This window comes from Phaseolus vulgaris, chromosome 8 (assembly GCF_000499845.2).
Source record: "Phaseolus vulgaris cultivar G19833 chromosome 8, P. vulgaris v2.0, whole genome shotgun sequence".
In the NCBI taxonomy this organism is placed as follows: Eukaryota; Viridiplantae; Streptophyta; class Magnoliopsida; order Fabales; family Fabaceae; genus Phaseolus; species Phaseolus vulgaris.
In genome coordinates, this window is record NC_023752.2 from 52,433,964 (window position 1) to 52,506,052 (window position 72,089).

Consider the following 72,089-nt stretch of genomic DNA (forward strand, 5'->3'; position numbering starts at 1 on the left):
GCAAAGGATGATTTATGTGGGGGTTGATGGTGGATTTGTTGCTAGACAATATGAGAGAGTTAGTTGTAAGATGGGTTGTTAGGGGGGGTAAAAACACGGTGGGTCTAGGTTTAGAGTCAGGATGTTTGTCCTCTATTAATTTGGCTAGACCAATGACTTGGGAAATCGAATATGGGCTGAGGACTGAGAGTTCTCTGCAAATTTTAGGTTGGAGCCCTGAAATAAAGCAATTAAGTATAATATCAGGGGTTAGTCCAACTATATAATTACATACTTTCTCAAAATGAGATTGATAATCTATTACCGTGGTGGTTTGCTGGAGTTTGGATAATTCTGCATAGTGGTTAGTGTTGGTGGACGATCCAAAATGTAGTTCCAAGGCGCAAGTAATGGATGTCCAATCTGTGATAAGGTTGTTTTGATGCAACCATTTAAACTAGTTGATAGCCTCTCCCTTCATGTGGAAAGCTACCATAGAAACCCTTTGTTCAAGTGGAATATGATAAAAAAGCAAAATATTGCTCTGCTTGGAAGAGCCAATTTAGAGGTTCAGAGCCTTCAAAGAAGGCCAGCTGCAACTTGGGTGGCCGAATAGAGGCAAGGGGGTTGTTAGGGATAGCTTGTTGGTTGCCATTGTAATGGCTGCCACCAGGGGGTGAACCATGTGTTCTTCGTGGTTATGGAGGGAATTTGATCCATGAGAAAAGTGAGGGTGGATTGAATAGAATCATTATGTGCTTGCATGGCTGCCTGGCGGGTGTGATTGTCCTTTATTTGTACCTGAATGGAAGACAGACGTTCTTAAATGGAATGTAGAATTTCTTCTAGATCTTTTGTTTGGGGGTTGGGAGACATTGTGATGTGACTTGATTTTAGATTTGTCCATTTTAATGGTGACACTTTGTTTATTATTTGAATTTTAGCAATTATAGAGTGAAACCTAGGGAAGATCCCCACTGGAAACGAACTTAACCAAGTGGTTAAGTAAGTGTGAAGGTTCACTTCCAAAGACAAAAGGAAAACACAAGATATGGTGAAGATGATGATGCTTTGCGAAAATGAAAGAACATAAAAGGAAGCAAATATAATGAAGGAGACCAAATTGAAAATGGAAGCAAGACAAGAACATAAACACAAGGATAAATGGCGTAAAGAAAAATGGAAGAGGAGATGAAGGATAGGAAAGCTTATGGTGAAGGGAATGAAGGGACACACCACTTGGAGGTGTGGGATCTCCAAGATAAGTGACAAGGGCCACCACTTGAAGAGCTCTCACTCTCACAAGATAAGACCAAAATAGAGAGAACACAAGTCTCACTCACAATTTGTGCAAAGTTTTCTTTCTATTTCAAATTTCAATGTCCAAATACATGGAATAAGGCACCCTATTTATAGGAATGGGTGCCTTGGAAAACAAGATGAGCAAGGGTAAGATGGTAAAAGTGTGAGGGGCGGCCTTTAGGGTTTGACTAAGTCAAGCCCGCACCTTAGGCTTGTTCTTCTAGAAGCTAAGTCAACTTTCCTTCCTTAAATGGCTAGGCACAAGCTAAAATGATAAGCACACCCCCTATAACCCCCTATAATGCTAAAATAAACTTATTCTACTGAAATTAAAAAAAAAAAGACACTGGCTGATGCTCAGCTCCCATGGCCTGGGCTCTACTCCTTGTGATCCTCTGGGAAAGACTAGGCGCTGAAGCATTGGCTAGAGGTTGATCCTGGCCTAGCCCTGTATCTTGAGTCATGCTCCGAGTCATCCTCCTGGAAGGTTGGGCTTGGTTAGTGGGTGCACTCTCTCTCATCTCCTCATCACATTGGTAAGGTCAATGAAAGCACCAATTGCTAGACTCTCACTACAGTTATGCTAAGACTAAATGAATACTAGGATAACGTCAAAATTCTCTGTCTTTCATTACTGCTGAATTCAGTCTTAATTAGGAGTTGTATGGGCCAACTGGGCCTTACATTGTTTCACAAAATTTCTAATAACACTTTGCTTATTACACAATGTAATCCTCCATTTATTTGGGTTGAGTAATCTGACATTTAAGCTTATTGATGTTGGGCCTGTGCACGAGGATTTCCAGAGGTGTTATTGGCTTTGTTTTTTTGGCTTGTTGGACTTAATTCGTGTTATACTCTTGTTTTCAATGAGATTATTTCAGTTTTTCCATGCTATTGCAATTTTGTTTGCTACTATCTTATTATAATTGAATATTATTGTTGGTGACTTGTTTATGTGGTTGTAGCTTTTTCGGAGGTTTGATTAGTTATTTAGTATTTTTATGTCTTTTATACAAGTTCAGAAATTCCAAATATCTCCTATAAAATTTATTTTACTTTTGCTGGTTAAAAGAATCTTGATTTAGAATAATGTTTTTCTTTTTTAATATTTTTCATGAACTTTGGTTAATTGGCCATTATATAGCTTAAGTATTATCATCTTGATTTTATTAGACTGAAAGAGAAAGAGAAAGGATGGTTAACCTATTTTAGAGTATAGAAATCTCATCAACATGTTCAAAATTTGAACTATTCAAAGCTTAATTGTTTTCAAGTTAATAATACTAATGATGATGTGAGTGATACAAATGTCCATTGACACACTTATTGTTCTAGTTGTGCAGACATCGATTCTTACTATCTTGTTATATATGGAAATTATACTTATGGATAGTCTAGGTTTCTCCTTCCTCGTTTCCTTACAAATAAATAGATAATAATAGAAACATTTACAAAGTAGAGTGATTACTAGTAACAGATAAAACCTGCAACTTAAATTGTTATTTAGTTAGGATCTTATTTCTCTATTTTTGTTTTCACATCACTTCATTAATCATTAGAGTTATAGAATAAAGAGTGTGCTTTGTCACCCTTGAATAATTTCTGTTTAACTAGTTCTCATGTACTATTCTTAGATGTCATAACTTCCTTTTATAATGCAACAGACCAGCTAACTAAAGATGCACCATCAATAACAACATTTGAATCATCAACACATGAATAGGTGAGAAAGCATTTGATCATATGTCTATGTCAAACATTAATTCTGGTCCAATTCGAATGTCTTATATAAGTAAATAAAAGTGACTGAGAAAGTGTCAGATGCATATTTTATTATTAAGATTCCTGCAAATTTAAGTGTTAAAGCTCATATCTGCAGCAGCCATGTGGCATAGCAACAATCACTACCAGCTCATCTGAAAACTCAAACTTTGCTAACTATTTCTAACCATCAGCCATTTGCAACTCTGAATATCTTACATAAAACAATAGGTGTTTGTATACTCAAAACTGCAATATCTTATAGATCAAATATAGTTTATTCTAAGACATCTATATATATCTTTGAACCATTGCTACAAAAGTTTTGAATGGTTGCTACATTACATATATCAATACCTTACATAATGTTACTACATTATGAGTAATAAATAGGTATCATTCCCATGTAAATCAACTTTATAAAAGAAATAAAAGGGAAAAGGGATAGGAATTATACTATAATTTTGTGGTCCATATGGATGGTTTGACTGTTCTCCACTATGGCAATGTGGAAGATCATATACTGCCAAGCTCTGCCTATCTTTTCCTTTCACTTTCAGCTCTTACAATCATTCTAACTTTTGACCACTACCAACCAAAAAGTACCAATTTTCATATTTTTGTACATTTAGCTGCTCCTAACTTTTCACCATCACCCTTTTTATGAAACTAGAATCCTCTCTCTTTCTCTCACTTGTTCATTTCTTCCACCTCCATCAATTTATAATGGTACATTATTAACACTGTGATAATGTCTGCTCTTTTATCATAATTTTTAACTGTTCATTCTTACATATTGTTATTGTTTGAACTTTCAAAAGATTTGAGAATCACAATTTGTTAACTATGGCTGAATAAGAAAAAGAAAAGAATTAACACTTTTGGAACACATTTGTTATTTTTTTAATCAAGGAAAGATATAAAACATTTATGTCTAGCAGGGAAGAAACATAATAAACTAAACCTGCATACTTGACATAGCAGAATAGTTAATTCTGTTTTGGTTAATACTCATCATTTTGAGAGTGTATGTTTATAACTCTGCAACTTGGAAACAAATTTCATGTAAGGACAAGATCCAATGCCTTGGTTAAAGTTGATTGTAGCTTGCTGTTGGTAGTAAGTGGAAAAGTTTCGTATGGAATTTCTCTCTAACAATATGACAAAAAATTTGTGTGTTTAGTGTGTTCATGAAAGATGAATTGGCCAATATGACACACATATTGACTCTTACAATAAGGTTGAAGATTGGAAATGAAATTTCAAATCTTGCAATAAAAATGTTAGCCATTTTGATTTTACAAACAGTACTTATCAGAGCTCTATATTCTACTTCTAAAGATGATCGAGACTAAATACCTTGTTTCTTCTATTTCCATAGAGAGTTATCAAGGAAATGCAATATCCAGTGATAGACTTGAAAGAATCAGAACAGGTTTCCCATCTGAATTACTAAAAGCTTTAAATTGAAGAGTGGAGTTGCAGAAAGAAAAATACCTTTTATAGGTGGGTTTTGATGTATTTTGGAAGCAAGTAACCACATCCAAAAGCATGTTTTCTCTTACAAACATATATTGTTTTAAATATAACTGAGAAAGTATTTTAAATAACTTAAATCCTTGATTTTGTATCAATTGTGTAGAACAAATTTAATTGCTAACATTAAATCATTAGTAACATTTACACAGAATTTTATTAAGCTTAAAACAATGCATGTTTTATAAACAATGAATAATCAGATGTAAATTGATAATATTCCTTAAAAATTCGTAGTTAGAATGAAATATTGAGCAGCCTACATGCTTGATTTGGGTTAGAGGAAGTGATTCCATGTATTTGCATATAAACTTCTTCAACCAAAATGTCATGGAAGAAGACATCATGATCATGTAGTTGATAAAAATACCAATTTTGTGAGGAGACAATAGCAAGAAGAAGCCCTATATATTCCTTTCATGTTATGCAGACAACTAGTGGTGCACCTTCTAATAATTGTCTCCATTAAGAGGAGAAACAAGAATATCTATTGAGTTTTCATCAAGACAAAGTTATAATAAGAATTATTTGAATTATAGGATGAATCAATAGATAGATAGTGTAGTAGTAGTGAAGGTGGTGAATTATTAACATTTGGTTCAAAGAATATTAAGTCTGCCATAATTCAAGCACCAATCTTATATTTTCATGATTTCAGCAGGAAAAGGATAGCCAAGTGGTGAGTGTGGTTGCTGTCACATCTCATCATAATAGTGTTTCAACCTCTCATCATTGTTGTACTGAATTTAGTTCTGGCTTCTTTCCTAGTTCTAACACAAACAAGTTTCACTTCACAAACTGTCCTGCTAGTCACCACCCACTTTCAACAATGGAAATACTCAGCAGCTCTCAGAAAACAACTTCCTGAACAACATCACATCCAAGTTAATAGAGACTGGAAAAATCAATGCTAAACTAAGACATGTGCTCTGTTGAAGATTCAATTTAGACAATTGAAACTAGGATTAAATTCATGAGAGCAAAAATGTAGTTAAATGTATAAAAAGTGACAGTCAATAAGATGTTGCAGAAGGATTTAAAATACTATATATTTGGACATTATTTGTAGTCACAGAAATTGAACACAATACTAAAATTTACAAATTTCCAACACAAAACTCAACTATGTGAACTGAGGTCAGGAATTTGAACACTGTAAACATTGATTCAAGACTAATTGTATATATCATAATAAAAACAAAGTGGTATTTAAAGTGGAAGGTTGTGCAAGCCTGTCTTGGAGCCCATATGCACATGGATCATGTGTGATACCCCTAAGGTACTCTGCAGAGCTGAATCAATGCAAATTCCAGCTAAGAAGACACCTAGTGGAGCAGTTCTGGAAAGATTCATGAAAAGTATGCATCTTGGTTCAGAAAAAGAGCATTCATATATGGATGTTATGACTATCAGAAGTTCTATGTTTTCTCAAAAGGTAAGATGCTGTCTTAATTGTTTCAAAACTTTCTTCAATTCTTAATTCCAACCACTTTTATCATTATTTTAATCACGACTTTGCTTTTCATAAAAGACTATTATATATATTGCTTTTCATAAAAGGTGCATAGTGATTGTCATTCAACAATAAATATTTAAAATTTTAATAATTTTATTCAAGAATTATTGTCTTTATTTATATGTATAGAAGTCAAATCCAACTAACCAGTATATATGTATAATAAAAAACTACATGATTAAAGTAAATTCATTGGTGTTATAAAGAAAGATATATAAGTTTTGAAAGGTTTTTAATACTAATTATATTAGTTGAAATTGTTCCACAAAAACTAGTTCCTATATTACTGTAAGCATTCTTCTTGTTCAGGTTAAACATGAGGAGGACTACATGTTTGTGCTGATTTTCCTAACTGAATTATATGTACCCTTAAAAATATCTCTCTAAGATAGATTGAAGGGTCTGGGAATTATTTCTAATAATACATGATAATTAGGTTTTTATTGTCTCTTATAGTTTAAATGAAAAAACACCTATAAACTTTAAAACAACAAAAATGTGTGTTTCTAATTAAAAGTATTACTGGAACTGTGAGTAGATATAATTTTAATTAATTGAAGATAAGATCATGATATTTTAGTAGTTTAGTCATAATTACCAGTGGAAAAGAGATAGTCTGTTTTTATTTTTATTTTTAAATTAAATTACTTATGGTGATTAAATTAAAAAAAGTAATGAGTGGTTTGTAATATATTGTGTTGTTAAAAAATGTGGGTGGTTTACGCTATTTAAGTACGTGTGGATAGTTACTTCTAACATTTGGATATTTATTTGTATTCCTTTTTTTATTTTTAAAATATTACTAAAAATAAAATAGGAATATGAGATGGGTACACCAAAAAAGGAATAATCTTTTTTATATATTGTTATAAATTACAATTTTTTCCTTATTTTGTCTATGTTAAGAAATAAGGAATATGATTTGACAAAACTAGTTAATAAGTTAGTTAAGTTAGATGATTGATAAGCTAGTTGATAGTTGATAAATTCTTAACTTATAAATTTTGAGAGTTGAGAGTTGATAAGATATTATTATTTGATTAGAAGTTTGCCATACTAGTTAATAAACTAATTAATATGTAAAAGGACATAAAATGATATAAATATTTTACTAGTTGAATATGACCGAACACTTAAATGTGTTATCTTGATTGATCAGGTTAATTTGGGAGAAATATTTAGTTCGGTCTAGGATAAATGGTAAGTCCAATGATATATCAAGAGGTCGGTCCAAATAGTTGGCAGCTAATATTAAAAAGATAATTAAAGTAAAAATAATAGAATGAATAATTGAATTAGCTAGGCACAAATATTATTATGAGATTTAATGAGAATAAATAGTTAGAGATAATGCTTTACCCGCACCCCTAAAATAAAATAAAGGGGATATATTAACATAATATCTTTATGTTGTTAAAGTGCTGAAAGGAGGTCTAAGAATATTATAAAAGGGGCTCAAGAACTTGAGAAAGGTAAGTTGAAATCCTGAGAGACTACACTCATACAATTATTTTGCATTCAGATTCTGATAGTTATATGCTCTCACCAACTTGATCGTTAGAGTGTAATCGATAGGTGGAGTTCCTCTCACTATGAATTATTAGCATCTCAAAGCAGCAACAACAAAAAAGAAAAGTCAACCCAAAGTCCACCAATAAGGTCCGATCCAGGTCAGCCGGCGAGAACATTTGACATCCACCGTGGGACCTAGTAAAAGCTGAAACTGATCCCACCTACATTTATAGTTGAGCAATCCGACGTGATGAGGAATACAAGGTAAGGAACACAAGGATTTGAAGGAGGCGAGACCCCAACCTTGCAACAAATCATGGAGGCAGGTAAAACTGATCCCGATAATTACCGTGACATAAATGATCATTATCATTTAAATTTGTTGAGATTCCTGAAAATAACAAATGTAATTGTTATTATTTAAATTTATTATCGTATTATTATGAAAATCACATAAATGATTTATCATTTAAGACTGTGGTGATAGCATTGTGAAGATAACAAATATAATTGCATTTGAATATGTTATCATGTTGTTATGAAAATCATAGATATATGTAAATATGTTATCATGTTATTTTGAATATAACATAAATGATTAATTATTATCTTTAAGTCTGTTGTGATATTATTCTGAAGATAAAAGATATAATTGTTATATTTAAATATGTTATCATATTATAATGAAATCGCAGATATATGTAAATTTGTTATCATGTTATTCTAAAGATAACATAAATGTTTAAGTATTATCTTCAAGTCTGTTGTGATATTATTTTCAAGATAAAACATATAATTGTTATTTAAATATGTTATCATATTATTATGAAAATCGCAGATATATGTAAATTTGTTATCATGTTATTTTGAAGATAACATAAATGATTAATTATTATGTTTAACTATGTTATGATATTATTTTGAAGATGAAAGATATAATTGTAATTATTTAAATTTGTTATCATATTATTATGAAAATAACACATATATGTAAATCTCTTATCATGTTATTCTGAAGATAACTAAATGATTAATTATTATCTTTAAGTGTTTGTGATATTATTATGAAGATAAAAGATATAATTGTTATTATTTAAATTTGTTATCATATTATTATGAAAATCGCATATATATGTTATTATGTTATTTTGAAGATAACATAAATAATTAATTATTATCTTTAAGTTTAAGTCGGTTCAGATATTATTCTGAAGATGAAAGATATAATTGTTATTATGTTATTCTGAAGATAACATAAATAATTAATTATTATCTTTAAGTTTAAGTAGGTTGTGATATTATTCTGAAGATGAAAGATATAATTGTTATTATTTAAATTTGTTATCACATTATTATGAAAATAATATATATGTGTAAATCTGTTATTAGTCTGAAAATGACAGCTATATTTAATCTATTATCATGTTATTGTGAAGACAACACAAATGTTTATTATTATTTAAATTTGTTGTGATATTATTGTCATCATCATTATCATAATATCTCACATAAGAGAAATTATTCTTGTTACTGGATATAAAGCGTAGTAGTGTAAAAGTACATGTCTAGGAAAGTTCTGGCAAGGAAAAACTTGGTATTTAAGCACGTCCATTGGTGACCCACCTCTCTTTTTCCTGAGAACTTACCTGGTGTACTAGTTCACAGTCTACAATCGTTGTTCCAATAGAAACTGAGATGCCGCTTCATCATCATCATCATTATCATGAACTCTCACATGAGACAAATTATTCTTGTATTGGATATAGAGCATAGTAGTGTAAAAGTACATGTCCAGAAAAGTCCTGGCAAGGAAAGACTTGGTATTTAAACGTGTCCATTGATGACCCACCTCTCTTTCCTAGGAGCTTACCTGGTGTACTAGTTCACATTCTACAATCATTGTTCCAGTAAACATTATTATTCATAGCAGATATTTCAATTTTAACTCTATTGCAAAAGAAAAAAAAAAGGAGATATATGCAACAAAGATCAAACACTTTGACAAATTTGTCATAACTCATGCGTCGAGAATGACGAATGATTATGTTGTTGTCCTATTGAAGCTCATAAGTAAAAGGTAGAACACACTTTTATACTTAAAGATCATAGAAGTGTTGAACTAAGCTTATCGGCTGGAAACTCTAGGCAGTGAAACCATCCCACGAACATGAAATGCGGCAAGAATCAAGTTTTATTTCAGTTAAGAAATTTATTTGTAATGTGTTTTCAGACATTTTAACGTTTTTTTGTTTCCTTTGGTGACACTCTTTTTCCCTTAAAAATGGTTTTTTAATGAGGTCACCAAGTAATAAATTTGTTTATGGGAAATTTACGAAGGTAAGGTTGTCCGATCTAGCATATGGTAAAACGACCTAATTCGGGATAAACGAAGTTACTCGAGTATAGGCGCCCTGTGAGATGAATTGATTTGAACAAGTTGTCTGATCTAGCACATGGTAAGACGACCTAACTCGGAGTGAACAAAATTATCCGAATATTGGCGTCCGGTGAGATGAATTGTATGATTTAGCACATGGTAAGATGACCTAACTCGGAGTGAACACAATTATCCGAGTATAGATTATCCGATTTAGCACATGGTAAGACGACCTAACTCGAAGTGAACAAAATTATCTGAGTATAGGCGCTCTGTGAGATGAATTATCTTATTTAGCACATGGTAAGACGACCTAACTCGGAGTGAACGAAATTATCCGAGTATAGGCACCATGTGAGATGAATTATCTGATTTAGCACATGCTAAGACGACCAAACTCAGAACAAACAGAGTTAACGCCTTATGAGATGAATTGACTTGGAACAGGTGTGGTCATTCGAACTAGCACATAGTAAGACGACCTAGCTCGGAAAAGATGCAACTATCCGAGTAGGCACCCAATGAGGTTAGTTAACCTGAAGCAAATGTAGTAATCACATTGTAAGATAACCTAACTCGGAGAAAAATGTAGTCAAAGTTCATCGTCCGACCAAGTCCGATCTTAGATCATCCCAGTAAAATTTATGACATCGTACCCTTTGCCAGACTCATGAAATAAATGGTGTTGGAAATGTCAAGACAAACGAGGGTACTAGTTAAGTTAAAATGGTAGACTAATCATCCAATGAGAAGGGTGTCGATCATCAAAAGGTTAGTCTTTGTGTTAAGAGTTAGGTTCATTGTTTTATGCATTTCGTCTCACCCAAGTTAGCAAGATCATGTTATGTTAATCCTGTTATGTTCAGGGTGTAAGGTCAGCTCGATTGGCAAAACATTTTTGCATGTTCAAACATTAAAATCTCATGTGGGCTAACCACATCATACTATGTTAGTCACGCTATGTCTAAAATGTAAAGTCAATTTGCATGGCAAAGCATTTGTGCATACATTCATACAATATAGGTACCCGAGATGGCACATGGTAAGACGACCTAACTCAGAACAAACGTAGTTACCTGATTATAGGCGCCTGTGAGATGAATTAACAAATGTAGTTACCCGAGCAGGCACGTGGTAAGATGACCTAACTCGGAACAAACATAGTTATCCATGTTGAAACAAGTGGTGTTCATGTTTTGAAGAATCCAAATCCTTTGAAGGATGTTGAAGCCTCTGCTATGCTTGATGTTTCTGTGCTGGTTTAAGCTTTTGTTCTGGGGTAGTTTATATGTTGTAATCCACCCTGTGATTAAATCTAAAGCATTAGCATTCTCAATCTTTGTGAAAGTAAAATGTTTTCAAACTAAGTTAAAACAACCGATTGTTTATACTTAGGTGTTTTGAGAAAAAGATTGAAAACTGTTTTGAATGGTTGAACTGTTAAGTACCAAAACAACCGATTGATTCGAGGAAACAACCGATTGTTTGTTTTGGGACCATAACAGAAAAACTGTTTTCTTGTTGACTGAGCTTTAAATGATTTAACTGCTTACGCTCCAGTCATTAAATGCTTTGACCAATCTTTTAGTGCAATTTAAGATTTTGTTAAGATTTGATAACAAACTACATCTTTGAATAAATTCAGAAAAACAGATTTGACAATTAAGAATCTTTGACAAAGTTTTTCAAAAGAGTTTTTCAAAGTACTGAGATTGCTAAGAGTTTGTGATTGATCTAAGTGTTGGAATATGATTCTGCTTGTATTGATTTCAGATTATCTTCTGTAACAAGTGTAATCCTTGTACTCTGTTGAACAATTCGTTTTCTGTGTTTGCTGAGATTGGCTATGTGTTCTTGAGGTGTTCAAGATCAGCAATCTTAGTGTTGGCCAAGGAGAGTGTGTTTCTTGAGGTGTTCAAGGTCATTCTCTTGGTTGTTGTGTAAGTGATCAAGTGGTGATTGCTTAGTGGATATCCTCAGGGTTTCTGAGAAGACTGGATGTAGCTCTGGTTTGGAGTGAACCAATATAAACAACTGTGTACAATCTCTCTATCTCTAACTCTTTAAATTCAGTTTTTGTTGTTTGCTGGTATAAACAACCGATTGTTTCTACGAAACAACTGATTGTTTTTCTGGTACTATAGCTTCTTTTGCTTGCTGTTTTGGCTAATTGAATTGCTAAATCAATTGGTTCCTGAGATAAATTCATTCTAGTTTTGAAAAGTTTGCGAAAACCCTCTTTAAACAATTCACCTCCCCTCTAGTTTAAAGCCATCTTTTCTAACAACCCAAGTATAGGTGCCCTGTGAGATGAATTAACTCAAAACAGATGTAGTTACTCGAGTAGGCACATAGTAAGACGAACTCACTCGGAGCAGACATGGTTACCCGAGTAGGCGCCCTGTGAGATTAACTCGGAACAGATGAGTACCCGAGAAGGCACATGGTAAGACGACCTAACTCGGAACAAACATAGTTACCCGAGTAGGAGCCCTATGAGATTAACTCGAAACAAATGAGTACCTGAGAAGGCACATGGTAAGATGACCTCACTCGAAGCAGATATGGTTACCCAAGTAGGTGCCCTGTGAGATTAACTTGGAACATATGAGTATTTGAGAAAGCACATGGTAAGATGACCTGACTCGAAACAGATATCGTTACCCGAATAGGCTCCTTGTGAGATGAACTCTGAATAGAGGTAGTTACCAGAGAAGGCACATGGTAAGACGACCTAACTCAGAACAGACATTGTTACCCGAGTATGCACCTTACGAGACGATTTGACTTAGAGAAGACGTAGTTTTCCGAGTAGGCATGGTAAGACGACCTAACTCGGAACAAATATTGTTACCTGAGTGGGCGCCCTACGTTTGGTAAGATTGCTTGGCGAGGTGTGTACCGTGATTTCAAGTTAACTAGTAATACAGGTAAAGTTCGAGCAGTAAATGGTTCGGATAACCTAGAAGGGTGCCATCCATCAAGATTTAACTTGTTTGTTATGAGTTATTGTCATCGCTTTCATATCATTCAGGTTAGCAAAGTCGTATTATGTTATGAAGCGTTTGGTATGCAAAGTAAATTTATTTAGTAAGGTACTTTTGGCCTGCATTTATATGTTATAGGCAAAGCTATCAACGCCATAAAATGGCACAATTAAAGGAAAGTCACGAGCTTAAGATACATAAAATGATCAGCATACTTAAATTTTGTCTGAGTTCAAACATTAAAATACACACTTAGAAGGATATACAAAACGGTTAATAAGTTCCAATATTAAAAACATGCATAAAAATAAAATATGGTTCATAATCTTAGAGTTTAAGAGTCCTCCACAAGCTTTCCATCAATTATACTTTTGCATGGGTCCAACTCGGAGAAGAACACCGTTGGATGGACAATAGTTGCCTGCTCCAAGGTAGTTTCAAACCCAACAATGAATGATTGGGCTGCATCATCCTTCAGGAAATCTACCATCTTGGAGAACTCGCCCTCTTTACGAGTTACCTCCTCTCCCATCTCTTTCTTCCAACATTTAATCTTGCTAGATAGGTCAATATTCTCTTTGGTCAGGATTAAAGAAGCTCATAGTTGACAACCAGATTGTTTGAATTCAAAAAAGTAAAAGATTACTTCCACAGTAGGCGAAATGCCGAGCTAGGAACATAAAATAATGGAGCCTCAAATTAATGCCCAGCTATTCGAATGTAGCTGGGCAGGAGCCACGTTGAGCTCGGTCAGCAGCTTTTTCTAAAAAATCGAGAGGGGAAGACGCAACAAATTTGTGGTAAAAAAGGTAGCATAGGAAAAAAAAATGGCCCATTTGGATTCGATGACTCATCACTACATATCAGCTCACCCTCTCTACATACCACAACTTTCACTAAACTCATATTTTTTGCTTAGACCACATCCTGATTCCCTCAACTCTCTAACTTTTACACGAGTAGTATAAACAGAGGTTTTCTTAAGCATTATTTTTGGCCCAAGGGTAAGCAGAGCTATAATCCATCTCTGAAAGCAATTAAGGCATGAACAAGCAATGAAAATACGAAGCACGGATAAGCCTCTTCGCCTCGCCATGCTCGGCTCGAGGCTGGGGGGGTTGTGTACTGGTCGAATGTGCTCGGGGCCCGACCCGAGCACTTAGATCATCTTGGTTGGTCAAGTTAATACAGGGGAAATACTTAGCTTGGTCTGAGATAAATGGTAAGCCCAATGATACATCAAGAGGTCGTCCCAAACAGTTGGCAGCCCATATTAAAAAGATAATTAAGTTTAAAAAAAGAAGGAATAATTGAATTAGCTAGGCACGAATATTATTATGAGATTTGATAAAATTAAAAAGTTAGAGATAATGTTCTACCCGCACCCCTAAAATAAATGGGATATATTAACAAAATATCTTTATGTTGTTAAACTCATGAAGGGAGGTCTATGACTATTATAAAAGGGGCTCGAGATCCTGAGAAAGGTAAGTTGAAATCTTGATAGACTACACTCATACAATTATTTTGTATTCAGATTCTGATAGTTATATGTTCTCACTGACTTGATCATCTGAGTGTAATCAATAGGTGGAGCTCCTTTCACTGTGAATTATTAGCATCTCAAAGCAGCAACAACAAAAAAGAAAAATCAGCCAAGAGTCCACCAACAAAGTCCAATCCAGGTCAGCCGGCGAGAATAAATACATAAGTTAATTAAGTTGTGTTTTAAGCAAAAATATATTATAACTTATTTATAATTACAAATTTTTAAATAATTAAATTCTTATTAAAAAATATTTATTTTTTAGAAGTAAATATATTTTTTTATTTGGACAAATCATTATGTTTAAAGTAGTTAGTATTAATTAAATTTAATTTTTATTTACTTTTTTAAGAATTTAAATATTTTTATTTCTTAATTTAAATTATTTTTACATCGATTTTTTTTACAATTTTTATTATATGTAATTTTTTTACAATTTTTATTGTATGTATTTTTTACATAATATCATATCATGTAATGAAATATTTGTTATTCAATTTGTAATGTTATTTTTTAAAAAATTAACTGCATAATAAATAAATAAAAACCCAAAATAAATATTTAAAAAGTGCAAGAATTAATTGTCTGTATAAAATTAAAATAGTTGAAAATAAATTAAGAATAATAAGGAAATATATTAAAAATTTGGAAGAAAACAAATAAGTTGGGAGCTATAAACTAGCTAAAGTAGCATGTATACTTATAGGTTAGAGACTATTAAAATAAATTACTTTAAATACTCTACTAAATACCTTTTGTTATTCAAATTAACTTATAAACTAATCAAATAAACTAATAGCTAGCTTATTAATCTTCTCAAACACAATCAAGTTCTCTTTTTTGAATAAAAAAAATGTGATATCTTTATTGAGTTATTATTGTAAATTTAACAACAAAAATAAATTTTATTTATTTTGAAAGTATAAAAAAATTATATACTAACACTTAATTATAAATAACCATGTTGTTAACCTTTTTAAGTTATATAAATATAATTATTGATAGTGTAAAAACTTTCTATAATACATGCATATACTAGGCTCATAATAATCAAATAAATACGAGATCTGATAAGTCTTGAATTAAAATTATCGATGCAAATGAGTCTTAAATGTTTAGGATTTTGGGTTGACATCTAGTTAGAGAGACTATTATATAACACTTGAATGTAAATTAAAACATGATTAAACATGATTATGAACGCATACAATAATGTTTACATACAGATCTTATCATATCATGATTCTCACACATCAATACAATCAAGAAGGAATAAACACTTACCTTGATTCATGAGTGATCCTCCTTGAGCAGTTACTTTATCACCTTTGTCCCAATCTATCTCTTAACAATCTCGTTCTTGTCACACACTTTCGTGATGGTTAACAGTGAGACAACTATTATTTGCAGAGACAGAACCCTATAGCCTTTAGTTCTCAATCTCCATCAGATGTCGGTTTTCATTAGGTATCTCATCAGATATATATTTCTCATGTTAACTAATGGAACCTTTAATTATATTATTATTATTAAATCATATTCGTGCCCAAAGTCCAAACTCTAAGTCATGTGAGTCACTTTATAGAAATTAATTTACATAATTTCTTACATTGAATAGATGAATTATGTAATAAGGATTTTTTCTTTAACTTTTCTTTCATTTTTGTCCTAAATTACTATAAACACTATTGATATTTATTTTAATAATTTCACAATCTATGAAATATTTCATGTTCTTTGTTGATGGAGTTTTCACATTTGTACAAACATGTGAGTTATATAATTCAATAAGATTAATACAATTATCAATTATCAATGTTAAGGGAGTTTCCACACTTATATACAATTCAATAAGATGAATAAATAAAGTACATTTGTACAATCATGTGGGTTGTATAATTCAATAAGAGGGATACAATTATCTATGTTATTGGAGTTTTCACAATTTTACAAACTTATGGGTTGTATAATTTAATAAGATGAATCAAATTATTTTATATGAAAGAGTCTTCCGATAACTTTGTCTTATTTATTACATATTTTAACGTTATTGGAGATCCATCGACTAGAAATATAGTTATAATATATATATATATATATATATATATGAATGTAAATTTCATTTTAATAAAATTGTTTAGTGAGACTAAGTTAAACTTAAAGTTCATTCTTATAATATCAAATCTTATTAAGAACCTAGCTTGGCGAGATTTATTAGATTTATCGTACCACTTGTTCTCAAGCTCTCTCTATTTCCATACTCGATTCAAAATAAAAATAACGTGATCAAAATCTCATATTGACTATATATAAAAAACAAAACTTAAAAAGGGGAAAGTTTAAATTATATAAATAGTTTAGGTAATGATTAATTCATTGTTTTCTAAGTTAATTATTTATATGATTAATTTTATATACTTGGGTTGGGAAAACAAGTAATTTTCTCACTAAAACATAACACTAACAGAGCTACCCGAAAAATAATATTAAATACTATAACAAAATAGAAAGCAACATAATACTAATAAATAGAGCGGAATAATAAAAGAGATAAAGAGGAAAAAACACACCAGAAAATTGTTAACGGAGTTCGACCAATTTAGCCTAATCTTCGAGCACAGCTGAAACAACCCGCTTTTATTATTATGGGAGAAGATATTACAAATTGGGATATAACCTTCAAACCTTCTTCCCAAACAATGAACCCACCGATGTGGGACTCGGGATTAAGCCAAAATCAACAAATCTCCACCTTGGTTTAATTTCAAGTCTCACCTAATACAAATCTTCTCAAAACATAACAAAAACAAACTTTGCAGTGCTTCAAATTTGCGCCTCCAGACGCTAACTTCAAATGTGCAAGATATTAACAAAGTCTAAACAATGTTCAAAATTGGCCCTTGTAACCACCTTGGTGAGCATATCTGCAGGATTCTCCGTAGTGTGAATCTTCTGGAGAACAATCTCCTCTTCTTCGAAAATCTCACGCACAAAGTGATAGCGAACATCAATGTGCTTCGTCGGTGCACGAAAGACTTGATTATTTGCTAAATGAATAACACTCTGACTGTCAAAATATAACTCAAGTTTTTTCTGACCAACTCCCAAGTCTTTGACAACTCATGAAGCCAAATTGCTTCTTTCACAACCTCTATAATCGCCATATACTCTGCCTCTGTTTTAGACAAAGCCACCGTAGACTGCAAGGTAGACTTCCAACTAACTAGCGCTTTTGCTAAAGTGAACAAATAGCCAGTTGTAGACCGTCGCTTATCCAAATCACCTGCATAATCAGAATCACAATATCCAACTATGCATTGACCAAATGATTCATCTTGCTCAAATTCCAATCCAACATCTAAGGTATTTTGGAGGTACCGTAAAATCCATCTCACAGTTTGCCAATGACCCTTGCCCGGATCATGCATGTACCTGCTAACAACACTCACAGCCTGTGAAATATTTGGTCTCGTACACACCATTGCATGCATCAAGCTTCCAATTGAATTTGCATATGGGACTTTCGCCATGTATTCTCGTTCTTCATCAGTCGTCGGAGATAAATGGCTACTCAATTTTAAATGAGGAGCAAGTGGGGTACTTACAGTTTTTGTATCTTCGTGTATACCAAAATGTTGTAGTACCTTCTGCAAATACTGCTTCTATGACAACCAAATTTTTCCCCTCTCACTGTCCCTGTTTATCTCCATGCCGAGAATCTTCTTGGCTTTCCCCAAATCCTTCATCTCGAACTCTTTACTCAACTGAGCCTTTAACCTGTCAATCTCAACTTGGCTCTTTGTTGCAATCAGCATATTATCAACATATAAGAGTAAGTAAATGTAGAAACCATCTTGAATTTTGTGCAAATACACACAGTGATCATATTTGCTTCTCTTGTACTTCTGATCCTTCATGAACTTATCAAATCGTTTGTACCACTGTCTTGGAGATTGTTTCAGTCCGTACAACGATTTGCTAAGTTTACAAACTCAATCTTCTTTACCAGCAACCTTGTATCCTTCTGGTTGAGTCATATATATTTCCTCCTTCAAATCACCGTGTAGGAACACGGTCTTTACATCAAGTTGAGCTAGCTCCAAATTCAACTGTGCTACCTGTTGGGTCTATTAGTGTCTAAGTTCAAGAGGGGAGGGGTGAATTGAGCTTATAAAATTTTCGCAAGAACACACAATTTTTCAGTATTCCAGAGGCAAAAAGAACAGATTGTTTTTACATGAAACAGATTGATTTTTCAGAGCAGTATTGGCACAATTTGAATATTGTTCACTGTAAAATTGTGATCAACAGAGAATCAGAACAGAACCAGATCAGCTTAATATTGTGAGGATAAAGGATATAGCTATGCTTAGAGATCAACCAAAATTACACAACACAAGATTTCAAGAAAAATGATCCTTTCACAGGTTTTAATGAATGGTCAGTTTTTTCACAATTCACTTAAGCCATTATATGCAGCAACCTTGTTTATGATCAGAAAACTTTAACAAGACAGGAAAAACAGTTTTCACTTAACCCAGAATTAACAGATTCAATTTAAAAAGAACAGATTTAGTTCTTGACAGAATTAAGCAAAAACAGAAAAGAGTGCAGGGATGAGAATGCAAGATACACACGTTTTTATACTGGTTCACTCATACAGAGCTACATCCAGTCTCACCTTACCCCAAGGTGGAATTCACTAAAAAACAGTGCCAATCACTTACAAAACCAGCAGTTCTTGAACACTACAAGAACACCACACACAATGCTGAAAAACCCTATTTCAGCACACCTTGCACTCCAAGAAACCCTATCAAGGAGTGACTAACACATACACCTTTACAAAACAGAATAAAGGAAAGATTACACCTGAAAAGAAGATGCAAGAACTCAAAACCAGTAGTTCAATTTGCTGCAGAAACTGCACCAGCACCTTCACCAAGATTCAAGGTTTCCTAGAACAAGCACACTTGAAAATCTCTTTGGAAACCTTTCAAAAACTTTTTTTAATCCTTCTTCTCACATGGAAATTGTTTGATCTCTGTTAAAAGCGTAATTCCTCAGCACTTTTTCATGTGAGAGAGACTTTTCTTTATATAGAAAACAGTTTCTAACTTCTTTTCAAAAAACAGTTGAAAAGCAGTTAAGAAAACAACAGATTCAGTTTTGAACATAACAGATTTATTTTGTAAAAACTGCCAACTCAGCTTAACAGAAATAACTGTCTGAGTGGTACCTTTGGAGCCCTAACTAACTTGTGAAAAACCTTTCAACTCACCAAGGAATAAACCTGTTCTTTCACAGTAAAACAGATTAAAGAATAACACACAGGCCAGCTCAGCTTAACTGAAATAACGAACTGAGCTTTCCATTGGTGCCTTAACAGAAATTTAGAAAAGCCTTTTTAACAGAGAAGAAATAAACAGATTCTTTCTCCATAAAACAGATTTATTTGTGTACTGTTTTAAAACTGTTAAAAACATTTCAAAAGACTTTTCAAAAACCATTTAACCACACCATGTGCTTGATCTAGACTTGGTTAGGCATCTAGGATAGGTTACACAGCAAAAGGCAATCATACACACTTACAAGCCTAATTACATATGAATCTAACACCTATTACAATCTTCAAAGCACCCAAGCCATTTTCTTCATCAAACACACATCAAGCCTTGGTAGGGAAGAAGCTTCCTCCAGCTTCAACACTACCAAGGCCAACAAAATTTGAATGGAGGAATGTTAAACAATTGGAGAAAATACCTCATTATAATCAATTCCCTCCCTCTGAGCAAAGCCTTTAGCAACCAACCTTGCCTTGTAGCGAACATCTTCTTTATTAGGAAATCCTTCTTTCTTTGCAAATACCCATTTGCACCCAATATCCTTCTTACCTTTTGGTAATTGTGTCAGCTTCCACGTCTTGTTCTTCTTCAAAGACTGCATCTCCTCTTCCATCGCACCTGCCCAATTACCACTCTCTGAGCTCAGAATGGCTTCTGGGTAAGTGGATGGAATGTCATCAACAACTGGAAGTGCATAGACAACCATATCCATGAAACGAGCAGGCTTCTGAATATCTTGTCTCTGTCTTCTAACTGCAATTGGCGTTGATTACTGTTGAGATTCTTGGGTAGGAACCTCTTCCTCATCTGACTCTTCTTCTGCCATAGGAGAGTCACTTGTGGTATTTTGTGTTGGGATCACCACTGTCTGCTCAAACTCCACCTGCTTTCGGGCACACTCCACCTGTTACGGAGTACTATCAGCTCCTTCTGGATTTACCTTCTTTAACATGGTAGATTCATCAAAGGTAACATCCCTACTGATAATCGTCTTCTTTGCCTCTAGACACCACAAACGGTATCCCTTCACTCCAGGACTAAAGCCCATGAAAAAAAGCCTTCTTTGCCCGTGGATCCAACTTTGATTCAATCACATGATAATATGCAATATAACCGAAAATATGCAAAGAATCATAATCAGTTGCAGGTTTTCCAGACCATACCTCTAACGGGGTTTTGCCATCTATAGCAGAAGATGGCAAACGATTGACGAGATGTTGAGCGTATGTCACAGCCTCAGCCCAAAACTCTCTGCCTAACTCAACATTAGACAACATACAACGAACTTTCTTCACAAGTGTCTTGTTCATACGCTCCGACACCCCATTCTGCTGTGGTGTTTTTCTAACCGTGAAGTGTCGAACTATGCCACAATCTTGGCATACCTTCAGGAACGAATCACTCTTGTATTCTCCTCCATTGTCTGTTCGGAGAACCTTAATCTTCCTTCCTGTTTGGTTTTCAACTTGAGCTTTCCACTTAAGGAAAATTTCAAGCACATCATTTTTATTCTTCATAGTAAACACCCAAACTCTCCTAGAAAAATCATCCACAAAAGTGACAAAATAATGCCTACCTCCGATTGACGGAGTCTTGGCAGGTCCCCACACATCTGAATGCACATAATCCAGAATACCCTTGATATTGTGAATTGTAGTGCCAAACTTCACTCTTTGTTGTTTTCCCAGAACACAATGCTCACAAAATTCAAGTTTGCAAGCCTTCGTACCTTTCAACAATCCATGCTTGGTAAGAATTTGCAAGGATTTCTCTCCAGCATGTCCCAACCTCATATGCCACAACTTCGTTGCCTCGGCATCCTTCTTAGAGCTAGAATTTGTTGTCGCTACTGTCCCCACCACTGTACTACCTTGATAGTAATACAAATTGTTCTTCCTCGCACCTTTCAACATCACCAGTGCTTCTGAAGTTGCTTTAAGAATTCCATTTTGCATCGTCATAACTAGGCCTTTAGATTCTAAAGCCCCCAATGAGATGAGATTCTTCTTCAACTTTGGCACGTACCGTACATCCTGTAAAATTCTGGTGGATCCATCATGATTCTGCAACTTGATTGAACCTATCCCAGCTGTTTTACATGGATTATCATTACCCATGTAAACAACCCCGCCATCAAGTTCTTGAAATTCAAAGAACCATTCCCGAATGGGACACATATGATAGGTACAACCTGAATCCAATATCCACTCATCTGGATACGATGATGCTGAAAGCGAGACAAATTAAAGAGATATCTGATTCCACATCACTTTTGCATTCTGCAACATTTGCATCTTGCAGAGCCTTCCCTTTCTTCTGCAATTTTGGACAGTCTTTCTTCGAGTGTCCTTTCTCATGCCTGAAAACACACTCATATTTGGCAACGGCTCGACCTTTAGACTTAGACCTCCCTCTTCTCCCCTTTGTCTGGCTTTGCTGACGATCTCTTGCCACCAATGCTTCTTCTGATGTCGTTGATTTGGTTTTCATCTTATTCTGCTTTCTCAATTCATGATTGTATAAAGCAGAACAAACAGCATCTAATGACACATTCTCCTTCCCGTGAAGGAGCGTAGTCTCCAAATGTTCAAAATCATCAGGAAGAGATGATAACAACATCAAAGCCAAATCCTCATCCTCAAACTTCACATCTAAATTCAATAGGTCTGCTACTAATTGATTAAACATAGTGATGTGTGCATTCATAGTAGTACCTTGTTGGTAGTCAAATCGGAACAAGCTTTTCTTCATCAGGAGCTTATTCTGACCACTCTTCTTCATAAACTTGTCCTCCAATGTCTTCCACAATTTGTGTGCAGAAGTCTCGTTTTTTACAGCATACTTCTGCTCTCTAGACAGGCAGAATCGAATAGTTCCGCATGCTAACCGGTTGATGATGCTCCAGTCTTTCTTCTCTACCTCTTCTGGTTTTTCTCCTTCAATAGCAATATCAAGACCCTGTTGAAATAGAGAGTCCAAGACCTCTCCTTGCCACATGCCGAAATGTCCAGTGCCATTAAATATTTCCACCGCCAATTTCAAAGTGGACACCGGGAACCTCGACCATGATGATGAGGAGCCCGACTCTCTGGATACATCATTCGCTTCTTCTTCTTCTTGATTTGTCATTACAAACTTAAAATATAGTATTCAATATTACAAACAATTTCAAACAACCCAAGGGCGAACCTTCAACTCTTGATACCACTTGTTGGGAAAAACGGGTAATTTCTCCACTAAAACAGAACACTAACAAAGCTACCCGACAAATAATATTGAATACTATAACAAAATAGAAAGCAACATAATACTTATAAATAGAGCGGAATAATAAAAGAGATAAAGAGAAAAAAACACACCAGAAAATTGTTAACGAAGTTCGGCCAATTTAGCCTAATCTCCGAACACAGCTGAAACAACCCGCTTTTATTATTGTAGGAGAAGATATTACAAATTGGGATATATTACAGTGAAGGAGGAGAGATTAATTTATGACTCTCAAACCTTCTTCCCAAACAATGAACCCACCGATGTGGAATTCGGGATTAAGCCAAAATCAACAATTTATGTATGAATATTATATTTATTTTTTTATAAGAGGAAATTGAACATGATTAAATGATACATTTTTAGATTTTAAGAAGGAAGTGGTGGGTTGAGTAAGAAAAAAAATATGAAAATTTTAGCTAAAAGTGAACTTATTTATAATTTTATTTTACTTTCTATTTGTTATTTTTTCAAAGAGTGTGCAATTTAATTTCCTGTATTATTTTTTGAATTTTTTTTTTTTTTAGGCATGAGTTGGTCACGCTATTTCAACCCATATAAAAAAAAACTGCCAAAATGTATAAATAAAACCAAAATCTACTCTAAAACCCCTCTAACTATGTGATGATCAACCATATACAAATCCTTACCAAAATAACTGATCTTTCCACAACAAAAGACTCTATTCTTAGCATGAATACATTCATTGAGTAGATTGTATAAAGCCATCAATATCTAACCCAAGGAAGCATACACATATTTCAGAAGGCCTGCCAAATTTTTATAGATTACTATTACCATTTATTCCCTTTCCAACAAAATGGGGAAACTAAACTTGCAGGAGTAGGAGAGCCCTTTGATGGCACATATAAGATGCATGCCTTCAACTCCAAACCCATGTCATAATTGTTGAAGTATTTTAGTCCTTTGCACTTAAGCAATTAGAAGCATAACAAGCAAAACCATTTCCAAACCAGATAACTAACTCTTCTCATTTTATACTAATTTTATACTATAAATTCTTGAAGAGTCTACTATCATTTCATTCTCCCATTAAAATCATTCTCTTCTCCAAGCTACCTACAATTTCCAATGATAATCACATGTCATGTTCCATATTCATCAACACTACCATCTTTCCTATACCTATCTTTGAAATAATTTTTACCTAACCACCTATCAGTTGAAAAATTTATTTTATCCCCTTTTTCTATTTTCCAACCTCTATTAATATCAAAGCATTTGTTAAGCCACCTCCACATGTCTTTCTAATGTCTCTTCACCTTCATGAATTATGACTTTTTTTATCAATAAAAAATAAAAAATATTAAAAAAGACACTTCAATATGTCACACCCTTTACAAAAATCAGCATCACCTAAGATCAAGACATACAAAAACCATGAGTTATGACTTGAATCATTTGTAACATCTAGTGTTCTTCAAGATCCATATTGAGATTCTAATATCTTTTTATATAAGTCTGAGTCTTCCCCTCAAGTCTTCACTTCTATTTTCCTAATAGAAATCACGTTTGCGTGTAGTATAATGGGTGATTTTAACATTTGGATATAATAAAGTGATTACCAATAATGTGTTTGGAAAGCATTTAATACTATATTTAATTTATTATTCTTGTTTGTTTCAATACGCATTTAATGTTTAGCAGACCCTATATATTACATAAGACTCTATCACCCTAGAAATGAGTAACTGAAATAAATACAACAATGAGTAATAACTCATCAAATAATACGTCAGTCACACTAAATAAGTATTCCTCATCTCAACATGTTTCTTTGTTAATAGTAAAATAAATAAAAAGTCGAATGAATTATCTTTTATACGTATTTTGTTTTGATTGTTTAAAAAACGTTCCATATTTATTTCATTTTCTTATACAAAATATGAAATAGTTTCATTCTCATAAGATAGACTTAGCAAAGTTAATAAATAAAATGCAGAAATAGTAATGAGAAAGCGTGTCATAAAGGTATATGGATAAAATTACTCATTCCCACCATGTGAATCCTCAATTATTGTCGTTGTTTGGAAGAAGACATTTTAAAACAGATAAGTGTTGAAAACTAAGCAAACAAAGGTTTGTCCACACACTAATTTCAACATTAAAATATTGACAAGGGTTTCAATAGGTTGTTGAGAGAGTAGTTCACGAATGAACAGTGGTTCCGATAATGACGTTAACTTGTCGGATTTTAATTACAATTTCACACCCATTATTGAGCCTGTTTAGAAGATGAAATGCAAAATAATCTTCCATTAACAAATTATAGACTAAATTGAAGATGAATTAAACTTAGTTTAATTTCTATAGACATAGCCTATAAAAAACAATGACATAGGTGGCTTTTAAGATGGTTATAACAACATCAACAAAATCACTGTACATTCATAAACTACATAAAAACTTTTACTGTTTCAATGTGTTGATGGAAATAGTAAAATGTAAATCTGAATCAGTGTGTGATCCAACTCAGTAAAGGGAGAAGAGTGTGGAAATTTGGCAGAAAAGAAAATTTGCAGTGACCATATGATACACCTTCATCTGTCTCACCCCATTTTCCTTTGCACCTTTCTTCGACTAGAATATTTCTTGGATTCACTTTCCTGTCTGTGACTCTCATGGGGACAATGACCCATCATGTCTATGAATTTCTCTCTCTTCAAAGCCATAAACACTAACAAACAATTAATTAATCTCTCACAGTCTTTATTTTTTCCATGGTCACTCTCATTACAACCTGCTAGTCCTTTTTCGTCTTTACGGTTTTCCTTTCTTTATAACTCTGCTTGCTACTCTTGCATCTCTTCAGCGCAGGAATCGATAAAAACATGCCAGAATTAGGGTTTCTGGTAGCCATGCTTTTCAGTTTTAGCTCTAAGGTTGGCCTTTCTAGCTGTAGTAGATTACTCAACTTCAAGTTCATTTTCATCTGTCATCCAAAACTTAACAAGGAAAGCTGAGAGTTTTCCTCTCCTTTTATATTTTTCTCTCCTTTTTATCGCAATTTTATGATGTTGGGTTTGCTTGTTTTCTACTTTTTCTTCATCTGATCTTCACCCTCAAAAGTAGGGTTTTCTTCAATTGTGATCTGGTCACCGACTTTTGTAGCATGGCCTAATTAGTTTGATCGGCACCAATTATTGTGAAAATATATCACTTTCTGAGCATATAATAAACTTGCATGGACATACACATATATATGTATATATATATATATATATAAAAGAATCTGGTTTTTGCTGCTATGGTACCTTTGCTTTCTTCTTCCCCCTTCAAGTACGTCCTCTTTAATGTTTCTTGTTTTAAAGTCTTCTTTTATTTGAAACCCACACTTTGTGGAAGTTTGGGCCAACAAGTGTCGTTTCAATGTTTTCTCTTTATTTTCATATAATCATAGAAGGTAGTTTGATTTGCAATATAGTTCGAATTTGATTTCAGATCAGGAGGAAATATATATAAATAATTCCAACTTTGGAACCCAGTTTTCTTTGTCTCCTTTGAATTCACTGATTTATTTGACAAGTCAGAAAACATGCAATAAGAAACTCCTCCAAAGTTTTACATACATAACGTTTGATTTGGTGTTGTATTCATACCCCTCTTCCCCACTTTCATCTTATTTACATAAATTTTATGTGCGAAATCTGGATTAATAATATGTTCCTTTCTTGAAGCTCTAATTGATCCTCAAATCTTTCAACACCAAAGAAAATTATTGGAATTTTAAACTACACTTTCTCCATCTTGTGTCAGGAAGAAGGGAAAAGGATGTACATGTGCAGAGTTCGACTACAGCTTTAGTCACATTGGGAAGGAAAGAGAGTGAAGGAGCTTCCCTCAGCCCATTCATGGATACAAAAGATTGGGTTGCAAAATTAACCACTAACTCATTCACACAATAGTATTCAGTTAGGGTGATGCTCTTTTTGCTATAATATGATTGTGTGAATGAAGTGATGCATACATATTGTGTGACCCTCTTTCTCTGAGCTTGGACTGAAGGGAGCTCCTTCTTTCTGTTGCCTCCATTTGTATTCATCTCTCAGATGGCCATGTCTAAGCTTAATCTATATATGCTTAGCACAAAAAAGGTGAGGCCATTACACTGTAGCTGATGTTACATATCGTCTTCTAGCTCTTTGTAAGTATCCACTCTCTGCCACAACTGCACAAGATTCAGCAAAAACATCTGAACAGTTGCATATGAACAGTTACATACATGCAGTAATTTGTTTAGCTTAGTCTTTAAAATGATCACTACATATCTATATATGAATTTATGTAATTACTTTCTACACAAAGCTCTATGTCACTTCCTTTCAGGTTATTTTGGTACGAGTTTCTCTTCGATCTCTTTCTCTCAACAGTACTTTTCTGAGTTCTTTTCTTTGGGGGTTGGGAAAGCAAAATTTAGGTTAAAGTGAGCAATTCATTTGCATCTGTATTGCAACTGTCTATTCTTTTCAATTTCAGGTTCCGTGACCTTACAGATAATTATCATGTGCCAAATCATTATTATAGGTTTGAACTTTACTTTTTCACTCACTATTATCTTTTCTTCCCCATAAATGTCTTATCATCACTTTATAATCTCATTCATTTACCTAAATGTAAATGGCATGTGGGGTAAAGATGAAAGATATAGCATATGTATTAACAGCATAAATCATTTTTAGTCAATCATTAACTCATATGAATGTAGTAAACTTTTAATTAAATTTTAGAAGAACTTCACTGTGGTTGCATTTTGCATGTTGGATTGAGTGTGAAAGACAGCAGCATATATTATTATGGAGTGAGAACAAAAGCATTGAAGGTGTGCATTTCTCCTTTCTATGCACCAATTACTCCATCTCTCTCATTTTCCAAGGTAGGCGCAGTATAGTGTCACCAAACAAATGCTGATAAACTCCACGTTCGGATGTTCCTGCTTTAACACAGACCAAACTGCATTAGTTAAATATTGATTTGGCTACACCTCGAGAAGTTGCACCTGCAAATTTTCATTAACATAATGAATTGGCATTAACTATGAACAGTAATCTGTTGTGTCTTTTTGCCTAGGATAGATTTATGTTAAATTTGGTTTGGAAATTAGTGATAATTAATAGTTCTGACATGTATGCTGCATAAAGCTGAAGCTTCTTGTTTTTCCTCAAATTCGCAGTTGAACATTTGAATTAGTGTACAGTCAGGTGTGAGACCCTATATATATATGTGTGTATAGTCTAAAAAGAACAAAAACAAGAAAAAATATACAAATTTTATGTGTTGGTGTGTCTCAATTCTTTGTATATTGTTTGTAAGGTTAATTACTCTACTATGAGATTAATATCGTTTCTGTAATTTTTGAATTAGTTATGATCAAATCAATAGATAGGAAATCTATTTGATTGAAAATGTAATCCTTTATAATATTCAAAATAACAGTAGTAAATTATTGAAGTAAAAGAATATTGAAAATAAAATAAAAAAACTCAACTATTTTATGTAAAAAATGCAATATATTTGTAATGAAGAGTATAAAAATAAAATAAAAAATTATTTTCTAAGAAAACATTATTACTTTAAAAGTAAAGATTTTAAGAAACTAAAATATTTTGCAAAAATATTGTAGTATATCTAAATCATATTGTATCGCCAGTTTTCTAGAATAAAATTATCTAATATTAAAATATTATATATATATATTATGAACTAAAAATAAAAAAAAGGAATTTTAAATAATTAATTTAAATAAATCTATTTTTATTTTAAGTGTATACACCTTTTTGGAATTGGGTTTCTGGTAACGGTTTGGTTTTTTTCAATTTGTTTTGAAAAATGAAATATATATATATATATATATGATTATAGGAATTTGAATATTTGAAAACTAAATTAAATGGGTTTAGTTTTAAACTTAAAGTGAAGACGAGTTTATTTGAATAATTTTTAAAAATAAATATATTTTAAAAAGAAATCATAATATATAGTGCAGCTTGTTTAAAATTATATGTTAGAGATTTTGATAACTACAATATTATTCGAAGAAAAAGGTTACTGCCTTCAGAAGACGCATTCAGCAATATTGTTGAAATGGATAAATTAGAATGGAATGGTATCATAAAACAGATACATCAAAGTGACAACATCAGAAATATACATCAAAATGAAACATAAAAAATTGTTTCATCATTTTATAGCTGACACAGATAGATATAAAAAGTATGCCAAGTGTTTGAAAGTTACAAATTACAAAATTGTGGGACCCCTTAGAACAACCATATTATATCTATTTAAATAGAACAAAGCTCCTTCATTAAGAACCCTAGAATAAAGAAAAGACAAAACATGTAGCCGCTTAAAAAACCTCTTTGGAGTAGTTTTATTTCAATCCATATACAATAAAGAATGTGGTTAATACTGATTTATTGGAAGTAATTAGAACACAAAAATTCCCTCAATTTACATAATTTCTGCCTTGATCTTTGAAAAAAATAAGAATAGTTCTCTTAAACAAAAGACTGCAGAATTCTCTACTAGCAAGATTGCATCTAACAATTTTCAATAACCAAACTCAATAATTTGTTAATTAGCCTAGAAAAAACTGCTTTCTTCACTTTCACGAGCCTAATATTCAACTATTTGTGATTGTTTGTGATCTTCATGATGATTTTGCTCCATCAATTTTACATTATTATCAGTTCTTACAAGAAGGTCGGATCCTATCAGAGTGACTTTGTTTGTCTTCGTCTTCTGTCTTTTCGACCTTCAGGTATGGTAATCTCCGGTTGGTTCTTCCTTTCTCCAAGCTGAATGGAGGGGGGTAACCTGCGAAGGCACTCCGACAATCAAGTCAGTCCGAGTATAATATGTAGGTGAGTTGGGAGTGAAAAATTACCTTTGATGTTGGAGTCCCCTATAATATTTATACTTTTTGGATGGGCCTCAACTGTTGTGGGCTTGCATGTGGATCAAAAAGAGGGTTCAACTACGTCTTAATCATGGTTTACCATTAAGTATGACTTAATTACAATTAATTGTAGGTTTATGGGTTGCATTCGGATTAGGGAAGTTATTCGATCTTCTCGGCTATTCGACCATGTAGGTCTTCTCGGCAATCTGGTAGTACATTCGTCTCCCAAGCTCGAGTGGAGCGATTTAAGTGTTAACATAGAGCCTGTAAAAGAAAAATCGTCTTATCTTTAGCCTAGATATTGATCCCGGGTCACGGGTCGTGCCATATAAAATCTAGAATTTGGAACACGACAACGCATTCATTTTGTCCAACATAACATGCATATGAGTCACTTTCAACAGTTTCATCTATTCCAAATAAATCAAAATCAGAATTTGATGAGGAAAGGATTGTGGATTACAACTATTTGGAGTATATGTGATCATATGAATATGGTAGTTTTTAAAGAAGGGAGGGTAGATGTTGAAGAGTTATTCCGTATGACTCAGTTGAAAGCTTGAACATGGATGAAATATAAATTGTCTAACTTCACCTTCTCCTTTTCAGATTGTTTTTTGTGCCTTATCCAATGTTTGAGAACAATTAGGTAGTCAACAAATACTAGGAGGAAAGGGATCTTATAGATTCAGTCCCGCTGTGAAATGTTGCCTAATAATTATTGAGTCATATTTTATCTATGTGCTCCTAACCACCTTCTTTACAAGTCTAATTTGTTTAGCTTTGTTAGATATCTGTCATTCATACATTATTTTTCGTTTTCTATGCTAATAAAAAATCAGAGCTTAATGGTTGTCCAAGTTGGGAAAGGTTGGAATGTGTTGTCACATAAAATTAGACCCGTGACCCGGGATCAGTATCTAGGCTAAAGATAAGACAATTTTTCTTTTAGAAACTCTACGTTAATACTCAAATCGCTCTACTCAAGCCTGGAGAAAAATGTATTACCAGATTATCGAGAAGACCGGCATGGCCGAATAGTCGAGAAGGTCGAATAACTCCCCTAATCCAAACGCAACCCATAAACCTACAATTAATTGTAATTAAGCCATACTTAATGGTAAACCATGATTAAGACGTAGTTGGGCCCTCTTTTGGACCCACATGCAAGCCCACAACAACCGAGACTTATCCAAAAAGTATAAATATTATAGGGGAGCCCAGCACGAAAGGTAATTTTTCACTTCCAACTCACCTGCATATTGTACTCAAACTCAGTTGATCGTCAGAGTGTCTTCGCAAGTACCCCTCCCCCCCCCCCCCCCATTCTGCTTGGAGAGAGGAAGAACAACCAGAGATCACCACACCTGAAGGCCGAGAAGACTGGAAGACGAAGAAAGATAGAGTCACTCTAATATGATCCTGAGCTTGTAAAAACATTTTGGCGCCCACCATGGGGCCAGGAAGAAACCCTTTGGAGTGTCCACATGGTAACAACAAGGAACATGCAGACAATGATAAAAATGCACAAGTAAGAGAGACTAGCCAACTTGACCCAATGACATTGATTTTGCAAATGAGGAAGGAGATGGAGATGCTGAAGAAGAAAAATGAGGAAGATATCCAAGGAATGAAGAGGAAGAGTGAGGAAAAGATAGAGGTGTTGAGGAGGGAAAATGCTCGGATGAAGCATAAATTTAATGGGGAACCAACAGTCCTAGAGACTATAGAGGGGGAGCTTCCTCCACCCAAAAACACACATCCGAGAACTCAAGAGGTCGAGAGTTCTTATCAGGATAATACTCGCCCGACATCAATAAACATTTTGGGCACGACACCCTGGTGGAGTCCTTTTGTGGAAGCTATCATGGAGGTGCCTTTGTTGAGTACCTGGAACAATGTCACGCTTGACAAGTATGATGGAACTACCGACCCGGATGAACACGTGGACGCATATCTAACACAAGTCAGTTTGTACACTACGGAAGATACGTTGTTATGCCGAGTATTTCCCACCTCTCTTAAGGGAGTATCTTTAAGTTGGTTTACTCGCTTACCTGCACGCTCCATTGATTTTTTTGACACACTGACGACAAGGTTTGAAGCCTAATTAACTACAAGTTGACCACACCACCTCACATCCATCCCTTTGGTAAACATTCGGCAGGAGAAGACGGAGTCCTTAAGGACTTTCATGGACAAATTTGGTAAAGTGGTGTTGAACATACGAAACCTAAGTCCTGAGGTAGCCATGCATCACATGGTGACTGCACTCAAGCCAGGTCCCTTCTCCGATAGCTTGTGCACGCAGCCTGCGGTAAGTTTGGACAAGTTACGGCATAGGGCCACCAAGTTCATGTAGTTTGAGGAATTAAAAGAATTTTGTGACAAGGCTCGAGCACCGAAAGAATTCAAGAAGAGGGGGGACAAAAACATAACTATGTCATCCCCCGAAAGTCGAGAGACTATTCTAAGCCCCCGCGTTTTACTTGCTATACTCTTTTGACTGCTGACAGATCGAGAATCCTGGAAGAAGCCCTTAATGTCGACCTCATGACGGAACCAAAGAGAATGACCACTCTACTGAATGCGGATTACACAAAGCACTTTCATTATCACTGTAACTTTGGCCACACAACAAAGAATTGTTGGGCCTTAAGGACAAAATCAAGGAATTGGTGCAAGTTGGCCATCTCCGTCGTTTTGTTTTGAGTAGTCGAGAGGACAGGAGGCCGAGAGTCGACGAGGGGAGAACGCGAGACCATCGTGATGAGGGAGGAAGAAGGGATAGTCGGGAGCGAAGAGATGGACAAAATCATTGAGATGTCGCGCCTATACGTGGGGTTATAAACACCATCACAGGTGGCTTAACTGGAGGAGGGACGACTTCTTTATCTTGGAAGAGACACCTCCGAGCTATCAGCTCGGTATACTCCATTCACATGAGAGAAAGAAGAAGTATGCCGCATATCCTCTTCACGGATGTCGACTTCAGGACTATAGATCCGAGGCACGATGATCCGATGGTGGTGACCGTCGAGGTGGCCAATTTTGTGGTCATGAAAATGTTAATAAATCAATGAAGCTCTATTGACATTCTTTATTGGAAGACGTTTAAGAAATTGGGTTTGTCCCAAGATGTCGTGGAGTCGTTTAACGAGCAAATAGTCAGATTCGCGGGGGGAAAGAGTTGACACTCGAGGGTAAATTGATCTTGACATTAAGTTTGGCGAGGGCAATGAATGTTGTAAAAGAATTAGGATCAGATACCTGCTGGTAGACACAGAAACATCTTACAACGTCCTTATTGGAAGACCATTCCTCAACAATCTAGGAGTCATAATCTCGACTCCTCACCTTGCCATGAAATTCCATGTAGACAACAGAAGTAGGAGTCGAAAGGTCATGGCCCTTAATTTAGACTAGAGTTTGGCGAGAGAATGTTACGCTGCAAGTCTGAGAATTCCTCCCCCAACACTAAATTGAAGGCTGGAAGTTCATCAGGTGACTGTCATGAACGACCTGAACCCTAGGCCGAATGATGAACCTCGCGTAGAGCCGAGAAAAGAGACATTCTCGTGGCAGATGGGTCAACCAGGGAAAGACACTCGTATTGGTTTGACCTTGAAGGAGAAGGAGAAGGGTATGATCACCGCCATATTGGCTAGGAATGTTGATGTGTTTGCCTGGATGGCAACCGATATGCTGGGCATCAATCCTAGAATTATCTCTCACAAATTATCAGTCTGCAAAGAGGTGAAGCTGATAGCCCAAGAGAAGAGGAGAATGAGAGAAGAGAAGAGGGTGATTGTAGAGTAAGAAATACACAAGCTCCTAGATGTTGGTTTTATCCGAGAGATACATTACACCACTTGATTGACAAATATAGTTTTAGTCTAGAAGAACTTTAGGAAGTGACGAATGTGTACCAAATACACTAATCTTAATAAGGCCTACCCTAAAGATGCATACCCACTCCCTAGTATTGACCGACTAGTGGATGGAGTTGTCGGTCACAAAATATTAAGCTTTCTCAACGCATATTCTGGGTACAATCAAATACACATGAATCCGACAGACCGGGAGAAGACAACTTTCCTGACCGAAAGGGATAACTTTTGTTATGAGTTTATGTCATTCGATTTTGAATAATGCAGGTGCCACGTATCAAAGATTGATGAAGTGGATGTTCTGGGAACAAATTGGGAAGATGGTGGAAGTGTACGTCGATGACATAATTGTGAAATCCGACAACGCCGAACAACATACAGCTGACCTGGCCGAGATCTTCAAACAGCTAAGGTGGTATGACATGCGACTGAATCCTGACAAATGTGTATTCGGAGTAGAGGGTGACAAGTTCTTAGGCTTCATGCTGACACGCCGAGGAATCGAGACCAAGCTAGAAAAATGTCAAGCCTTATAGACCATGAGAAGTCCGAATAACCCGAAGGAGGTTCAACGGCTTCTAGGGAGGTTGACATCGTTATCTAGGTTTATGCCAAGGTTAGCAGATAAAATAAAGTCAATCCTAAAGCTTATAAAGAAAGTTGAAAAGTTTTTATGGAATGAAACATGCAAGGAAGCGTTCAAAGTTGTTAAGCAAACGCTATCCCATCCACCCGTATTGAGCAAACCAATCCAAGTGGTTAAGATGAAGCTTTGATGATTCTAAATCCAAGAAGGATGTTTAAAGCTAGGTTGTTGCTTATGGGGCTTTTGTTCTGTGTATTAAAAATTTGTTAAATCACTCTTAGTATAATCCAAAGCTAAAACAATCAAGATCTTTTAAAGAAAACTGTTTTTCAAAGTAAGTGAAAAATAACCTGTTGTTTTTACGTTTCAATCGGTTGTTTTACACTTGGAGTTTTGAAAAGGTTTTTGAAAAGCTAAAATTGGTTGACTTTACAAGTCAAAGCCAAACCAATCGATTGAATCGAGGTTTCAATCGATTGTTTTTTTTAAAACATATCAGATTTTGTTTTAATTGTCAAAACTGTTTTGGCTTGATATGCATCTGTTTTGGGCTTTGTTTAACTGAAACAAACGACTATTTTTGTGGATTTATAAGTAGGTTTTGAATCTCTATTTTGCACATCATCAGATTACAAAAAATAGCTTCAGAATTTTTCAAAAAGATTGCAAGATTGATATATGCTTTCCCTTGGTCAAAAGAGTGAAATAGGAGGTGTGTTTTTCTTCATGTATCAGGTGTAACATGTTCTATTCATTCTTGTATTTCTGTTTACGTTTGAATACTGTAAAGTGTTTTGTATTTTAAGTCAAAGGGTGTTCTGACTATGTGTGGTGGTGGTGTATCAAAGAAGGTGTGTAGTCTTGATGGTATCAAGATAGGCTCTTTGATGTGTTTGTTTTTGTAATTTGTTGTTGATTACACAGTGGATTATCCAGAGGTTGTTTTGGGACTGGATGTAGCTTAGGTTATGAGTGATACAGTATAAAAACATTGTGTGTAAATCTCTCTCTCCCTCTCTGCTTTTAAATCTGTTTTTGTTGAAGTGTTGGTAAGAACAATCGATTGATTCGCAGAAAAAACCGATTGTTTTTTTTTGGAATCAGTTTAAATACATTATGTTTCTTGGTTGATCTGATTGCTTTATCTGTAATTCTGCATTTACTTTCATTCTTATCCAAATTTATTTTGTAAGTCGAGTATTACTAGACACTGAAACCAGGTATCAGATGATTGAGAAGATAGCCTTGGCCTTTGTTCACGCGTCCAGGACACTTCGACCATATTTTCAAAGCCATGAAATTGTTGTACGAACCAACTGCCCCATTACTAAAGTATTGGAGAAACCCGAGCTGGTAGGAAGAATAATTGGTTGATCGTTAGAGTTGTCAGAGTTTGGAACTACATATGAGCCGAGAGGGCCCATCAAGTCGCAACTCTTGGTTGACTTCACCTCAGAGCTTCAAGACAACTTAGAGCCAGAACCACCATTGATTTTGTATGTCGATGGATCTTCCAACAAAGGTGGAGGAGGAGCAAAAGTTATTCTCAAAGGGTCGGGAATACTCCGGATAGAACAGTCTTTACGTTTCGGGTTCAAAGCGTCAAACAACCAAGTTGAGTATGAAGCTCTCATAGTTGGGTTGTTGTTGGCTAAAGACATGGGCCCGAAAGGTTAAGAGCACGTTAAGGAAATCTCTCGACCAAGGAAGAAATCTCTTAAGTGAATCCCTGACGAGAGAGCATCAAGGAAACTTTTTGGCTAAGGAAGAATTCGCTTAAGTGAATCCCTGCCGAGAATGCGTTAAGGAAACCTCTCGGCCAAGGTAGAATTTACTTAAGTGAATCCTCGCCGAGAGCACATTAAGTAACCTCTCGGCCAAAGTAGAATTCACTTAAGTGAATCCCTACCGAGAGCGTGTTAAGGTAATCTCTCGGCCAAGGAAGAATTCACTTAAGTGAATCACTCACGAGAGAGCATTAAGGAAACCTCTCGGCCAAGGTAGAATTCACTTAAGTGAATCCATGCCTATAGCGTGTTAAAGAGCTGAATAAGCAAAGAAACTGAAAAGCAAGAAAAGCAAGAAAGAAACAATTTTACGAAAAGGTAAGTTAAATTCATTAAAAGGCCGACAGGCCGTCAATTTACACAAAAGGGGACACGTATACAAGAAACTAAATATGTGTGCCCAATCCAAAAGAAAGAAAAGAAAAGACCTAATAGTCTAAGTCTATCCTCTCGGCATTAGGAGTTTTCGGCGGAGCCGAGGCGACTTCTCAGCCACTCAGAATCTGATCAATTGGTACAAGTTGACCCTAGTAGAAGTCTTTGTCGAAATCAAACTTTCCCTCATCCAAGGGAATACTGTAGAGAAAATTCGCTTGCTGAAGAGCCTTTTGAAAGTCGAGCTCATGTTGATCCAAAACATTGTTTTCGACAACCTCCAAGTCCTTCAACAACTTTTCTACCTTCTCCTCGAATCAGTAATTTGAGAGGGTCATAAAAAGGCTCTCCTTAAGCCCTCGGATCTTCTCGTCCACCTTTACAGCCACCTCTTTCATCGACCTCTCGGCCTCAACACATAGGTTTTTCCAATGATTTACCTCAGCCTCAAGGTGTTGGTTCTTAGCCAGGAGATTGTTGTTTTCATTTAAGGTCGACTTGAGGTTAGCAGCCGAATCCTCTAGCTACACACATAGGTTGTCCAACTCGACCACATTTTTATCTTGCTTCATCAAGTCCAAAGCCATTCGTTTGCCGAGAACAAGAGTACACAAACACAACTCCATAAAGGCATCATGGACTTGGAAAGGACGAGCCAAGAGGTAGGCATCTTGCTTGTAGGGTTGTGACCTTCTTATCCACTTGCAAGTCGTGACCCAAGAAATCAGGGTCAGTTGAACTCGACCCCCGGCCACACGGCCTCTCTTTGGAGACTTGCCCAAAGAAGAGCACTCTCTGTGACGCCGAGAGGAACGACCATGATCCTTTCCATGGCCTTCTTTCATATTCTTCGAATTGATTGGAGGACGATTACCTTCTGGTGTCGCCACCACTATTATTAGTACGATCGCTTCTACAACTGACGTGGAGGATCCGACACCTAGCTCAGCCCTCTTGGCCATTTGAGCTTGCCTCTTCAGATGAAGCTCCCAGAAGTAATCTTTGTTGATGCTTGTCGGTGTCATGCTCACCATTATCTCTGCACACGACAAGAGGATTAAGTCAACGATAGGATACAAATAAGCCGAGATGAGTATAATAACATGTTGAATAAGAGCTTTGATATCTCCAAATCTCCATGGATTGTTTGAAGGTTGTTTTTAGCTTAGTTGGGTGTGTTCTGGGGTAGTTTGAATTTGTTAATTCACTCTTAGTTTGAATCCAAAGTTGGTTTCATTCAAATCTTTTTTAAAAGAGTGTTTTATGAAGAAGCAAAAAAACAACCAATTGTTTATCGTTTCAATCGGTTGTTTCATACTTAAGGTTTTTGAAACTGATTTTGACAGATTTGAATTTAGTTGACTTTGTTGTCAAACCAATTCAATCAGTTATTTTGACAAAACAACCGACTCTTTTTTAACTGTATTAACATAATTATGTTAAGTTTGTTAAATCTTCTTTAAATGATTTGAAATTGATTTGGCTTTTACAATAAATGTTTTCAACTGCTAATTAGAGTATAATTGTTCTGTTATACGCTCCTAGCATTAAGGTTACAAGATCAGTTTTTGAAATCAAGTTTTCTCCAAGATTGCTTAAGGCTTTGGATATTTCTCTAAGAGTGAAGTAGGACTTGTTGTGTGCTTTGATTTGATTTGTACCAGGTGTGATCAATCCTATTTTCTTCTTGATTTGTAATTCTGTAAGTACTGGTGTTCACAAAGTCAGAGGGTGTTCTGATCTGTGGTGTGCCAAAGGAAGTGTGTGTTCTTGAGGGGATCAAGATCACTTCTTTGGTGGTTGTGTGTTTGTAATCTGGTTTTTTATTACTTAGTGGATACCCAGAGGTTTCAGGGAACTGGATGTAACTCTTGGTATAAGAGTGAACCAGTATAAAATTGCTTGTGTGATTCTTTCTCTCCCTTAAATCTTATATATCTGTTTTTAGTTGTTTTTACACTATGCTGATAAAAACAACCGGTTGAATCGCAGAAAAAACCAGTTGAATTTCTGGAACTCAACTAAAACTGTTTTCTATCTTGTGTTCTTTGATTCCTTTGGCTGTGATTCTTCTTTGACTTTCTTCATACCTTCAAACTTTCGAAAAACGTTTGAAAATAATTCACTCCTTTCTTGTTTAAGGCCTTCAATTCTAACATAGCATACCATCAACATCAACGTTCGTTGAGGGAACATATAGGCACAGACAATAGGACGGGTTGGGATCTTGTAGGGAAACCCGTCCAAGACTGACAATACCTCCAGGTCGTCCTTGGTCATCAGGGATCTTGGCCACGTATGGAAACGTGTCGGATCCTTTGTCCAATATAAGGGGAACCTAGGAGTCTTTCCCTTGAAGAAAAACTGTCAGCCTTCCTCCTCAATCACAACTTTGAAGAAACTCCCCTGGAGCAAGGAGGTTATTCTTCGATTGACTGATTAAATATACCTAGCTAATCCGGTCTCCCAGTCTCGTATCGAAAAAAAGTAAGAAAGACTTAGGGGTGGGCTTAAGACATAGCACCTCACATAGAAACCGAAAGGCCTGGAACGTAACCCAACTATTCAGGTGCAACTGAGTAGGAGCCACGTTTAAGATACGCAACACCTCCATGGTAAGAAAATCAAAAGGAAAACGGACATGAATGTCCGAGATCAAACAAGAATAAAAAAAAATAAAAAATCTTTAGCTTCTCTCCCCTACCCAGACACACGGTCTCGTACTCTCTACATCTACATAAAGCTAAGGCACAATTCGGAAAACCCTCTAAAATAATATATACACTATCCGCAAAGGTTTGAAGCATAGATGCTTCCGTATATTTGGAAAAAACCTGTCGGACCTTATTGTCTACCCACAAGTAATCAGCCTCTCGGGTTTCCTCTCCGTCGTATGCACTCCAGGAAGAGGAAGACGACACTACAGGCTCTAGGTCGCTCCTATTCACAGGACTGATAACCTGAGAGAACTTCTCGGTGCTCTCGATATCACTAGAATTGATATCTACGGGCCAATGGCCTTTCCCTATTGGGACCCCCTGACACTGATGAAAATAAAGTGGTAACGGAGAAGGAAGACATGGTTACCTTAAAAGACTCTTCAACCAGTGCACACAAATTATAAACTCGACTCTCGGATTCTCAGAGCAAATTCATAGAGGAGACATGAGGAATGGAAACCACTAACACTCCTATTTATAGGTGGAGGAAAGGGCGAATATGAACTATCACACACAATCTCCACCGTTGGATCAACTCGACATCAATGGTCCATATCACACAACTCTGCGATTTCTGACAAACCATCACATCCACGCACCTCGAACAAACCAAAAAGCTTCCCCAACTCGGCTTCCCAAGCATACCCACAATTACTCGAAAGGACGATTATGTAGAACTGGCGCTTATATGTATATCAGCTACCCAGTCTGTTGGTTATATAAGACCCTGCGTAGAGTACCTCTACTAGGGCCTATAAGGCATATGACCCGTGACCCGGGATCAATATCTAGAGTAAAGATAAGACATTTTTCTTTTACATACTCTATGTTAACAGTCAAATCGCTTCACTTGAGCCTAAGGGCAAATGTACTATCAGATTGTCGGGAAGATCGACATGGCCGAATAACTCCCATAATCCGAAAGCAACCCATAAACCTACAATCAACTTTAATTAAGTCATACTTAATGGTAATCCATGATTAAGATGTAGTTGGATCCTCTTTTGGACCCACATGCACCCCCACAACAACTAAGACCCATCCCTAAAGTATAAACATTAGAGGGGACCCCAGCACCAAAGGTAATTTTTCACTCCCAACTCACTTGCATATTGTACTCGGACTGACTTGATCGTTGGATTGCCTTCGTAGGTACCCCCCCCCCCCCCCATTCAGCTTGGAAAGAAGAATAACCAATCGAAGATCACCATACTTGAAGGCCGAGAAGACTAGAAGACGAAGACAGATGGAGTCGCTCTGATAGGATCCCGTCCTTGTAAGAACATGGCAGCTAAAGAATATGTGTTTATTTATTTCTTCATGTTCTTGACATAAAGGGAAAATTGTGCTACTTAAGTTGACCCCTCTCCTCACTAAACTCATTCTTGTGGCAATTTTCCCTAGCATAACCCTCCAAGTAAGGGTTTTAGCATTAGGTAATGATTTTATAGACCACAGGGTGTTAAAAGTAGTGTTATTATTATTTATATTATTGTTCTGAAATAAAGCATAGACTGATTTGACTAAGTATGTTCCATTTTCTTCTTCTAGTCATGTACATATCTTGTGTGGTTATTTGTGTTCAAGTTCACCTTGTTTATTTCATTCATAAATTCTAATTCTTGTACACTTTCCCAATCAAATCTATTCATTCTCCATTGTAAGAACTACTATTATCCATTATTTGATCAGTTAGCTAATTCTTGTATTGTTTTCCTTTCACTAGTTGAAATGGAGTAAAGCCTATGGGACATATTCATAAGAATAATTTCTCCTAACCATTTATCCTCCAAAAATTTAACTTTATTTCCATATTGAATTTTCCAAGTTGTACTCGTATCGAGCTAGCTACCATTATGACCTTCAACAGTCACTTTTATTAAATCTCTCCACCATCAATATTAGAGATTCAATGTTATATTAGAGATTCAATGTTGTGGTCATGTTTTGTGTATCCTTTATGTCATACTTAGAGAACAAAATTTCTCTCCATTTGCCTTTTGTTTCAGCCCCAAGACTGCATTTCCATTTGACAAGTAAAGCTTTATTGAAAATATCCTTGACTTCCAACCCTCCCTCATCCTTTTACATGTTTTTTCTCAACTATGCAAGCTATTTTCTTACTCTCGCTCCCCCAACTCCTCAAAAAAATCCTGTGTATATTCATGAGTGTCTAACAAACTGAAATCAGAGCTTTAAGGAATGAGAGATAGTAAAGAGGCAATGCATTAAGGATAAATTTAATGACACAAATTCTCCTTGCAAAATTTAGACATGACCCGTACGATTTAAGTGTAAAATAATACAACTGAAGTCGTACAATGGTGATACAACTTCAATTATATTGTTTTACACTGAAGTTGTACAACTTCACTTAAAGTTAATTTAGTAAAGTCGTATTGATGGAGTACGACTTCCACGTAGACTCTTTTTCGACCTAAAGTCATATATGTGGGGTACGATTTCTACTTTATAGTCGTCCACGTGGTGTACGACTTACCCATTTTTATAACAACTTTTTTTTTACCTAAAATCATAATTTGTGAAAAAAAATATAATACTTTAATACAAATGTTGTATAATAAAGTTCTTTGGTTGAGTAGAACGCAAATTCATTTGTAGAGAAGTTTGCATATCTCTTATAATAGATTAAACATACCTAAAATTTAATGTGGACTTGAATAAATTATGTATGTTTATTTTTTATCTTTCAACTTGTTTACAAACATTCAAGTTTTAAGATATTTTTAAAAAACAGCTAATATAACCTCTTATTTTAACACTCATGTGATATACACCTAAACCAAGTAAAATTTCACTTAAATTTAAGAACAAAAGAAGTTTTGTTTGATTGAATTCCCTTTGAAATATAATAGGTTACACTAGTACAAAATATGAAAACAACGACCATTTATTTAGTGCGGCTTTGCGCTTAAACGCATTTGTAAAAAACGCGATGGCATTTTTGTAATTAAATTGATTTACAAATGCGGTTCTAGGGTAAGACCGCATTTGTAAATCAATTAAAATTATTTACAAATGCGGTCTTACCCTAGAACCGCATTTGTAAATCAATTTTACCCTAAAAATTGAAGCGCGCCACTAGTTTTCACTTTCACTTTCGTCTTCTCCGCTTTTCGTTTCAACGTTCTCAGTTTCAGTTCTCTCTGCATTGTAAGTTTCAGTTCTCTCCGCTCTTCGTTTCACTCATTTGTTTTCGTTTTCGTTTTTGCATCATTCATTATTCACTTCCTTGGCATTGTCATTTTCGTTTCCTAACTCGTTTGTGGCATATAGGTTACTGTTCTATTGGTGTTCGCTGGTTTTTTCTGCTCCGCCACCGCCACAGCTTCCGCCACCGCCACAACTTCCGCCACCGCCTTCGTCTTGTGCCTCTGCCACTCCGATCACCATCAACCTAAAGGTTGGTGTTGTATTTAATATTTATTTAATATTTTGAATTTATATTTAATATTTTGAATTTTTATTTAATATTTTGAATTTTTATTTTTCTGTATTATAATATATATTTAATTAATAACTAATACAACTTGGAATTTATAACTAATAACTAATAATTTATATATTTGTGTGTATTTTGAATTTTTGTATTATATAATTTCTATTTTCTTAAATTTATATTATATATTTAGTTAGTTGTTAATTACATTTTAATAAAAGTTTTATGTTATGTTAGTTATTGTTACTTTTAGAATAGAAATATCGTGTTTGGATTGAGTCCGGGGGTGTTCGACCCTCGGCAAATGTGTGAGATTGAATAGAATACTAATTATTAGAAAATCCTAACTATATTCCAGAATATATAATGGATCGAAGTTGGATTAATGTTGTTCGTATAAGTGATGAGTACGAAAGGGGAGTAGAGGAATTTATACAATTTGCGCAACGTAACGCGATTATTAGTGGTCATGATGGAGCAAAGATCAGGTGTCTGTGCGTTAACTATTTGAATGGAAGGATACTGGATGTGAATATCATGAGGGAACACCTGCTATGTGATGGGTTTCTTCGATCTTATACAACTTGGACATGGCATGGTGAATTATTAAATTTACCACGTGTTTCCGTAACTGAAGAATATGTGGGTTCTACCATGGATGAAGCAGTACACGATGATGGAGATGATGATCGATTGGAGGACATGATTCGTGATGTGGGAGCTGAGTGTTTTGCAAAAGCGCATGGATATGAAAGTATGTCAAAAGATGCAGAGACTCCTTTGTATCCTGGATCAACTAACTTCACACGGTTGTCGGCGGTGTTAAGATTGATGAATTTGAAGGCAATAAACGGATGGACTGATAAAAGCTTCACGGAATTGCTCCAGCTATTGAAGGATATGCTTCCAGAGGGAAATAGTCTACCTAATCGTAATTACGAGGCCAAAAAGATTCTTTGTCCAATGGGTATGGAGTACAAAAAGATGCATGCATGTCCTAATGATTGTATATTATACCGGAAAGATTTTGAATTGTTGAAAAGTTGTCCGAGGTGTGGGTTATCACGTTATAAGTTGAAACAAAAAGATGATGATTTTATTGATGAGATGGAAAAGCATGGACCCCCAATGAAGGTTATGTGGTATCTTCCCATCATTCCAAGGATGAAGCGTTTGTTTGCAAACCCAGACGATGCTAAGAATCTTAGATGGCATGCAGATGAGAGGAAATGTGATGGCATGTACCGACATCCAGCTGATTCTATTCAATGGAAGAAATTTGATGATGACTTTCCAGAATTTGGTAAAGAATCAAGAAATATCCGACTTGGTTTAGCTACAGACGGAATGAATCCGTTTGGTAATATGAGTACAAATCACAGGTCATGGCCTGTATTACTAGTTATTTACAACTTACCTCCTAGATTGTGCATGAAGCGAAAATACATGATGTTGTCTATGATGATATCCGGTCCGAAACAACCAGATATCTGATATCCGGTTCCAGTTGACGATCCTATGGCTTCCCTACGTCTCATTGCTAGTCAGATTGGCAATGATCCTTTTCCAGTTCCGTGGGATAATACATTTTTTCAAATAAACATTGAACTGCCACTGATGATTTACAACACAGATTTATCAGAATTTATATTTGGGAAACAGGAACTCAATATAAGTATAATTCAATTTTTTATGACGTAAGTATCTTTACCTATTATTCAATTTACTTTATGTTAAATTATTATTGATTATGCTTTAACTAAAAACTTGTAGGTTTTTGCATAGAGTCTGTATCACTGAGAGGAAGGAAAATATGTATGGATTCTTAGATCCTGCATATACTAATCCCGTTGGACCAAACTCAACTGAGACTCAAGCATACATCACTAACATCCTGGAAAAAGAGGGAAAACAAATTTATTTATGCCCTTATATTAATGAGTAAGTTTAATTATATGTCATCAATTATTATTATTTCATGTTTTAAATATTTACTAACTCTTTTCATTGATCATATAGGCATCATTGGCAGTTACTTGTCTTATCAATGGTTGATAAGACTGCTGTGTGGTTTTGTTCCCTACACAAGAAGATGCCCACAAAATTTAAGGATATCATTGATACGTAAGTATAGTATAAACTTAACTTTGTATGTTACTAATTAACCATCTACTAACGAGGTTTTTTGTATTAACCAGTTCATGGCGTGGATATAACATCCTAAAAAGTCGATCCAGTTCAAATAATTCGAACTACATAAGAGTAAAGGTTTGTAATTTTTTTCTTTCTCTATTATCATTGTTTATCAATATACTAACATATTACTTTTTATTGAATTATAGTGTAATAAACAACCAGGAAGCTATGAGTGTGGCTATTACATTATGCAATGGATGATTACCATTATAAGACTAGGTGTTAAAACTGGTTGGAAAGAGGTACTATATATGTTAAATCATTTTTATAATTCTTGAACATATATATATCTAAAAACTAATTTATGTCAACTTTGCAATGCAGTTATTCACAGAAGAAACACCAATGAATGAGGAAGGCATTTCATATGTTAGAGATTCTTGGTCCACATATTTCATTAATTTTTATAACTCTAGCATAGGTAAACAATAGTGGTTTTATTATATGTAATTTGATCACTTGTAAATGTACATTTTGATGATTTCAATTGATTACTATATTTCTGTATTTGTCTGGCTGGGTTTGATCATTATGCAGGTTATTAAAATATATGGTTTCTGCACAAAACAAAGTGAACTTTAAAAAAAAAGCACTATTTACAAATGCGGTCATTTACCAAGACCGCATTTGTAAATAGTGATTTATGAATGCGGTTTTTACCAAGACCGCATTCATAAATCCTAAACCCCAAACTCACTCCCTAATTCAGAATAATATACAAATGCGGTTATTTTAGGTAACCGCATTTGTAAATGTGATTTATGAATGCGGTCATAGGACCGCATTTGTAAATGCCAGATTTACGAATGCGTGCTGATCAAATGCGGTTCTATGACCGCATTTGTAAATGTAAAATAACCGCATTTGTTTTAGATTTCTGCACTAGTGTTATGTTAACAAAGCTCTGAAATCAAGTTTTCTTTCAAATACCACAATTTTAACCATTTAGTTCTAATTTTTTAATCTAGTGATTATAATATTTTAAAAACTTGATAAAAAGATTAAAATTTTAGATAAACTCACTTTAGAAAAAAGTTTAGCTTTTATGAAATATTAATTACGTTATTTAATAGTTGAATAAAGAAATGTAATTTAACCTAAATTAGATATGGAATCTATTCATCTAGTATAATTCATTTATTAATTTTTTAAAACTTGAGATATCGTTGGATTTAAATACTAATTTATCTAAATACTGATATTCGTGTAAGAATTTAATATCTTCCACCGTAGTTTTCCATAAGCATAGCTCAAACTTGAAATTAAACTCGTAGGCATGTATTCATAGGTAATGTTTGACGCCAAACCATTTTTGTTAATTTATTATTTATTTATTTATTTTAATTTTTCTCTCTAAATTTTTAAATAATAGTTTTTACTCAATTTTTTACAATTTAATATTTGATTTTAGATTACCAAAATAACTAATCCATAATACATTTCATAAAACAATTACTTATAAATTAGTCTAGGAATTTATAATTTATAAATATAAAATATGAGTATTAATAATATTAATTTTAACTATTAATAATATTTTATAAGTAATACATTAAAATAAATTTTTTATGTTATTTTTTATGTGATTGAAAATTTCTATTTAATTTTTAAAATAATTTAATGGTAATAGGAATTTTTAATATAACACTTAAAATTTCACAATTCAATAACACAAATAGTGGAACAAAATATATTACGTGTGATAAATCATTAAATTTTATAATAGTTATTTTAAAATTCATCCCATTTCCCATTTGGTTGATTATTGTATCAAACATTAGCTTGTTAATATATTAGACTAGATTCCCTATACTATTTACCTTAAATTCTAGTTTTCTTTTTAAACATGGCTCTTCAACACATATTTTAGATGCAAAAGAGAGAGACAAACAATAACAGAAAAAAAAAATAACATTTGGACAAATAAAACTAAAAAACGATTTTTTTTATATAGATAAATTAAGAAAATTGAAAAGTCATTAACTGCATTAATTAGGTGAGAGAGAAGCATATTTCTCTTAACTGGGTGATATATATATATATATATATATATATATATATATATATATATATATATATCTCCAAGGGGCAGAGGCTGGAGGATATTTAGCAGGAGAAGGAAGATCTGGATTCATTTGAACTAGCTTTTCCCAATAAAATCAGTTTAATGATAAAGAATTTAATCTAGTTTCTATGTAATTTTAAGTTTAAACTTCACTATCATTGTTGTAGACAAAAAAACCTTTTCTAACTTGAGAAGAAAACCTGGATCAGTAGAAAGTGTTACACAATGTAACAAGACTTTCTTCAAGCAAAAAACTCTGCAACTCTTATTGTGTTTGAATTACCACCATGTCTAGACAATTGGACCTACATTATTATCTCTGTTCACCTAACAAGACATTCTTTAGTAGTCAAAGAGAACCATGAAACTAAACAAAAAGAGTAGTCATTATACCTCTAAAAAAATTGATTTCAGATTCAGATAGAAGAAGAAAACTCTTGAGCCTTTTTTGTCCAACAAGTTAAACTTAATCCCAAAGTAAGTAGTACTTTTATGGCATAATGGCCATATTTTGAGCAGCCCAATACAATAATTACAGAGGCTGCTTAACTCTTGTTGATCAGAAAAGAGGATCAGTTGCAATGGTAAGAGTGGGATCACCTAATTGTGACATAAAGTTATCTCCAAACATTACAGCCCCAGCTGCCAATGCTCCTGCACCTGCCCCAATTGCAAATCCTGGAGGCCCTCTTGGCCTAGGACCTGCCCCAGGACCTGTCCCAGATGATGATGGCATGTTAAAATAACTTGGTGCCATGCCACCATTAGTTGGGAAAAAAGTGGGAGCATAATTGACATTTGAGTGTGGTGGTGGTGGAGTTGTTCTGGGTGTTTGATAACTTGGTCCAGTGGCTGCAGGGTAGCTTGGTCCACTCATATAAGGAGGATTAGTAGCATAATCTGCAGGAAATGGCACTGGATGTGAGTAGGGAACATTAGTTTGGACCTGTTTTCCTGACCCACGGAAATGATGGAATGAAGCTTGAGGCTTTTGCTGTGGGTAGGCTTGCCCAAATCCAACCCCTGGGGTCAAGTGAGTATTATTGCCATAATCTAGGAGCACTATTCCTTCCCCATCACCTGCATAACAAACAAAAAGCTTCAAATCACTCAAAAGTTGCAAGCTTTTCCATTCAAATATGGAACCCTTTTTACCATGCTGAATCAAAAGCTCACTAACCCTATAGAAAATAAATAAAAAGATAAGACATATTTCAAGGGCTGTGAAATAGAATCCAAGTTGGTTTCCTCATCTTAGATCTGATTTTCCACATTTGGAATGTCATCTTAAAACCCAATCCTCTAAATGTGACTTCTTTTCTCTTAATGAGTTACCAAAGACTCTAACAATAAGTAGCACAAAAACATGTTGTATGGTTGGATCACGTTTCCAAACACTCTATTAATAACATACAAAAACTGGTCTATGGTTTAGATCACACGTGGTTATGATTTCAACCAATCTTCACTTAACATGTTAAGTTTTTCAATTTAACAGAAAAGAGCTGATAAATCATAAAAACTGGAAGAAGATTATAGGCACATGATGACATCAAATCATTCCGTAATACCTTGAGGGTGGAAACTAGGGTCCTCCTTGTTCTCAGAAAGACGGATTGAAACATCAATGAAGCCACTTGGTTTGTTGGATTTCTTCTTTCTCAACTGGTAGCTTCCTACTTCCTCAGAGCTTTTGACCTGCTTGGTCAGAAACTCTCTGAGAACAACGGTTGCGGAGCCATGCAGCTTCTCTGTGAGGAACAAAGGATCTCTGCTATAAACCTCCAAGTGGAGTGCAAGATCTGGGTCGGAGCTATCAACCTGGATGCCAAACTTGGTCCTCCAAAGAGGGTTGGCATTCCCAGAAGCATCAACTTTGGTACAGTACTTGCTCTTAGGATCAACCCACCCAACTGCATACCACTGACGCTTCCAAAGTGAGGGTGAACCCCTCACACCACGAGCTGATATCAAGCACACTTCGATCGAGATTTTAGCCATGGGAAAAGACAAAAGGGTGGTGACTGTGCATGCAGGAAAAGAGATAAGGTGAAGGGGTTTTCAAAGTCTCAAAATTTCAATGGCTACTTTAGGTGTTTGGTTTGATGGGGTGAGAAAATTCCAACAGCTATGAGGGGTAGCAGTAGGAGGTGGCCATTCTTTTTCTTGCTGGTAAGTGCATCACAGCCAGGCAGAATCTGGCTACATTTTTAATATGCACTACAGTAGTGCATTGGGATAAATGAAAGCCTAATTGAATGCAAGGGAAAATCTTGTAAGTATTAATTTGTATTCTACAAAGAAAAACAAACAAATTCTTATTTAATTTCTCCTGAAAATAAGCTTCACTAATAACCACACTGATTTCATCATCACTTCCTGATGAATTCTGAATATAGGCAACTCTTATCTTTATCTCTGTCATGGTATCTTCATGTGAGAAAGAAAATTCACTTGCAGAGGGGTCCAACGACTATGTATAATAAGGTACAAGTAAAGTGTGTTAGAACAATAGTAATGACAAATAAACACATTCAAATAAGTGTGAAAGGTAAGGAGTTAACCTTCCATCATTATTGTTGCTAGCTTCTTCCCTTTTGGTTTCTGAATTCTTACTCTTTATATGCAATGTTGTATAGAAGAGGAAAATAAACTTATTCATAGAAAACTAAGAGCATACGTCTAATTTGTATAATTTTAATCTATTATAAAGTTTCAAACTTTGGAAAAATCACTGGGAATTACAACACCATAATTCATTAGTTACTTAACAATGGATTGAACCATTAAGTAAAAAAAATTGAAAATGCTTTAATAGAGTAAGATTTTGTAAATAAATCAACAATATGTCCAATTAATGAGATGAAAGGTAATGTAATGGTTGAATACCACAAACATGTGTAAAGAACAAAAAATAAGTATGGAGAAATCGATCTTCAATCATGATAAAGTATAAAGTAACTATCAAACTACTACATTGAATATACTTTTCAAATCATACTATGATTAGTTTTATTCTTATTTTTCTTCTTTTTATTATTATTAAGAAGATATCTAAGAATATGACAATGATCATAGTCATGATGTGATATTCAACTTCAATAAAGGAAATGATAAACAATATCTTATGTCTTGCTCTTTCAACACATAAGAGAGTCTCCTAAATAGATGATTTACAACCAATAAAGTCACCCACCAATCACTATTAGAATAAGTATATAATTTTAAAGAAGATGGTAATGGATAGAGAAAACTCTGAAATTGTGTACCACAAATATATATAAACATGTAGAGAATAATTATCCAATGCACTACACTAGGAGAAACAACAGTGACTCACAACACGCACAACATAAGCAATGTGAGGGTGAGTAGTGGTGAGATATACTATATTTCCAACAATAGTACAATACATAATGGGATGAGATAAAGGAACACCACCATAAGGAGTATTTTTCACATTGAGTTCAATATGAGTGTTAGATGTGAGAGTATAAAAAATATGAGTTTGTGCAGAGTAGTGGCAATATACTTAGATTGAGAGAGAAGATAACATCTAGAAAAATATCCAATAAATCTCTAGAAAATAACAAAGAGGACTCAAATCTTTCATCTTAAATTGTTTTTTCAACTGCCATTTTAACTTTACAATCCTACCTACATCATCTCCTATTATTATGATATTGTCAACATATAAAAAGAGAATAATACAATAATGACAAAGTAGTCTTCAACAATAAAGCAAAGTCATAAACACTAAAATAAAATCAAAGAAATGCAATAACTATGGAAAACTTCTCAAACCAAGCTTGAGGAGCATATTTTAGACCACAAAGAACCTTTCTTAACTTACACATCTCCCCTAATTATGAGAATCACATGAAGAATGTATTATGTAGGTCTCCTCTCTTATATCACTAAAGAAAATAGGAGAAGCACAAGAAGAGAGAGTTGAATTTTGTCTCAAAATTCTTTTAAGAAAATTTCGTAAATTATTATAATACTAAGTAGTCGAACGATAGTACATTACAAAAAAAAACATAAGTAATGACAAAAATATCAGTCGCTAACTGATAAAAATCGACCACTAATAAAAATAGTGACCAATTTAGTGATCAAATAATATCAATCACAATTTTGTACATCACTCACTAATGAATAGTGACTGAATTTATAATAAAAATTAGTGACTGATTTTGTGATTGAAATTAGTGACTGAATATGTTAACGGAAATAATAGCTAGCAACGGTACCCGATTTACTGACGATAAAAAACATTTAGTGATCAAATTATGATTACTATTATTTTTATTATATTGTTATTATTATTATCATCATCATTATTAATATTATTATTTATTAATATTAATAATAGTATTATTAATAGTATTGTTGCTATTAAAATTAACATTAATATTATTTTAATTATCATTATTATTAATACTATTAGTATTAATATTAATATTATTATTAATATTATATTTATTAATGTTGATATATTATTATTATGTTTATTAATATTATTAATGTTGATATTAATAATATTATTATTATACTATTATTAATTTTATTAATATTAACATTATTATTATTATTTTAATTATTAACATTATTAATGTTATTAAATTAACATTATTATTATTAATATTATTAATATCAATATTAATTATATTATTATTATTATTAATTTTATTATTAATACTATTATTACTGATATTAATATTATTATTATTCTAATTATTATTAATATTAATAATATTAACATTATTAATTATATTATATTGTATTTATTATTATTAATATTATTAGTATTATTTGTTATTATATTATTATTAATTTTGTTATTAATATAGTAATAATTATTATTGTAATTATTATTAATATTAATATATTTAATATTATTAAAATTATTAATATTATCATTATTATTTTAATAATTATTAATTTTATTAATATTAACATTATTCAACAATGTTAATATGAGTGTGAAATTTGGAAGAGGAAAATATACATAAATTGTCGGGGATTAAAAACTTAATATAGTCACCGATTTTGTGATTGTTTTTTGGATCGATTTTATGATTGATTTGGTGACCGACTTTGTGACTACTTTCTATGACCAAATTTGTGACTGATTTAGTAATCGATTTTGTGACCGATTTAATAATCGATTTTGTGAACGTTTTTTTGACTAATTTCGTGATCAATTTTTTGTTACTAAAAATATAGTCACTATTTCGATCACTAAATCATAAAAATAACTTTTGGATACTATAGAGACCATATGTTTTGGTCACTATAGAGATGTTGCATCTTTCGACATTTACGAGGTTAAACACTCTCTACTAGTTTGTTAAAGGTTGAACACAAACTCTATTCTTACAAAGATTTTGAGTGTAAATAAAATTTTACAGAGTTTCTGCAATAATAAAGACTTTTTTTTTTCTTCTCTTTGAAGCATGTCTTTAAATAGGCTCTGGAACAATGAAGAATGTACCCATTGCAATTCCTTTTTTAGCCGTTGAGTAGCTTTGAACTCATTTTGAATATTTTCTTCTTATTCTATCGTTTGTGGAGCTTGATCATTAAGAAACATTAATTACTTGATAGCTGACACCACTTTTGCATAGTTTTTTACTCCAAATCATGGTAAAATCGCACACTATTTAGGCAGATAGTTGAGCCAAAGTTGAAATATTGCTTATGTTAGGATAGTTGACGAACAATGGAGCTTTGATTCAATTTCCAAGAGATCTTTTATGTAGACTTGTCTTTGACATAGATCTTCTTGATGATAGATGGTGAAGATATTTTCTGCAACATAGAATAAAGCTGAGAATATTATTTAGGTTTATGTTAGTTTAAAGTGTACTTGTAGTTATCATTTGATCATCATCCATGTTTATCAAACGAATGCAAATCACCAACCAAAACACAAGTGTTATAACTCCAACAAAAGTGCAACAACAAGAAAAACCTACGTTTTAATTATAAATCCTTGAGGGTATTTATGTCATATTCTTTAACATGATTGGGTGCAGGTACAAAATTGGGGGGTGTAGGAAGCAAAATCCTATGAAGTTGGGCTTGGGAGATGAGATCCCTGCCGGTCCAGGCTTGTGAACAAGTTTAATCCTGGACTGTTTCTTCCTGCACCTCCATATATTCTTCTGGTACCCTCATACAAAACATGAAAAATACTTTTTTTTATCTTTCTTGTTCCACCCCATATTCTGATTACATAATCCAGAATGATATTTCGAATTATATAATCTGAAAGTTTAGATTTGATAGTAGCTTTCAGATTATGTAATCCGGACACATATTTGAAAAAATGTTTTCGAATTACATAATTCAAAAGTTAATCTCATATTAGAAAAGATTTTCAGATTATGTAATCCGAAAACTAATCATATATATGAAAAAAGACTTTCGAATTATATAATCTGAAAATTAATTATAAATTTAGAAAATGAGTTACAAATTACATAATTCAAAATATTATATAAAAATATTTTTGAAAATAAGAAAATTTATGAATGTGAGAGAAAAAGATATTGAGTGGAGAAAGAAACAATTTTAATCATGTTATCATCGTTACGAAGTTATAAGTGAGTTCGTATTATAACTCTTCAGCATACTCACCTTTTCCAATTTTTCTCCACTTCACAAACGCTGTCTCTTCTCTCTTATATATTATTATTATTATTATTATTTTATTTTATCTGTTTTTTTTTGTTTGTTTTTTTTCAATTTTTCCTTCCAAAATTTGAAAATCAGAAATCAGATCCAAATTCGAATTTGAAGAAGAGTAGTACTTGAGAGCGCTCTCCCAACCCTAAGTCCCCGCTCTCGGTAAATCCTCGCCGGATTCAGAGTTTTCCCGCGTTTGGTGGCGGCGAGGACTCCTTCGCTCGCTCACATGGAAGGCGGAGGGAGGCGGATCACGGTGAGCCCGCGGCCTTGCTGCGGCAGGCGTGTGGTGGCGAAAAAGAGGCCGCGTCTCGTTGACGGCTTTGTCAACAGCGTCAAGAAGCTTCAGCGCCGTGAAATCAGCTCGAATCGTTACCGTGCTTTCTCCATGACCGACGCGCAAGAGAGATTTCGCAACATTCGCTTGCAGGTTTGTTTTGATTCTATATATGAACAGTGAAAACTGAATTTTTGTGCACCAGAAGAGTGATGAATTCGTTCAGACCGACTGAACAAGTTACTGTTAGGAGAAACCTTCTTTTATCATTGTGAAATTTTGGATGGGGAACAATTCTAGGGTTTTTATTTGCAGAAACTGTGCTCTAAATCTCTGGAGTTGCTACTTAAATGATAAGACGAAGATGTTGTTTGTAGTTTAACCGAGTAAGGGACGTGTATGGTGATTTTACATAGGTTAAGGACCAAGGTGGACATGTCGATTGTTTGTTTCCATGTAGTGCAAGAAAGCATGTGGGCCAAATTTATGCTCTAGGAACAGAAACTTAGGTTAATGCGGATGAATGACTACTTAGGTCAGTGTAAATGTGTCCGAGGTCAAGAAGGGTCATTACTAGGGGAGCAAGATGTATATACGTATACATGGTGGTTTTTTTGTTGTTTTATAATCCAACATTTGTTATTTACTCAATGAATGCTATTTTGTTTATAAGATGTCCCCATAGATTTGTTTTGTGTTATCATCTACTTTTGAAACCACTCTATTTTAATTTGTTGGATGTTGATAAACCTATTTGATGGGGAATCAAAAGGCGTATGTTGTAGAAAATTTTCTGAGAGAATATATAATGGGATATATGGTAGAAAACTACTTTATTTTAGTCATCACTTAGGAAGCCAGAGAAATGTATATTACAAAATTTGATTTCCAGTGTTAATGCAAACTTGTTGTGTTATTTTGTTTGTGGAAATTCCTCATATATTTGGGTAAAGCAACATTTGAAATCACTCTATTTTAAACAGTTGGATAATGAGGAAACTATCTACCTCCTGTTTTCTCTAGTGAGACGTGTACTTTGCTTACTATACCCATTTGTCCCACTTCTTCTGACGGTGTTTTATGGATCTATTTATAGGAAGAATATGATACACATGATCCAAAAGGTCCTTCTTCGACTGTTGTATTACCATTTCTGAGAAAGAGGTCAAAGATAATTGAGATTGTAGCTGCACGGGACATTGTTTTTGCACTTGCACAATCTGGTGTTTGTGCAGCATTTAGCCGAGGTAGTTATTATAACTGGTTGCTGGTGTGTGTCATACATATTTAATATTATATCTTAATATGCTTGTTACATGATATATGTTGCTTGTTTCCATTGATTGCTACTGTGCAGAGACTAATGAAAGGATATGCTTCTTGAATGTTAGTCCTGATGAAGTCATAAGGAGTTTGTTTTATAATAAAAATAATGACTCGCTTATCACAGTTTCTGTCTATGCCTCAGACAGTTATAGTTCTTTGAAATGCAGAAGCACAAGGATTGAGTAAGTATAGCACTATTACTTTGTAACTGTTACCCTTGTTTTCTATGCATAACGAAAGAAAGCCTTGGCCTGTTGTATGCTAAAATATCTGTTTTTCACTATCCAGATATATACGAAGGGTCAAACCAGATGCTGGCTTTGCTCTTTTTGAATCTGAGTCATTGAAATGGCCAGGTTTTGTAGAGTTTGATGATGTAAATGGGAAGGTACTCACATACTCTGCACAGGATAGGTAATATTTTGTTCTAATGCATTTGTATGGTGATATAATTGTATAATGTTTCAAAGCTTCTTCATTGTTATAGATATCTTTTTTATAATTATTTTTCCTATACAGCATATACAAGGTGTTCGACCTGAAAAACTATACAATGTTGTACTCCATTTCAGATAAAAATGTACAAGAGATTAAGATCAGGTATTATTTCCTTGTTCATTTTTCCTTTGACATGTACACAATAGTCTACTGTGGATGTAAGGTTTGTGGTAATTCACTATTTTTGAAAAAATATATTGCATTATGTTTTAGGTTTTGGTAGCATTACATTTTCTTCTTTTTTGAATATTTGTGTAGCCTTTACACTGTTTAACTCTTTGTTTTTTTATTTTTTATCAGTCCAGGGATTATGTTGTTGATTTTTGCTAAATCAAGTAGCCATGTCCCACTTAAAATCCTCTCAATAGAAGATGGTACTGTTTTGAAATCATTCAATCATCTCCTTCATCGGAATAAGAAGGTGGATTTCATTGAACAATTCAATGAAAAACTTCTTGTAAAACAAGAAAACGAGAATCTCCAAATTCTTGATGTAAGTAATTTCATAGTTTGCAAATTAGAATGAGTTGTATACATTTGTATCATTATGTCTGACTTTCTAATTAATTTTAGGTACGGACTTCTGAGCTAACAGAAGTTAGCAGAAGTGAATTTATGACACCATCTGCTTTTATATTTTTATACGAGAACCAATTATTTCTGACATTTCGAAATCGAACCGTGGCTGTGTGGAACTTCCGTGGAGAACTTGTTACTTCTTTTGAAGACCATCTCTTGTGGCATCCTGACTGCAATACAAACAACATATACATAACCAGTGACCAGGATCTCATAATATCATACTGCAAGGCTGATTCTGACGATTCACTTTCTGAAGTAAATGGTACTTTTCTTCATTTTTATCCTGCCCAGTTGCCCTCATGTTATTTGTGTTTTTCCTCTTTGTTATGCTTTTTTTATGTCGTTTAACGGAAAGCTGATTTAGCCAAGTGTTTTACATGCTGACCTAATAAACTAAAATGATAAACAGGTTACCAAATCATATATAAAATTAGTAAATTAATAACAAGCTATTTCTCCAATGCAGCAGGATCTATTAATGTCAGCAACATTTTAACTGGCAAATGTCTTGCAAAGATAAGGGCCAGTAATGGCTTTCCCGTGGTGAAGGAATGCAGTTGTGTTGATGAAAACTGCTCATGTAGTGGTTGTAATTTAGGGAAACGAAAGTACTCCTCCAGAATTAGGAGCACAGTTGCAGAAGCCTTGGAAGATATTACTGCTCTCTTTTACGATGAAGAGCGCAACGAAATATATACTGGCAATAGGCACGGTTTGGTTCATGTCTGGTCGAACTAATTTGTTTATTATTAGCATTTATCCATGGTTGTGGTGGTAGTTCTCACTTGATATTAAGTACCTTTGTGATAGCTGTAACAAGTGTCAATTGTATCATTCTTTTTTTGGGTTTTGTTGTCTATCCCTTGGTGGCAGCAACCCTGTATCAAGTGATATTGTATTGGTAGCTCACCACCTTTTGAGCTGTAATATATATTTACAGTGATTCAGTCCTAGCTTGCATTTTCATTTGTAGATCTTTTTTTTCATTCTTTTGATTTGAAAGAAATGAAAGTTATGTTTGTGAATCTAATTGAGGTTTGACCAATACTTAGTTTCTAGAGTGAGGTTAGACCAACACTACTAGAGTGAGTATAAAAATTTGTCTAGTAAGAAGACAACTCTTAGAGAGAAGAGAACTTTGAACTAGTAAAAGTGTTTTAATTGGACATCATTTCATTATTCAAATCAAAGTTAAAAAACATGTAAAAGAGGCTCCTATTTATAGGAGAAAGTTTCTCAAAACCTCTCACATAAGTGTGACAAGTGTTACCACCTTATTGGTGCAAATTCTTTGAGAAGACATGTGAAACATCATGCCTTCCTTGCTTATCTCATGTCTTTCTTGTCTACATTTTTATTTGCACCTGTCTTTTACTTTTTACACTCTACTTTATTTTTTATTTACATTTTTTTTCTACTTTGTCCCAAAATTTCCTAACTATTTTATAGATTTTACAATCTCTTCAGGAAATCTCGATCTTCCTATATCTTCAAGGTCAAATGGTTTTTATTGGACTATGTACTGAAATATGTGAATAGTGTTCAATTTTCTCTACCCATTTCTTTCTTTGGTACTTTGCCTTGTGGGGGGACCTACAGTGAACTGACCTGCTTGCTCACACGTGGTTTGTTAGAGCAGCAGTGTCAAATCTGTGGGGGTAAAGGGAAGAGCAATCAGTAGTGTTATAGCTGTTAAACACTGGCTTCAATTCAATTTGTGTTATTCTGTCTTAACCTTTTCTATTGTTTTTATCCCACTAAGTTGCCAAGCCAAAAAGAAAAGGACAATGTTCTAAAATGAATTGCTTCCATCAAGTGAGAAAAGGACAATGTTCCTAAGTACTGAAACTGTATTGGCTAGTTTTAATTCAAGATTTTAAATTTATCTGAATAGTGCATAATTGAAGAAGAAATTATATTGGTAAACATTATCTGTACTTGGAATATTTTTTTTTGTATTTTAAAAAATAATTAAAATTTGCATAAAAATAATTAATACGACACGTGCATATGTTCCTGGCATGAATCAAATGCCTTTCCCCCACGGTCAATTTTATTGTAAATCTAAATTAAATGGATAATATTTTATTTGGAGTTTTTGCACGTAGAAGTTAACATTTTAGAAACTCCTAACGAAATTTATTAAGAAAATGAGTAATTAGATAGGATTTGATTGAATGGATGTCAATTTAAATTGTATGAATTTGTATTGATTTAGGTGAATATAATGAACTAGTTCACTTCCTGTAAACCTAAACTTGATCAACAATAGTCTATTTGGTTTTGGAATATGTATCTTTTTAATCTAAATCAGCAATAATTTATTTGATTTTGGAATTTGTATTTTTTTAATCTAAATCAACCTAGTTGGTCTCTATTAGCCCAATTATCCAAATAACGTAACCATTTGAAAATCTAAATTTGAAGTAATTTAAGAGCAAAATGTAATAAAAATATAATGAAAGTTAGGTTGTTTGATATCTCAAAAAAATTTATAGAAAAAGAAATATTGAAGTATAGGAGCGACATAAGTTTATAAATTTATTTTTATTTTTTTAAAAAATTAAAAATAAAGTAAAAGATATTTTTTATAGATTCTAGTTAATTACATATTTTCATAAAGTTACAAAATATACTCTAACAATTACTTATTTTTGTCTCTCAAGATAAAAAAAATTAATTTTAAAATATATTTATTAATATAGTGTCTAAAAAATAAGCTATTAGTATAACGGTGTATGTAAAACAAGTTAAAAAATTAGATTATTTAAATTATTAACTATATTAATAATTGATTATATGTATATTTATTATATTATATTGTATACTTATTGTATTATATTATAAGCGGAGTCAAATGTTAATATAAAAAATTTATTGAAAATAATTTTAAGATAAATAATTTTATTTGGATTTAGTTTTTGCATGAGGTATAAAATTTATTAAATTTAAGTTAAAGTTCATCTAATTTATTTTATTTAAAATAATATCAAGAAAATAATAGAACAGAGATGAACAAAATGGAACAGAGATGAACAAAAGAGTAAACTGAAGACAAAATATCTCTTCTTTCTTATTATTCAAATCAAAACAAATGGTCTAAATATACAAGTAGTATGCTCATTATAGGGTTTAACTAAAGAAGGAAATAATCAATAATTAAATACTAGAATCATAACACACACAAATAAAATAAAGGTTATTCACTTCTATAAAGAGAAATAACTGATAATTAGAAAAGACACCCAATTATTATCTTATATAAAGAGAAGAAGCAACTGATAATTAGAAAAGACTCCCAATTAATATTAGGATCCTTCTGTAACTCTCGTATATCCCTTTAATACCCCGTCACAAACTGGAGAGCAAATAATGATGAGACCCAGCTTGGAACAAATATTCTTAAAAGATTGAGGACTTAAAACTTTGGTATAAATATCAGCCAGTTGCTCTATGGTGGAAATGGGAAGCAAATGGATGAGACCCTTCTTTAATTTTTCCCTGACCACGTGACAATCTATTTCTATATGTTTTGTACGTTTGTGAAATACTGGATTTGCTGCAATGTATCTTGTTGAGTCATTGTCACAGTATAAAAGAGATGGTTGCTCATAAGGAACTTTGAAATCTTGAAGAAGATAAGTTAGCCATTGAATTTCACATGTAACAGTGGTCATTGACCTGTATTCAGCTTCACAAGAACTCTTTGATATTGTTCCTTACTTCTTTGATTTCCAAGATATGAGAGAATTTCCAAGATACACACTAAAACCAGTCACTGATTGTCTTGAATCACTGCAGGTGCCCCAATCACTATCACAAAAGGCTTTGAGATGAACATAAGTAGTGGAAGAGAAAAATAGACCAAGACTTAAGCCCCTTTGATATATCTGAGAAGTCTAATCGTTGCATTATAGTGAACAATTGTAGGCTTAGCAAGAAACTGAGAAAGTTGTTGCACAGAAAATGTTATGTCAGGTCGGGTATTAGTGAGATACATAAGCCTTCCAATCAATCTTCTGTAGGCTTGAATATCTGTGAAAGGAATACTTCCAGTAGAAGAGAATTTCTCATGATTATCAATAGGAGTGAGTGCAGGTTTGCAGGCTAAAAGACCTGCATCGGTTAATAATTCCAATGCATATTTCCTTTGATTTATCATTATTCCTGTCTTACTTCTTGCTACTTCTAGACCAAGAAAGTATCTTAAATTCCCAAGATCTTTAATCTTGAATGTCTGATTCAAGGCTTGTTTGATTCAAACAATCTCTTCTTTATCATTTCCTGCCAATATTATATCATCCACATATACCAATAATGCTGACATTCATAGATTGAGTATATCCCATAGAAAGCAAAAATGATGACATTTTGACAAACCATTCTCTGCTGGCTTGTTTAAGGCCATATAAAGCCTTTTTTAGTTTACAAACTTTTCCTGGTGGAATAGAAGTCAATCCAGGAGGAGCAACCATGTATACATCTTTTTTCAAATCTCCATGTAAAAAGGCATTGTTTATGTCTAATTGTTTCAATTCCCAATTATAAATAGAAGCTAAAGAAAGAAGCAACCTTATGGTGGTCATCTTTGCTACTGGAGAGAAAGTATCGAGGTAGTCAATGCCTTTTGTTTGTGTATATCCCTTTGCCACTAACCTTGCTTTATACCTTTCAATTGTTCCATCAACCTTATATTTTATTTTGAATACCCATTTGCAACCTATGGCAGCTTTGTTCTGAGGCAGAAGAGCAGTCTCCCAAGTTTGATTTGACTCTAAAGCAGATATCTCACATTGTATAGCTTTTCTCCAACAATCATGTTTCACAACTTCAGAATAAGTGTTTGGCTCAACATGTGAAGAAAGAGACATAACAAAAGATTTGTAAGAAGGTGATAAATTGCTATAAGACAAAACAGAATTCAAAGGATATTTAACGCTTAAAAATGTACTGGAAACATTAAGATTACAATGATAATCCTTTAAATACTCAGGTGATTTTTTTATTCTTGTGCTCATTCGGACAGATGGATCTGATTCAGAACTTTGTTCTATATCATGATTTTCATTGAGGTTTTGGTCTATATGGGAACAATCTTCTTCTGAAACCTCAATTTGTGACTCACAATTATTATCACTGCTATTTTCAACATTATCACAAGGTGCAAGAATGACTTATGATGGCTGACTTAAGACAAATTGATCTCCAGCAAACAAAATTTGATCATTAACGTCGGGATTGTTAGTTTCATTGCTAGTATCTTGAACCCTTTGGTATGGAAAAACATGTTCATAAAAGACAACATCCTTAGACACAAAAATTTCTTTTGATTGAATATTCAACAAAATATATCCTTTTGTCCCCCGTTGAAAACCGATAAAAACACATTTTGATGCTCTTGGATCAAATTTTCTTCTATTTGTTGACAAGGTGCTAGCATAACATAAAGAACCAAACACCTTTAATCCATTAAAATTTGCATCAGTTTTAAAAAGCATTTCATGAGGAGAATAATAGTTTAAAACAGGTGTGGGAAGCATGTTTATAATATGTGCAACATGTATCACAGAATATGACCAATAAATTTTGGGTAAATGAGATTGTATCATAAGAGCTCTTGCTACATCTAATAAATGACCATGTTTCCTTTCAACTATACTATTTTGTTGTGGAGTATTGACACATGATGTTTGATGTATTATTCCTTTACTGACAAAAAAATTAGTCATGAAAAATTCAGTTCCATTATCACTTCTTATTATTTTTATTGTTGTCTCAAACTGTGTTTGAACAAAAATAACAAAATTTTCCAAAACCTTAACGACTTCAGATTTTTGTTTCAAAAGAAAAATCCATGTGTACCTCGAATAATCATCAACTATGGTCAAAAAATATTTATGACCATGAATTGATGGTATTGAGTATGGTCCCCAAACATCTACATGAATCAAATCAAAATATTTTTTTGATTTAGATGTACTAATAGGAAAAGAAAGTCTTTTTTGCTTTGCAAAATGACAAACATCACAAACAAAAGATTTGTTATATTTAACAAAAGGAAATTTATTCTTGATAACATCAATACATTTATTTGAAATATGACCTAATTGAAAATGCCAAAGGGTTTCTAGATCACTAGCACTAACATTAATAGTATTGATGGTGTGTGTACATTCAATGGGTTTAATTTGAAATTTCTGGTAAGATGGGATCCTGAGTATATAAAGTCTATCTTGCGTCTTAGCGATTCCAATCATTTTCATATTTATTTTGTCCTGAATGTGACAACCATTATAGTCAAAGGTAAGAACACAAGATAGTTTATCAATCAATTTTGCTACGGAAAGAAGATTAAAATTGAAGGAATGTACAAAACATTGTCTATGACATGATTTTGATTGAGAAAAACACTTCCAGAATAATTGGCAATGACTTGATTTCTATTTGGTAATTTGACATAAATAGGATCAATTTGATGATATGAAGTGAAAGAAGTTAAGGATGAACAAATGTGATCAGTAGCACCACTATCAATAATCCAAGAACTAAACGAAGAAATAAAATTATTACCTGTTTGATTGGAGGGATGGGAGGGAATAATAGAGACTTGATTAGAAGCATTGCCACTGGATTTGGTCTGTTGTAAAAAAGCTAACAATGTTTGATACTGCTCAGGAGTAAAACCAATTTGTTGAGACTCCACTTCTGACTTTGAACCTTCATGATTCTGCTCATTATTATTGAAATTTGTATTCTAAAAAACTGCATTAATATGACTCTGATCATGATTCTGATTTTTGAACTTGAAATGAGGTGGAAAGCCATGCTTTTTATAGCATGTATCAATGGTATGTCCTGTCCTTCCACAATGACTACAAATTTTGGAAGTATATCCTCTTCCATTGCTTCCTCTTCCGTATCCAGCACCTTTGCCATAGATTGTAGCATTGTTTTTATAACCTCCTTTACTAGTAGCAATCATTTCCTTGGATTGATCACCAAATATTTGCCTCTCTTGTTGTGTAACAAGAGAGCAAACTTTATTCAAGGATGTCAAAGGGTCCATCAATAGAATTTGAGTTCTCACAGTCGAAATATTATCATTTAGCCCCCTTAGAAATTTGACAATTTGGTCTTGTGTTTTATATTTAGAAACATTCACAAGAGTATTGCATTTAGAGGCACATGAAGAAGCGGATAGCGGGCGGAAAAGATCAAGTTCATCCCAAAGAACTTTTAACTGAGTGAAATAGTTTGTAACAGTCAACCCACCTTGTTTAAAAGAAGAAATCATCTCCTGGATATTAGAAATACGAATCATGTCTCCTTGTGAGAAACTTTCCTTTAAATCATTCCATATGTCAAAGGCATTGTCCACACAGATGATGCTCTGCGCGAAGGATTGAGAAACAACCTTGAGAATCCACGAAACAACCAACATATTGGCTCTCTGCCATGTTGGAAACAATGATTTGGTACGATTGGGAGCTTCTATAGTTCCATCAATGAAACCTATTTTGTTCTTTGAAATTAGGCTCATTTGAAACGAATGAGACCAATGATAATAATTTGGTCCCTCAAGAATAATAGGGAAAAGAAGGATTATCTGATGAACTAACATGGTAAGGTGAACTAAGATCTTGTGAGGGATCATCAACTTCACCCATGAATAAATGTAACAATCAGAGCTCTCATACCATATTACAAAATAGAACAGAGATGAACAAAATGGAACAGAGAAGAACAAAAGAGTAAACTGAAGATAAAGGATATGAGAATGAATATCTCTTCTTTCTTATTATTCAAATCAAAACAAATGGTCTGAATATACAAGTAGTACACTCATTATAGGGTTTAACTAAAGAAGGAAATAATCAATAATTAAATACTAGAATCATAACATACAAAGATAAAATAAAGGTTATTCCCTTCTATAAAAAGAAATAACTGATAATTAGAAAAGACACCCAATTATTCTTTTCTATAAAGAGAAACAACTGATAATTAGAAAAGACTCCCAATTAATATTAGGATCCTTATGTAACTCTGGTATCCGTATCCTTTAATAATGTTACATATTAATATAAGTATTTATCAGATTAATCTGTCATAAACATGATAAATAGTATAATTTTAATAAAAAAAAATATTATTGTTCCTACTAGGGAGATGGGACCTAGAGAACTATTGAACTCTTCTTCTTCTTCCTTCGGTCGGGCAGGTGACCGGGTGATGAACTGGGATTCTTCTCGTCCTCCTGCTTATCCTTCGGCACGCGGGACTCGGTTGTCGGGTGAACACCGGATGGTGGGGGTACCTGCGAAGGCACTCTGACGCTCAAGTCAGTAAAGCGGGTGGTTAGCTCTTAGGTAGGTGAACAGTAATAATGACATACCTTACTCCTTGGAATGCGTGCTATTTATATTATTCTAATGGGCCTACCTTGTTGGGCCCGTTTATCGGGGTGGATATCGCTTAGGGTTGCATTACCTAATTCTTGATGATGGATTAGCTTTACTGATCTCGGTTTGAGCGTTAATTGTAATGGGGTTCGGCCATCGGCCAAATTCTCACGGTGAGGGTAGGCCATCGGCCAAATAACTGTGGTCTTCGACCGTCTCAGTTAAGTCTCCAAAGGTCTCGGCCAGTCGGTCTGTCGGCCAAGTATACAAAGGTCTCGGCCTATCGGCCGTTCGGCCAGGTCTCTAAAGGTCTTGACTTCTCGGTCTCTCGGTCAGGTTGACTAGGCATCGGGCAGGCAGGTGGGTCCCGGCCTCGCCCAGTACCGGTACACTTGCCCCCCAGGCTCAAGGGCAGATGTGTTAGATATGTCCGATGAGTCTTTGATGATGGGAGTCGGTTGGGCTCCCTTGGTGGTGCGGTCGTTTCGTTTTTCGAGGTGTGACTTGACTAGGCGACGTGACATGACCTCAGAGGCGCGACGTGACGCGCATTGATAAGGGGTTTTTTTGGGCGGGGGAATTTGTGAACCGTTAGATCTGAGATCTAACGGTTGAGATTGATACGACGTTTCGAATTCCGAGGCCCATGGGCCCTATATATAGGGGTCCACCACAGCGTCGCATTCTTGTAACTTTTATTGGAGCGAACTGATAGCCGAGTGCCCTCTCGCCCTTAGCTCTGATAGCCGAGTGATCCTTCGCCCATACTTCATTTCCCAAAAAGGTTAGTCATGTCGAGCCAGTCTCGGCCTACATCCTCTTCATCTGGTCGAACATCTTCTCCCTCCGCCCGTCCAATGTGTTCCGCTGGCCGTTCGATTTCTCCTATCGGACAGTCTTCCTCTTCATCCTCTTCTTCTTCTTCTTCTTCTTCTTCTTCTTCTTCTTCTTCCACCGGCTCCCCGTCCGTTGGGTTGGTCGAGGGGTCGTCCCCGGTGGAAGTTGTGAGGGAGGATGATTCGGCGGTTGCGTGTGATCGGTCGAACTCTCCTCCCTCGGCCATACCGCTAATGGACTTTAGCTAGGTGGATCCTAACGTGGTTGAGAAATCCTCCACATATAGTACTGCGGAGTGCGTGGCCGAGTTCTTTGTTAAGAACCCAGCCTTAAAGCCGGGCGGCCACTCTAGTTATTTCGATGTTGTGCCTTGTGGGCCAACTGAGAGAGTGTGCATGGGGCGACCGGGTGACAGTCCCCCTTTCTTTTATATGTATATTTGTTTCTTTTCTGACCTCCACGTGTCCTTGCCTTTTGACACGTTTACGATGGGCGCTCAACGTGGCGCCCACCCAGGTTCATCCGAATACCTGGGCGTCCCTTCAGGCCTTCCGCCTGTTATGCGACGTAATGCGCCTTCACCCTTCTCCCTCTTGTTTTCTCTGTTATTATGCCTCTCACCCTGCCAAGAAGGCCTCGTGGCATTCATTGGTTGGGCGGACGGGTAGTGTTTTGTTCGACCTATTTGCCGGCTTCTACAAAAGATTTAAGGAGCGTTTCGTTAAAGTCATCATTCGGCCGGAGGCGACAGCCATATTTTTTGACGAGTCCGGTAGATCGAGGTTCCCTCTCTACTGGACTCGCAAGCCCTGCGGCTTCAAAGAATGGCCGAGGCCGACAGAGGGTGCCGATGAGATGGAAATTCTTTCGCTCTTTGACACCCTCCCGAGGAGGCTCCCATGTCGGACGCTGGTAAAGGCTTATGCCAAGCCTGGGCGTTGGGCGGCCGTTCGGGGTATGGGTTTTTGTTTTGGCGTTTAGTCGGTCCGTTGGTCGTCATCTTTCATCGTTCGGCCTTTATTAACTTGTGTTTTCTTTTTGCAGAGACCATGGTGAACGAGCGACCAAGTGCTGTTGGCGTGCTTGACAAGCACCGACAGAAAGCGGCCGAGCGCAAGGGTCGCCGCAGCTTGGAGGTGATGCCTCCGGTCAATGAGGTGGCGGCCCAAACCAGGGAGCGGGCTGGTCCTTCCCAGAAGTCCAAGAAGAGGCCGAGGGAGGGTAGTAACGTAGCAACTACCGTCCGGTCGCCTGGCTCGATGCCGATCCCGCCTCCTCCTCGTCGAGAGGCGGCCGAGGTGGCGCAGCTCTCTCCTCGCTCCCGCCCGGGTTCATCTGGGCCGACCCCCTTTGATCTCTTGGGGCGCGGCCATCAATTCACACGAAGGGTTCGTGTGGCGCTCCCCGATGAGTCTCGGGAGTCCCTCCAAGGTGTCGCCCCGACAGAGCTCTTCAGGAGTGGCCTCGAGCTCGTGTGTCGCTCGGTCGTGCTTTTCCAGCACGGTCTCCAGGGGCAAGACCGACACGTGGAGACCGTGTCACACTTGGAGCATCAGCTCTCAGAGGCCACCCAATCCTTGGAGCAATCTTTGGCTGCTAACGCTGATTTGACAACCAAGATTGCCAAGGAGTCGGCCGATAGGGAGTTGGCTCAAAATGAGGCTGCCGAGGCGAAGCGGCAGCTTGAGGCCGAGAAGAGGAGGGCGGCTGCTGAGGTCGCCCAGTTGAAGGAGTGTGCCGACAGAAAGCTTGCCGAGTCGGCCGCTGAGGTACTTGCCCTTCAAACTGCCAAGGCCAAAGTCGAAGCTGAACTCGACGAGGCCGAGGAGTTATTGAAGCAGTGCTTTGAAAGAGCCGTGCGTCAAGCGCACGTGCTATATGGAGGGCCGCCGGCTGCTGGGGAGTTCGACCTTCATTGTGAAGTCTATCAGGGTCGGATCATGCCGAGTGCTGAAGTGGCGGCCTTGACTGCTCGAGGGGCTGAACCGGCCAGGACCGAAGGAGGGGAGGCCGAGGTTCAGGGTAGGGAGGCTGAGGCCGAGGAGGGTGAGTGCATTGAGGTGCAGGACTAGGCTTATACCTTTGGCCGGGTTGTGGCTTTTTCCTTCTTTCTTTAAGCATCCTCCAAGGCCGGGGCGTGGCCTTCTTATTTTGTATTTTGATGTATCGCCCAGTGCTTTTATTAATATATCGTCCAGTTTCTTTCTTTGTCACTTTGTATTAACAATTGATAAGTTAACCAATCGATCTCCCACTGGTTCGGGCGATCGGCCAAAACTTACGAATGTATACGAGCAAGTAAGACCTTGGGCGATCGGCCATGAACTGCGATTGTTTGAATTCGAACAAGTAAAATCTGGCGATCGGCCAGTGATTGCGAGTATTAAGCTTGAGTATGTAAAATATGGGCGATCGGCCGCTATTTGCGAATGTTGGATTCGAGCAAGTAAATATGGGCGATCGGCCGTCAATTGCGAATATTGAATTCGAGCAAATAAATATGGGCGACCGGCCGTCATTTGCGAATATTGAATTCGAGCGCGTAAAATATGGGCGACCGGCCATTAATTGCGAGTGTTAAACTCGAGCAAGTAAAACATGGGCGATCGGCCATTAATTGCGAGTGTTAAATTAATTGCAAGTGTTAAACTCGAGCAAGTAAAATGTGGGCGATCGGCCATTTAATTGTGGGCGTTAAAAATCGAGTAAGTGAAATGTGGGCGATCGGCCATTAATTGCGAGCCTTAAACTCGAGCGGCCAACACTTGCGATGTTAATCGAGCAAGTGGGCGATCAGTTGGCCGGCACTTGCGATGTTAATCGAGCAAGTGGGCGATCAGTTGGCCGGCACTCGCGATGTTAATCGAGCAAGTGAGCGATCCGTGGGTCGGCACTCGCGATGTTAATCGAGCAAGTGGGTGATCGGTTTGCCGGCACTCGCGATGTTAATCGAGCAAGTGGGCGATCGGCAGGCCGGCACTTGCGATGTTAATCGAGCAAGTGGGCAGTCGGCCGGTACTTTCGGTAGAATATTTCCAACACTTTTTATGAAAACGCCTTGTTAAAACCTCCCTGATTGGGTGAGGAAAGAGTGCGTGATTTTATTGATTTTAGCTGTAATAGAATTTGAGGTGCGTGGCATTCCACGTCCTCGGTACAATTTTTCCTGAAAGCCATTCTAGATGATAGGCTCCTCCTTGTGCGACTTCTCGGACTCGGAAAGGCCCCTCCCAGTTGGATGAGAACTTCCCTTCGTTTTTTCTTGCGTCGCTGCGCATTCTCCAGACAAGATCGCCCTTCTGGAAACCTCTAGGCCGGACTTTGGTGTTGTACCGTCTGGACGCCCGGGCTTTGCAGGCAGCCTCCCGAATCTTGCTTTTGTCACGAAGCTCACTTACCAGGTCGAGGTTGACCGCTAGGCTTTCCTCGTTTAGGGTGAGATCGAACATTTGCCGTCGTATGGTGGGCTCGGCCACCTCTACCGGGATCATGGCCTCGGTTCCGTATGTCAGACTGTAGGGCGTTTCCTGTGTGGTAGTTTGGGGAGTGCACCTGTACGCCCAAAGTACCTCGATTAGTTCCTCGGTGCATCGTCCTTTTGCCTTGCCCAGCCGCTTCTTCAGCTCGTTGAGTGTGACCTTGTTGGCGGCCTCGGCCTGCCCATTGGTTTGTGGGTGTTCTACCGAGGCCGTGATGGACTTGATGCCCAGGTCGTCATAGAAGGACTGTAGGCCTCGGTCGATGAACTGTCGGCCATTGTCAGTCACTATTGCGTGTGGGACGCCGAATCGGCAGACAATGCTCCTCCATACGAAGTTTTGTACATTCTTCGCTGAGATGGAGGCGAGGGGCTCGGCCTCGATCCATTTTGTGAAGTAGTCGACTCCCACCAGGAGGAATTTGGTCTGCCCCTTCCCTGGGGAGAATGGACCGATAATGTCCATCCCCCACATGGCGAACGGCCACGGGGAGATGATGCTGTGCAGTTCTTCCGGCCTGGTGTGGAGGAGGGGGCCGAATTCTTGGCACTTGGCACATTTCTTTACGTATTCGGCACAGTCGCCCTGTACAGTCGGCCAGTAGTAGGCGGCTCTCAAGACCTTGGCGGCCATAGTCCTCGCCCCGGCGTGATTTCCGCAGACTCCTTCATGGATCTCGGCCAGGATGTACTCAGCCCTTTTGCTAGTTATGCATTTTAGCAGGGGGGTTGAGTAGCCTCTCCGATACAAATATTCGTTGATCATGGTGTACCGGGCGCATTGTTGCTTCATCGCCTTCTCTTGGTCGGTCGTGCACGTGCCGTCCGTCAGGTATTGGATGACGGGTGTCATCCAATTGTCGGCCTCAGCCTCTTCTTCTTCTACAGCTAGACACTCGGCCTCGGCCTCCGTCACACTCGGGTGTCTCAGCCATATTTGTATGACCGACCTCTGATGGCTCTTCTTTTTGGTGACCCAGAGCTTGGACAGGATGTCGGCCCTCTTGTTGTCCTCCCTCGGTATGTGTTGCAAGGGTGCTTTGCTGAAGCGGGCGATACTGTTTTTGGCCGCGTGGTAGTATCGCTGCAGCAAAGGTTCTTTAACCTCGAAATCTCCGTTGATATGGCCGACCATCACCTGGGAGTCGCTTTTGCATGTGACCTCGCGCGCTCCAATGTCGTAGGCTAGGTTCAGCCTGGCCAGCAGGGCTTCGTATTCGGCCTGATTGTTGGTCGCCCGAAATCCGAACTGGAGTTGCATGCACCAGACATGGTAATGCATGTTTGCATTTGGCTCGCATAAGGGTTAACTCGTGTGTCTGCGACCTGGCACACATAAGAAAAACATTTTCTTATATATACACACACATAAATGTATCTTATTTTAATGTTTCACATCTTTGTTGCACTTCATGAGTCTACCTTTAACAATAAAATTTAAACGAGCTAAATAAACATAAGATTAACATCTACATCAAATAAATATGTCAAATTTACATATTTCATGAACACAAAAACATATTTAAGCTACTAAAAAACTATGGTAATTAGGCATATCTTCTCTTGACTTCAAAAACATCATTGTTGTTTCTTCACAATATTAGATGCAACCTTGAATTGAAGAAATAAAATATTATGTGGGATGACCTACCCCACCCTATACCTAGCCCGCATGGGTTACGACAAGTTATGCAAAACGAGCCTAAGTGGGTCAATAGGTTAACATAGTTAGTTCGTCCCGTGTTTCTTCTTATTGGAGATTGATCCACACAACCCACCCCACATTGTCCTTCCTAACTAAACATAGTACTAGAAAATATCAATGCATGAGAGAATGTGTCTCAATATTAAATCACGAGGTTTCTAGAGTTGGGTTTAAAGTACACCTAATCCTAAGTTGGTCAAAGAAAAAGATGTTAAACTAGTGAACAAAGAAATGGAGCGTGATCATACTTGTTCTAATACAAAGATGACAAAATATAATGATCATTGTCTAAACTAATGTATTATACATACATATACATATATATATATATATATATATATATATATGAAAAAGGGTGAGAACTAGTACAATAAAAGGGAGAAAAACTACCCCATGATCCTTAAGCTAGATACAATAAAAAAAAGCATCTTCATTAACAATGTGCAACAAATAATAAACAAACTATTTTAACAACTATGTTATGTAACTCACCTTTTCCACAAAGTATGTCATTGGATAAGCAACACAATAAAACTACAAAAGATTTAAACTCAAAAAATAGATGGAATACAAATATTTTTTTTCAATTTTTTTCCAAGTTTTCATTCTTTTGGTAACAAAAATCGAAGAGTTTCTTAGAAAGGAAAAAGAAAAAGAAAATAAAAGGTTGCTTGAACCTTCATGTCTTGCTACAAATATTTATTCTAATCAAGTTCCTCTAGTGACTACCTTTGAAGATAAGCGAAATAAGAAACACAAACTCCTTCTAACAAAAAGTCCTACTTCCTACCGCTTCATTGAGACATCATCCATGTTGATCCCATTCTTGTGTCTGATATGGGCATGGTAATAACGAAACCTGATTCTGGCTGGTTAAGTTTCTCTAGGAGATCCTTGATGAGGTTTCCTGCTACATATGTTACTCCTGAGGTTGAAAGTGCCAATGCAACATAGTATAACGCAGTTTTTATATAAGTTTTGGGTGGTCTTCTGGTATAAACTTTCCCAATAGCAAGTAGAATGATGCACACAACAGAAGTGGCTGCTACCACGCCTAGCTTAAGTTCTGTGTAGTAATTCTTATTGATCAAGAGGCCATAGACAACAAGGGGTACAGCACCAAAAATCAGGAACGATAAAACAGCTACAACAGCATGAA

The 72,089-nt window shown here is 35.4% G+C and overlaps 5 protein-coding genes and 1 long non-coding RNA gene across 14 annotated transcripts in view; 3 read left to right on the forward strand and 3 right to left on the reverse strand.

Annotated features, from left to right (window-relative positions):
- The first annotated feature begins 25,519 nt into the window (after positions 1 to 25,519).
- LOC137826461 (uncharacterized) lies at positions 25,520 to 27,846 on the forward strand. Its single transcript, XR_011083506.1, has 2 exons — positions 25,520 to 26,034; positions 26,909 to 27,846. It is a non-coding gene; the product is annotated as an uncharacterized lncRNA (long non-coding RNA).
- A 14,994-nt stretch (positions 27,847 to 42,840) lies between these two features.
- LOC137826764 (uncharacterized) lies at positions 42,841 to 45,523 on the forward strand. 2 transcript variants are annotated; one of them, XM_068632900.1, is made up of 5 exons: positions 42,841 to 44,812; positions 44,891 to 44,995; positions 45,070 to 45,139; positions 45,214 to 45,309; positions 45,392 to 45,523. In XM_068632900.1, the coding sequence occupies exon 1, from the start codon at positions 43,238 to 43,240 to the stop codon at positions 44,363 to 44,365; it is 1,128 nt and encodes a 375-aa protein (XP_068489001.1). In that variant the 5' UTR covers positions 42,841 to 43,237; the 3' UTR covers positions 44,366 to 44,812; positions 44,891 to 44,995; positions 45,070 to 45,139; positions 45,214 to 45,309; positions 45,392 to 45,523. Both variants share the same exon structure in this region, with proteins under 2 accessions (XP_068489001.1, XP_068489002.1).
- Positions 45,524 to 47,519: 1,996 nt separating this feature from the next.
- Positions 47,520 to 49,637, reverse strand: LOC137826301 (uncharacterized). Its single transcript, XM_068632220.1, has 2 exons — positions 48,704 to 49,637; positions 47,520 to 48,212 (listed from the first exon to the last, which is right to left on the reverse strand). The coding sequence occupies exons 1-2, from the start codon at positions 49,131 to 49,133 to the stop codon at positions 47,692 to 47,694; spliced, it is 951 nt and encodes a 316-aa protein (XP_068488321.1). The 5' UTR covers positions 49,134 to 49,637; the 3' UTR covers positions 47,520 to 47,691.
- A 4,104-nt stretch (positions 49,638 to 53,741) lies between these two features.
- On the forward strand, positions 53,742 to 57,461 carry LOC137825692 (uncharacterized). Of its 2 annotated transcripts, none has more exons than XM_068631427.1 (8): positions 53,742 to 54,255; positions 55,199 to 55,349; positions 55,460 to 55,610; positions 55,717 to 55,842; positions 55,948 to 56,028; positions 56,227 to 56,419; positions 56,500 to 56,770; positions 56,975 to 57,461. In XM_068631427.1, the coding sequence occupies exons 1-8, from the start codon at positions 54,055 to 54,057 to the stop codon at positions 57,244 to 57,246; spliced, it is 1,446 nt and encodes a 481-aa protein (XP_068487528.1). In that variant the 5' UTR covers positions 53,742 to 54,054; the 3' UTR covers positions 57,247 to 57,461. The 2 variants fall into 2 exon arrangements, with proteins under 2 accessions (XP_068487528.1, XP_068487529.1); XM_068631428.1 differs by having other exon boundaries at positions 53,767 to 54,255; positions 56,978 to 57,461.
- A 5,801-nt stretch (positions 57,462 to 63,262) lies between these two features.
- LOC137825336 (uncharacterized) lies at positions 63,263 to 64,048 on the reverse strand. Its single transcript, XM_068631008.1, has one exon. It carries the CDS (start codon positions 64,046 to 64,048, stop codon positions 63,263 to 63,265), a length of 786 nt encoding a protein of 261 aa, XP_068487109.1.
- A 7,441-nt stretch (positions 64,049 to 71,489) lies between these two features.
- LOC137824339 (membrane protein of ER body-like protein) overlaps positions 71,490 to 72,089 on the reverse strand; it is a 7,649-nt gene continuing 7,049 nt past the window's right edge. For all 7 annotated transcript variants that reach the window (XM_068629945.1, XM_068629946.1, XM_068629943.1 and 4 more), the window contains one exon: positions 71,490 to 72,089. This exon is cut by the window's right edge and continues 100 nt beyond it. In XM_068629945.1, coding sequence (XP_068486046.1) covers positions 71,725 to 72,089 — 365 coding nt within the window. In that variant the 3' untranslated portion in view covers positions 71,490 to 71,724.

Excerpts from the sequence above, each read along its gene's own strand:
- LOC137826764 (XM_068632900.1), top strand. The coding sequence starts at position 43,238 with ATGGATCGAAGTTGGATTAATGTTGTTCGTATAAGTGATGAGTACGAA.
- LOC137825336 (XM_068631008.1), bottom strand. The coding sequence starts at position 64,048 with ATGAGCCTAATTTCAAAGAACAAAATAGGTTTCATTGATGGAACTATA.
- LOC137826301 (XM_068632220.1), bottom strand. The coding sequence starts at position 49,133 with ATGGCTAAAATCTCGATCGAAGTGTGCTTGATATCAGCTCGTGGTGTG. Across the intron at positions 48,213-48,703 it reads CCCTAGTTTCCACCCTCAAG|GTGATGGGGAAGGAATAGTG; the intron begins GTATTACGGAAT and ends TTTGTTATGCAG.
- LOC137825692 (XM_068631427.1), top strand. The coding sequence starts at position 54,055 with ATGGAAGGCGGAGGGAGGCGGATCACGGTGAGCCCGCGGCCTTGCTGC. Across the intron at positions 55,611-55,716 it reads TGCAGAAGCACAAGGATTGA|ATATATACGAAGGGTCAAAC; the intron begins GTAAGTATAGCA and ends TTCACTATCCAG. Across the intron at positions 56,029-56,226 it reads GTACAAGAGATTAAGATCAG|TCCAGGGATTATGTTGTTGA; the intron begins GTATTATTTCCT and ends ATTTTTTATCAG.